This window comes from Mangifera indica, chromosome 7, assembly GCF_011075055.1.
Source record: "Mangifera indica cultivar Alphonso chromosome 7, CATAS_Mindica_2.1, whole genome shotgun sequence".
Classification (NCBI taxonomy): Eukaryota; Viridiplantae; Streptophyta; class Magnoliopsida; order Sapindales; family Anacardiaceae; genus Mangifera; species Mangifera indica.
Genome location: NC_058143.1, coordinates 11,189,415 through 11,261,267, shown reverse-complemented (window position 1 = coordinate 11,261,267; position 71,853 = coordinate 11,189,415). Strand labels below are relative to the sequence as shown.

Sequence of the window (71,853 nt, the reverse complement as noted above, 5' to 3'; positions counted from 1 at the left end):
GATAGACTTCAATATTTTAATGAAGGTCAAGAATGCTATATTTTTGGTAATTCATTATATTACCAAAGTTAGCTGGTGAGGTTTGCAGTGAAAAAAGATTTTTTTAATAATTTATTTTTTATTTTTTATACTTTTTTATATGATTGGTTAATAATAAAATATTTTAATAATTTTTTATTAATAAAATGATAAATAATTTAAGTAATAATCTGATTACTATATTTAATACCTAAGATAATTTTGATTTTATTCTTATTTATCAATTTTTTAGGATTAAAATATTTTCACTTTTAATTAATATAACAAATAATATGAAATATATTTTAAAATAATTATATTTAAGGATATTTAAATAAAATTATATCTGAGTATTATTTTATTACTCTAATCAACCACAATAATTATTTATATTTATTAAATTTTATCTAACATAATAATGATTTATACCTAATAATTTTTCAAATAATTTTTTTCAAGTTAATCTTTTAATTTTAGTAATAAACAATATTCATTATACCCTCTTGGTTTTTCCCATCCCTATTTACAACCCACTAAAATTTACTTAAAAAATATAAAATCCAACAACACATTCATCTTATTTCAAGTTAATAAGTATTTGATTACAGAATTTTTAAGCATTAATGTGAATTTGAGTTAAAGAATTTTTAAGGGTAGACTTTTTTGCTCCTACCAAACATAAGTCTAATTTTAATCTCATTTTCTCATCAATTTTTTTGTTAATATTGTGAATTTGAGATAGAATTATAAAACAAAGCTTAGTTTATTAAAGGTTGTTGTGAACTTTTTTTTTTTTTATTGTGAATCTAATTTATAAATATGATTTCTAACCTTAAGTAAATATGAAGAAATCTTTGGTTAGAAGTAAGGTATGAGTAATTGCACCTATTATTTATATGATGGGAGTAATATCAACTTCTTTTTTCTATCAATTTTGCATTTCTATAATGAACCTAAGTTATAAGTATGTTTTTTAATATTCTATTTACTTCATTTCTCCATTTGTATTAAAAACGAATGTTGTTTTGAGTTCGAGTTTGTGCAAAACTAGAAGAAATGCAAGGTAGGAGTAATATGGGTAGAGTAAGCATGATATGGGGAGTAGGCAAAGCCATGCCAAAAGGGTGTAAAATTTTAAACCATTGGGGGTGATTTGGAAATTTATGATAACATAGGGTTTTTCATTTACAAATAGTGTTTGAATATATTTTAAAATATAAAAATTTGCTAGATATATTTTATTATTATTTTGTCAAATATCACCGTATATTCATATGTTCTTACAAATGTAATAACCAACGTTTTTCTCTTCACAAGAATTTTTCTATTAAAAATTATATGAATTAGTACTTATGATCGGATATGAAGATCAATTCACTAAAAGACAACATAATGAGCTACATTGGTGGAAAAGAGAGAATATTGATTATCCAACAAGGAATGACATAAAGCATTGAGCTCTTGTTTGGAATAATTCTATCCACATTACCAAGGCTGTCAATTGGGCTTGTTGAACCAAGTTTAGCTTATTCAAACATGGGCTCAAAAAAATGTTTTGGGATTGAGCTTAGACCTACCCATTTGAGTCTCAAAATTTTTGTTCAAACTCAGTTCATTAAATTGAATCGAACGTTTAACCTATTTCGGGTCTGCCTATTTAATAACTATAAAAAAAACCCTTAAGTTTTAAAACCTTTAAAACATCCCACTAAATTATAAAAACCAACTCAAACAACGATAAACTACCATAATAATATATATCTATTCTTCTTTGAGGCCACAAAAACAAAAAATAATAGTTTTATTAGTAAAACAAATAAGTATATATTTGATGCATATCATTAATTGATTGAGTAATTTTAAATTAAAAATAAAATAATATTTAATCACTTTATAATATGTTATGTGTGTATATATTTGTAAACTTGACAATTCATATCATCAAATCATGTTTGTATCATGTCAATTTAGGTTTCAGGTTAAAGACCTTACACCTTAACTCGACCTAAAATAAAATTGCATCAAAAATTTACAACCATAAACCAAATCGAAATATTTTCGTCTTGACCTGACCCGATTTGAAATAACTCAAACTATGTAATAAGTAAAATCGTGTCAAAACATAATAGGTAACAACATTATTTATAATGAAACAATACACTTTGTTAAATGTCAAGAAATAATACAATTTATTATAAAATAATGCACAAAAAGACATGCTTACCAAATTAAAATACAAAAAAAAAAATATTTTGATACAAAAACGACATTTTGTCAAAACAAAATTACTTTTTTTCAAGTTAATAGTAATAGTTTCTTTATTTTCTCTTTATATGATTGTAGAATTAGAGTGTGAATGGTTCAATTTGGTTTGGTCTTAGAACTTTTTCAAACTAAACTGAAAAATAATGATTTGATCTTGTTCAGATTACGGTTTGAACCTATTAAAATTATTCATTTATAAACATATATTATTTTATAAAATTAAATGATTATAGTTTTCTAGAATATAATATTATGTAAAATAAATATGAAATATATAAAAAATATACATATAAAGAAAATGATAAAATAAATATAAAAAAAACAAGTTGCACATCTTTTTGTTTATTAAAAAAAATTATCAAATATAATTATATAAATTTATTTAAAAAAATACAATTTACGGTTTGGTTTGATTTAAAAATCGTCTATACCATAACTCAAATTAAAAATTATTTTTAAAAAATTTATCAGCTGAAACCAAACCATTTTGCAAATCAAACTATAATTTTTAAATAGTTTAGTCCAATTTTATGATTTGAATCAAATTATGCACACTTCTAGTAGAGATAAAATAATATGAAAATTACAATTAAGATTAATAACCACTTGTTAAATATTTAAATTTAATTTTCAATTCATATGGTGCATGTGACTGTCATAAATATTAACTGTTATAAATATTAAAATTATTAAAAAATATATGACACATCAAATATAATAAATTCAAATTAATAGTATTTATAACACACCAATAAAAAAAAAATACAAATAGTTTTTTTACAATTTTGTCAAAAAGGGTTATTAAATTAAAATGAATATCTTCGAGTGATGCAAGTTTAATGTTTGGTGAAGCAATATCAATTTCTTTGTTGATTCAAATTAAGAATAAAGATTTTGTGGATTGAAACTCTTTCTATCAAATAAGAAGACGAATGATATTAAAGATCTTTTTACTGTTATAATGTTATGTAATATTTTGTTTAAAATGTTCAAGTTAGTTCTAGTCAATTTAAGTTAACTTTGTATCAACCCTAACCTAGCTTGATTTTTTAAAGGCCAACTCGAACTCGATTCGAACTATTTTTGTGTCAAAAATCATAACCCTAATCTTTTTTTTTTTTCGTGTTGTGTTAATAAATTATGTCAAATTTTACCATGTTTATATATTTGTGTATCAAAAAATAAATACGCGTAACATTACTTCTCATTGATTCGCAACAAGAGCAAGAGTCTATTCAATTTTAACCAACACTCTAGAAAATATATCATTATAGTCAAGAAAATAAAATAATTCCATTATATCTGTCTCTAATCTCACATAAAGTCTAATTGCTTTTTCTCATCTGTATTTACAATTTTAAATAAAATTTATTTTAAAAAATAAGAAATTAGGTGATATATTCATCTCAGTCCAAGTTATTAAAAAATTGATTTGGTTGTTCCTTTTATTTTTCAAGAATTTATGTGAATTTGAGTTTGAAATTTGAAGATCTGTTAAAGTAGGCTTTTTATTGTAATATGCATTACTGAAATTTAATTTCCTTCTTTCATCTGGTTTTTTAAAATTATTATTATTATTGCAAATTTGAGTTAGGATTATAATAGCAAGTCTAGGATTATAATCAAGCTTCTATGTTTTTCAAGGGTTTTTTTTTTCGTTTTTGTGAATGATACATTTTCTTATAAATATGTTTTAAAGATTTACCTTCTAGAGCAATTGTTTTGAAAATGCAATTAGACTTTAGGTATCCTAAATTATTCCTAATAGACTAAGTTACAAATCTATGTTACTTCAAAGGAAGAGAAGCATGATAAATATCTATGTAGGCCAAAAAACTTATTTCCACTCAAAGTATAGTGAAAATTCAAAGTCTTATTTTTTAACTTTTAAAAATTTAAATACTTACTTATAAGATAATTTATGTTAAAATTTTTAATTAAAATTTGTGTAAAATTATTTTTTATTAAAAAATTAAAAAAATTTAAGTTTTATTATTTTTTCCCTCAAGTTTAAAAATTCGCAATTTACCCCCACCCAAAGTTAAAAAAAAGGCATTTTCACTCTAGGGCTTTTTTTTCTTTTCTCTAATGACGATCTGTCGTCTCTACCCATCGTCTGTCCTCCCTCTCGTTTTATCTCTCTCTCTCGACCTCTTTTCCTTTCTTCTCTGACCACTGTCCAAAGAAATCATCTAAAAATTTAAATGACTTCCAAACAAAAGTTGTTTGGATGATAACGTCTAAACAAATTGTCTAGATGTGCCATTTGTTAGATGAAGTTTGTTTGGATGTCATCATCTAGACAAATTTTGTTGATCGATGGTCAGAGAAGAAAGGGAGAGAAGCCGAAAGGGAGAATGCCTGACGACCAAAGATGGGGGATCGCCATTGGAGAATAGAGGAAAAAACTTTAACAGAAAATTATCACTTTTTAAACTTTAAAGAAATTTTTTTGGGAGGAAAGAATTGTAAGTTTTCAAATTGAGGGGAAAATTGTGATAAAAATGTTGTTTTTTAAAATTGTTTATTAAATAATAGTTTTATCTTTAATTCTAACTGAGATTTTTAATAAAAATTATATCATAAATAGATATTTAAATTTAAAAAATTAGAGAATATAACTTTAAGATTTCAACGTAGTTTGGCTGGGAATAAGGTTTTTTGGCCTATTTACGTCTGCATATGCAATTCAATTTCCTTCTTCACAAAGTTCATATCATGTCATGTACTTTTCAATTTTGGATTTGTCTAGTTCTATATATATATATATATAAAATAAGTAATAGTCATTAATCGCTCCAAACTTATCCAATTATATTAAATCATATTCATGAATCTAAACAAAGTCCTATCTCAATTGTTGTTATCAACTGTTTTGCATTGATTGGTCAAATTAATTTAAAATACTTTGTAATTATAGATCATATCCAAATTGACTGGTCAAATCAATTATATTATGATTGATAATCCCAAATAATAGTAATAATTATATTTTATAAAAATATTTATTGAAAAGAGTAATTCAAACACAAATTACCAACCTTGACTGTGAGAAAGGTGAGATTTTGGTCATATTATTGAAAGAACCTAGAGAAGAACATGAATTTCTTTCATTTACATAATTAAGCAGCCCCGAATAAGGGTAATTAAATTTGGATAAAATATTACAAATTTAAGTGATAATTAAATTAATTTACCCAGCAATTTGGCCTTAAGATGTCTATGAGAGAAATTATTAAGATTTATATAATTGATGTAATTGAAAGATTAAAGATAATTAATTTCCTTTGAAGGCCGTAAACCTTTTTTAAGACGTATTTGTATAGTGAATTAGGGTTGGTCCCAAGCATGATATACCGAAGATAAAACGTAAATATCTATTGAAGAACAGTAAAAGATTGACAAATCAGAAAAGAATTACTATTAAACAAAACATGTATTCGTATCGTAATTGATTGGTTGCACGTATGCATGAAAAATATGCATGAAACAAGATATGCAAATTATTCCTAATGGACTGAGTGACAAATCTGTGTTACTTCAAAGGATGAAAAGCATGAAAAATATTCATGTATGCATATGCAATTCAATTTCTTAATTGACAAAGCTCATGTCATGTCAACTCCAATGGTTAACTTGAGTGGCGAAGGGGAAGAGTCCCTTTGTAAAATGTCAAAGTTCAAATAACTTATTCACTTATATTGAAAAAATCTTAGATTGATTAATTTGAAATTGAATAATAAAAGTATATAAGACAAATAATGACATATCTGATACAATAGCTATGAGTCTATTTGTTATGCCTCGGAGTTTTTCTATCTGATAAAGTTGGATAAGATTCCTGGTTGTTTTTTTTTTTTTTTAAAGTTCACACTATGTCATGTACTCTTCAATTTTGGATTTGTGGAGTTCTATCTTTTTCCGTAAGTAATGCTTATTAATTCTTTGAAACTTATTCAATTATTATAAATTAGATTCACGGATCTAAACAAAGTCTAGCTATTTAGCTATCTTAATTATAGTTATTATTTGGCCAAAAGACTTATTCCCACTCAAGGTTTAGTGTAAATCTAATTTATAGTCATTAATTTTTAAAAATTTAAATTTTTACCCATCTATTAATTTGAACTATTGTTATCAAGGATAAAATCGTTATTTAAAAATTTATTTAAAGAATATAAAAATTATCTCATTTTTCCCATCTTAATATTGAAAAGTAACAATTTGTCCCAATTTAGTTTTAAAAGGTTTTTTTTCAGATTTACAAAATTCACATTTGCCCCTCATTTTTAGGGTTTCATATTTAATACTTTGGAAACATTGACTAACACACCCCCCCCCCCCCCCCCCCCCCCATATTCTTTACTCTTATCCTGCTACCCTAGACTTTGAAATCTTCACTTACCCTTCTCTTCTTTGGTTACCCCTCACTTTCTAAAGTCATTTTTTGTTTCGTAGGTACCCTCTCACTCTAGAATCAACAGACGGTTAACAAATGTAGAATATAGAGTTGTCGTTGAATGAATCGACGTGAAAGAGACGACTTAGGGTTTTGTTCTTATTGAATTCGTCATCAAATTTCATGCCATCGTTGGCCTCTCTTTCGGTGGTTGGCGTCAGCAATTCTTTTATGTAAAAAATTTATAAAAACAAAAGTTCAGTCAAATTTTTCACAGAAGAAATCCAAAACCTTTTGTTTTCCCTTAAAAGATTCCTCCTATCACAGTGGTTTTGTATTTTTGAAAAATCGAGCATTTCAAGCTTTTATGTTTTTCAAGGTTTTTTTTTTTTCCCGTGAGCAATAATTTTTTCTTAAATATATTTTAAATATATAGCTTCTAGTCCAATTGTTTTGAAAAAGCAATTAGAATTTAGGTGTCCTAAATTATTCCTAATAGACTAAGTTCCAAATCTATGTTACTTCAAAGGAAGAAAAGCATGATAAATATTTGCGCATGTACATGCAATTCAATTAATAAGTAATACACATTAATCCCTCGAAACTTATCCAATGATATTAAATTAGATTCATGAATCTAAACAAAGTCCTACCTCAATTGTTGCTATCAACTGTTTTACATTGCTTAGTCAAATTAATTTAAAATACTTTTGTAATTACAGATCATATCCAAATTGACTGGTCAAATTAATTATACCATGATTGGTAATTCCTAATAATAATAATAATTATATTTTATAAAAACATTTATTGAAAAGAGTAACTAAAATACAAAATATCAACCTCCATAAGAATTTTCCTTTTAAAAAAGTGTATGGATTAGTATTTATGGTTGGATACGAAGCTCAATTCACTAAGGACAACTCATCGAGCTACATCAGTGGAAAAGAGAGAATATTGATTATCAAATAAGGAAAGACATTCAAAATATTGGTTAAAGCATTGAGCTCTTGTTTGGAATAATTGTAAGGTGGAAGTGTATCCACATTACCAAGCTTGTTAATTGGGCTATTGAACCAAGTTTAGCTTATTTAAACCTATGTTTGAAAAAAAATTTCTAGTTCGAGCTTCAACCTACCCATTTGGGCCTTAAAATTTTTGTTCAAACTCAGTTAATTAAGTTACATCGAGTTTTAGGCTTATTTTGAGTTTGTCTATTTAACCTTAAAAAATTATAAAAATACCCTTAAAATTTTAATAACCTCTAAAAACATCCCACTAAATAAAAAAAAAAAAAACCAACTCAAACAACCATAAACTATCATAATAATATATATCTAATCTTCTTTGGAGTCCACAAAAACAAAAGATAATAGTTTCATTAGTAAAATTAATGTGTAAAAAAAATTTAATCATGTAATATATGTGATTTAAAGAAAATATAATTAGAGAAATCTCATCTCACACCTGCAAGTACACATAAAGGGTAATTTGGTCTTTTTCTATTTTGAATAAATTATGCATAAATGTTAAGTGTAAAAGGCTTTGTAAGATTGTGTTGCATGCTCATGTATGCGTAAAGAAAGGCAAAATGGTCATTATGTGCATGAAGCATGAATTTGTTTATGTCAAAGGATGTACAACTATGCATAAAGAAAGTGCATGCATATACACCCAACAAGTGATGAACAGTGCCAACTGGCCACCATATACTTTTGTGCATAAGTACATCTTCGATGATTATGGAAAGTGATTTTTGCCATAAAATCGTCTATATAATTGTTTAGAGAGACAACACAACTGTGAGTGGTGTTATTTGACCAAAGCTAAAAATGAGTGAAGCATGATTGATGGATTATTTGCACCCTTCACAATTTCAAAGCACTACATTACAAAGAGAGAGCGAGAGTGAATCTAGATTTCTCAGAGGTCGTTGGATGGAAGTTGGTGCGTCGAAAAGCCTTTCATAGCAATGTAAAGACTAGCTGTCATCGAAAGTATGGTAACTAGTGTGATCTTTTTCCTTTGGTTGTTCAATTTAGAGACATGCATTGGATTGAATACTAGACTAGTAATAGCGATGCCATGGTATGGTAAAACGAATTTAGTGTTATCTAAGGATTGATAGAGATATATGTGCATGAATAAGTTGCTAGTATGAAAGTAAGGTTTAAATAACAAGTTTATTGAATTGTGATCTGAATGATAATTGATGTTTACTAGGGTTGAGATTTATATTTCTTGCACTAAGGCTTAGTTTTTGGAAAAACGTTAGAAACTTAGGGCAGATGATGGTGCATGCTCGTATATGGAAAAGTGAACGACCAAACACATTCTAGGAAGAAGATGAATGGAATATGTATTAGTGCACACCTATAATAGTTGTATAATAAGGTAGTATAAGATCGTGCATCATGGGGTACACACCCGTACATTAAGTATATGGATGCACGATTATGTGTTAGTGGATTACAAGGTCGTGATAAGCTAGATCAAATTAATAGACATTAAGGCAAACATTAGAGAACCGTTAATCAACATTGTGATGCACAAGCATACACTATGCACGATAGCAACTCAAAGAAGTGTACGCTCGTGCATAGTCTTTAAGGTGAACAGGTATGCAAGATTAGTCACACTCGTACATGATTTAGAGGTAATTAAGGCGATTGATAAATGAAAAGTGTTTGAATATGTGAAAACTGACACAAACCTTAAACAAAATGGATTTGAGGTCAAATTCAAAAAATTTATGAAAAAAGAAGAGATAATGATCTACATCAAAGTAGTCACCAACTGTGTGCAATATGACATAGTATATGTGAAAGTAGTAGGGTTATAGCTAGATACTCATGAGATGATTCTAGCTCTCAATGCTAAAAAGAATAACAATTCACTTATATTTAGGTGTGCATGGAAAGAGAGAACTACACTAGTTTATTACTTAAATGGTCAGTGAGATGTTTCATGTACATGCTCGTGATAAAGGTAACTAAGAATGAGTTTTAGTTAGTAGTCTCGTAGCGTTGCGTACGTGGAAAGGGAGAGATTACAATCAAATTCCTCGTGTGACTATAGTGTCGATGCCTATGTAGTCTTAAGCTTGGTCAACATTGTGCTATGTGCACCAATAATAGTGGACATCTAGGATGTCATTCTAATATGCTTTCATAAGGCATCTGGGGTGCTTGAGATCAGGAGAAAGGTTTCCAATCAATATTATAAGCTTAAGACTAGTCATATAAGATGATAATGCCTATGGAGATAAGGAATATTTAATACTATAGAATAGTTGGATGAGCATTTGAGATGCTAGAAAACATCTAAGAGTAGACCACATGATTATATTAGAGTTCAATTTAGCTTTGGAATACCAATTTAACTTGTACTATTCAGGTACCATAATGGGTTACCTACTTATTGAGTGTTATAACACTCACGTGTTCCTTTGGTTATGGTTTTGTCAATAAGTGAGATTAGTAGCCAGACATGCAGAGGAGTTAACGAGTCAATGTGAGGAGTGTTGGCATGAGGAGGGGGCTTGAGTTTTATGTCTAGTTCCTTTGATGTTATGTTTTAAACATTAGTTATTAGACTTGTATTTGCAAATTTTAGTACTTCAATTGTTATTATGAACTTGGATTGATGTGTGAGTTTTATGGATTACATGAGTATGATATGCTATTCAGATTATCACATTAGTCATCTGTTTGCATGCATTCAAGTTGAAGTCTATCATGCTTTTATGAATACATGTTCTATTGTATGTATGATGAGAAATATTTTAAATTAGCACGTCTCTTCAAGTTCATATTCCTTTTAGGGTTATGTATCTATAAATAGGTGTTAAATCTCATAATCACATTTAATATGTATAAAAATATAGTTCAATTTGGAAAAATATTAAATTTTGTTTTAGTTGCATCTATATATGTAACATTTAAAGTCATTTGAAATGTATTCGGTTTCAAACATGAAACAAATTAACACTATCTAAATATTAAAGGATTGAATGGCTTAAAAGAGGGAGAAGGGTGGTTTGACAAGGCTTTTTAAAACATTTCATACAAAATTAAAGACTAAAGCAATTTATACCATTTAATGAATATTAACTATTTGTAATGCCCCTTATGAGAATGTCAATAATTGATGCAAATAGTCAATACAAACAAATAACATATAACACAAAAAATACGGTTAAGGGATTAGAAAATTAAACACACGATTTATAGTGGTTCAACGTAACCTGTCTTATGTCCACATATTCCTCCAAGCTATCTCCTTTGGAATATTTCACTTATCCTTAGTTGAAAAAACCACAAACAATTTTTACTTTACAATGCAAATAGCTTCCAAGATACTATAAACCTATACAAAAACTAGAGCTTAACTTCTCTCACTAAAATTCTCTAACCTCCCCAAGAGTGAAACTCACTTTTTTACAATATGAATTTGTAAGAAAATGAAATTAAAACTCTTTTAAAGAGTATAAATGAAAATTAAAGTTTAGTACAACTTAATATATATGAATCTAAGAAAATAAATAAGCAAGGGTTTTGATTAGAATGAAATATTTAAAAGTGAATAGTTCAGGAATGTTTTGCTCTCAATTGTATGAAAATCTCAGCTTCCAAAAGTCATTTCCAAGTAGATTTGATTGAATTTATATAAGAAAAATGAGAAAAATAACTATTATGCACTTAGTTGATTGAATATATTTTGGTTAACCATATTTGATGTGACACTAGCCATTAAAAATTTTATCACCTAATTTGGTTGATCGAAAAGAGTTTCGGTTGACTAAATTTTTGAAGGCCAAAAACATGGGGTTTCTAGATTATTCAGCAGCCACAATTCAAATAATTCAACTAGACAATTCAATCAACCAAATTTTATTGAACTTTTCCCCCTGAAGTTTTGAAAAATCACATGTTCCCCTTAAAGCTTTGAAAAATGATAATTTAACCCATTTTGAAAATTTTTTCAAACCCAGCTTTGAGATATGATATTTTAGTCCACAATGACTCTGAAAAATGACATTAAACCCAAAATTTTGAAAAATATGAAAAATAACAATTTAACTCATTTTTGGAAAAATTATTCAAACCCAAATTTGAGATATGATATTTTAGTTTACAAAACTTCATAATTTCATATACTTGATTGGAATGTGATAAAATTTGATCTAACTCATTAAGTTTGAAAAATGATACTTTAACTTTGAAATTTGAAAGATATGAAATTGAATTTTTAAGAGAACTTTCACATATAAATAATTATTCAAGTAATGTTATGTATTCATACTTTTAAGCACACAATTGGGTACACAAATGATGTTTTATCATGTAATTTGTTGATTATGTGTTATTTTATTTTTAATTCAAAATCACCTACTCACATAATGATACATTATTTGTGTACTCAAAAGTGTATACACATAGTTTTATTGTAATTATTCTAATCAAGATTATAAAAATATTTACCTAAACTTGAGTTTTTCTTCAAATCTTCAAAATTTTTTCATTTGACTTTTATCTATGATTTCCCACCTTGATCCACTTTTAAATACATTGATGAATTCTGGTAATTTAAAATTCATGCTCAAGTAAAGACATTAGATAATATGGGACATATTATTTTGTTATCATCAAAATAAGAGTATAGTGACTCCTTGAGCCAATAAATATAACGTTAACATAAACTAACAAACACTACACTTTTTGGGTCTATCGGGCCTCAAGCTTAAGCAACCTTTCTTCAAGCCCAAGCCCGTTAACTTACAAGGATTTTTTTTTTGTTTAGGCATGCTTGAGAGTTGAATTATGTTTGGCTTGAAACTTTTTTTTTTGGTTAGGCATGCTCAAGACTTGAATTCTGTTCGGCTTGAAACTTTTTTTTTTAGGCCAAATAGTCGAGCATCAACTTGTTGACCCGATTAATAGACCTATACATTACAATAAATGTTGAAAACTTAATCAATAAATTATCTTACAGGATTCAAGATGATCATGAGATTCGGTGTCTCATAGTTTTAGCTAGAAAAATAAAACAAGTGACACCTCTTTATATGACAATCATTTATAAGTAAAGAAGTACAAAACTACAAGAAGATGGTTTTAAAGATCTACACACTACTAAACCTTCTATTACAGTAAAAGATGATCATCATTGTTTGCCATTTCTAATTAATGTGAAAATGACACGATCATAATGTGACATGGAAAAAGGTGGCTATTGTGCTAATCAATAAGAAGAGAAAAGGTGTAATATGAATATTGATATTGGTTCAAAATATCTCGAGGAAGTTTCTGGTATAGATTTGTTGTAGATCGCTAAGGAATGACTTTGTGGATGGAAAGATGACATCCTGACTTAAGTTGTTTTTTACTATAGGGTAGAGATGGATGATATTATGGTGGAAGATCATGATTTTGGTGATATAGTTTTATTGAAAAAGGTCCACAAAAAATGGATATGAAACTGTAACACCTACAAGTATGTTCAAGCATATACTTGTTTTTTGGCCTTGTATGTTCACATTTATGCTTAAGTAACAAGTAAGAAAGTGTTGACACACAATAGTGTGGGGAGACCACATGCCCATTTGTGTTATGAAAAGGGCAAAATCATCTTTTACCTTTTGCTTATTGAGATTTGGCTAAGTTTGGTGGATCTACACACCTATGTGTGGTTAACATATTTGAATAATAGATAAGGACATGTTTCACAAGGATTTCAAAATGTGTTATTAATGTGTAACAACACACAGTCATGTATAAATAGTACACATCCATGTGTGACGTTATTTCTAGAAAAATAAAAGATTGTAAAAGTGTTTGGTGGAGCATTCTCATCATATTTTTCCATAGAAAAGCAAAAAACTTGAGAGGTTCTTGAGCGCTTTGGAAGTCTTGGATGCAGAGGAGACCTTAGGAGTTCAATCAAAGGCCACATAAAGGTTTGGCTAGCTTAATTAGAAGAAAGGTCAGTAGGTTTATTCCATATTAATTCTATAAATTGGTTAATTGATCATGTTCTGAATGTGAAAATTTCTTAATTATGGATATGAAACATGTTTAGAGACGAATGGATTGTTTTGGTGTTATATATATATATATATATATATATATATATATATATATATATATATATATATATATTCATATGTAAATGTATTAAAAGATAGGTTGAGATTATATAAATTGTAGTTGCAATTCTATGTGTTTTATCGTAGGGTTATAAGCATGTATTTTGATTGATCTATTAATAGTTGACTTTATTGTTTCTTGTTTGATGTATGTGTGGGAATAGATGAAGATTATGGGTGGAATAGTGTATGGATTGGAAGTTATAATTGTGTTTGGATGAACTAAATACTTGGTGTATGCTTTGATGTGATGATCCTAATGTGAATTTCCTTAGAGTTTTATGTGTATTGTCGTTGGGTGAGTGGTACGTTAAGTTGTATAATTTTCAATCGATGGTTGAGGTATTGGATGATCAAAAAAACGTAGAAAGTGAAGATTAGAGTTCTGGAAAAATTATTAACACACGCTTGTGTGGATTTGGGATAATTTCTCCTTATGTTAGGGAAGACACGAGAGTGTGGATTTGAGAACAGGCACACATTTTATGGTATGGGACACACGACTGTGTGTCCTATCCCATAAAAACATACTAGTATGCCTAGGGTTTTCGCCATGCAGACTGTATAACACATCGTCATGTGTAAAGGACATACTCCTATATACTTTTAGGAAAATTTGAGAATAAAGACATAAGAGGCTAGCAAGGAAAGTAAAAAGTTCAAATATGGATATAAGAATTTGAAAATAACTAATTTACCTCTAAAGTAATCATTATGAAGGTCAATGATATGACCCTAGTGAAGGCTGTTGGTAATGAGGATCATTATAGGTGTGTCTGACTATATGGATGATGATACGAATCTTAACCAGAGCAATTTTAAGTAAAAAATTAGAAACGATGTACTATACTAGTATGAACCATTGAACTATGTGTAATGTGGTAGGAAAACAATAGGGCTAATATATATATATATATATATATATATATATATATATATATATATATATATATTTATTTATTTATTTATTTATTTATATATATGATCTATGATCTTAATACCCTTGGATAAACATGCATTGACAATAGGTGTTGTAGCATCCAAGATGCATATGTGATAGTAGGAGAGGCTTAAAGTCTTACTGCTCTTTGATATAATATCTTTAGCCCAAGTTTGACCAACACGTGTATAAGGTACACCTTATGGATGACATTCTAGATGACACTTACTTTCACCGAATGTTTGAGATGTCAACATACATCGTTTGACATTAGCTATCTAGAATAACACTACCATTGAGTAATAGGCATTAGGCATAGAGATAATTTGGATGGGCATCCAGTATATTGGGAAAACATTCATGAAACCACAAATTGAGAAATAAAGGACATGTAAACGTTATTGTATATATGATTGAATTATATGGATTACCTACTTATTGAGTATGTATCACTCACGTGTTCTATTAGTATGGTTTTACGAGTAGAGTTATGGAGTAGTGAGGTGGTAATGGGGGAGCCAACGGGTCAACTCATAGTAACGCATGAGGGCAAAAACAATTTTGTCATTTTATTGTGATATTGATGGTTTATGTATTTTGAGTTAGTTACCTTTGTTTATGAACATTTTATGATTGGACTTTCCACTCGCATTGAATTGTATTAATTTACCATGCACATAGATTTTATAATTTGTATTCAGACTTTGTTATTTTATTTGGTCAAATAATAAATAAACTTTTACAATTGTGGGGTGTTATTTAATTAAGTATATTTGTTTTAGATTCTTTGTATGTAAAATTTATTTAAACACATCTCTTTGGGATGTATTTCATGTAGGAGTATGTGTCTGGGGAGAGGTGTTACCGAAACAAAGTATAGGAGTCGAGTTTAGTGAAAGGGTGAAGGTTCAATTTGTCATGGTACTACTTTAGTAAATGTGCATATCATTGTTTCCTGACTTAAAGCATTGGTTTCTACCTTATTCAGATATTTCTTATATGGGTATTGGTGATGGTTTTATATAAGGTGAAAAGGGTTTTAAAGTACATGCATGATACACTTGATGACAAGGATGTGCTACATGATGCATTTTGAAAACATGCCTTAGAAAGTGGGTTCCAATACTAAGTTTTGCAATCACCGAAGTCTTAGTGGGAGATCAAATGTTTGTTTAAGCAATGCCACAGGCAAGCACTTGCAATAAGAATTGAAGGTTAAGATTATTTCTAACTTCACCACTTAATAACGACCACACTTGTCCTCAAGATCAAATAATGCCCCATCATTAACAAGAAGGTACCCGATCGTTGGAAAAAAAATTATACCATTTGAAAGAAATCATCGTTGTTATTGAAGACATATACACGATTGATATTTCATACACACAAGCAAGGCATGCCAAGAACTAGACTTTAAAAGAGTTGTGAGGTTCACACGATATAGTGACACATATCAAGATGGATAATTCAAATCACTTTAAGTTTTTCTATATGGCATTTTGGGTGCTTAATAAAAGTGTTTTGAGAGTACATTAATTCGGTAATTTGCATTGATGACACATTTTCGAAAGGCAGGTATCATGAGACATGGTTTATCATTGTAAAAAATAGGTATTTGTTAAATTTATCCATTGATATCTAGTGTTGGGGGAAGAAAGAAATAGAATCATGGACTTTGTTTATGAGGAAAATAAGTGAGTGCGTTAGTGACATTATTAAGTAAGGCTAGACTCGCATCGAATTAGGTCAAACTCAAAAGTTAACTTGGCTTGGCTCGAATTCATTTAGCTTGAATTTTGCCTAAGTTTGAGTCAAAAAATTTGACTCATTTTTTTTTTAATTGAGTCAAATTTAAACTAAAGAGAATTTAATTCGATCTGACTCATAGGCAAAGTGGATAACTTAATTTGGTCAAACTTGACTTATGACTCAATTTGAATTATGTTAAACAATTATTAAAATAATATTGTTTTTCTATTATTAGATAAAATAACATTGTTTTGTCAATGGATCAAGTATTCAAATCATTAATCCAAGCCATAAATATGAGCTACTGATTTAAACCATATACTCAATTCAAACTCAAACTAAATCATTTTCATTTGAGCTAAACTAAAATTGAACTATTTTTTTATTCGAATCGAACTTGACTTAAGGGGTGTTTGAGTTTGATACAATTTGTATCCATTATTATTCTTAAGTTATAACTTACTTCCAATCGACACTACATTATAGCCACCATTGCCAACATATTTCTTAATTCCTAGCACGATTTTTATTTATTAAACCTAAAAGCCAACATGTGTGTTAAGTACAAAACGATAAAGATCATTGAGAGTCAAATTATTCCTTAATGGTCGTTCTAAGACTACATTCTGTATGCTCATGATAGACAAGCATCTCTTGGATTCAACCAAACAAAAAGTTGAATGTTATATCGAAAGCTAAAATGAGGGGAACAAGTGGGTACGGATGCATAAGTTGCATAACAGGCAATCTCTTGCGTCATCACTTGGACTATCAACAACACATGTTTAGACATGGTTTATGTTGCATCCACCACACTGAATGTCTTAGTTAGACTAATATCAGGTGCAATGGTTGATGATGGATTAATAGTGGTATCAACATCCACATAGCCAAGGAAGTCCATCACAGATCGATACCACTCTTATTAATGACTACATTTTGAAAAATTCAAAACACTAATTGTTAACAATGCATTAAAAAAAATCAATTAAACAAATAGCAAGTAATTATTAAGTACATATAACTTGTCCATAAAAAATAGTAGGCACATCCAACCAACTTGGGATATTTTTTGTCCATCACTTCAATATATGAGGGACCTTGCCCAATCCAAGAAATCAATCCAATTCATTAAGTTCTAAAAGGTCTTGTTTATCCATCCCTAAAAAATAAAAATTAATGTTTTTAGTCATTAAAACATATACATGAAAGGTGAAATAAACAAATATAATAACAAGAAATGTTTACCTAAAATGCTCACGTGAAACCCATAAGTGTCATATCCAACGTCAAGGAGACCTCGACATAAGGTGGATATTGGTGAGCAACCTCTTCATACTTCCTTTATATAGCCCACCTCATAGAATTTGTCATCAAGTTCCACATTAAAACATGCCATAAACAACTAAAAGTTGTCAAGTCATCGACTAACATGAGAAGGCAATCTTGAATCACCTTCCCATTATGTTCACCTAGAAGGCCATGATGAATAAAATAAAGGGCAAAAATATTGACAATATCCTAGTCGTTGTCCTCTCATGCCTCTACCTAAAAAACGAATGCAAATCTCGCAAGTAAATGAATTGCATCCTAAAAAATATGTTGCCTTCAAACGATTCATTCATAAGACTGACACTTATGAGTATACATTGATCTAGTGACTAAACCATAACCTCATTAAAAAAAAAAGTTTGATAATTTAAATAGAAACCCTAAATATCGTACCCATTAAAAATCTACCATTTTTGTCCAAATTCACAATTTCAAACCATAGATAACATCCTAGTTTAATAAACAATATTTTTTCATTGACTAACAATCAAATTCAAATTAAAAAACATAACATTCACAAGAAAAATTCAAAAAATTTCACAGAAATGCAAACAATCACCATAAAAATTAAAATAAACAATTAAATCAATTAATACTAATTTTAAAACTCATTCTAATCGAAATTTCAAGAAGAATTTGAATGAAATTTGGTCAAATATTCTGCAGATTGTAGTTTGAGAGTGAGTAGGCAAGATAAACGAATTTTGAATAAGTTCAACAATGCTCAAACCTCCTTTATATATTATGACAATTTTGACAAATTTGTTTTTTTATACATGTTCGTAAACTCCCTAGAGTATTGGTTAATATTTGTAGATCCATTTAATTTGATTAATTAGTTAATTACCTATATTTTTATGCTTGAGATTCACAAAAAAAAAAAAACAGTTCCCCTTGAATAAAAACCTTTTTAATTATCTCAATTATACGTGGATCAGAACTTTTTCTTTTGGGCACACTAATAAAGATAAAGAATATAATTGTGATTGGTCAAATCAATTTTTGTAATTAATTAGTAACACCGACAAATCATATCCAAATTGATTGGTCAAATCAATTATACTGTGATTGATAATTCCTAATTATTTTATAAAAATATTTATTGAAAAGAGTAATTAAAATATAAATTACCAACCTTGACTGTGAGAAAGGTAAGGTTATGGTCATATTTTTGCAAGTCATTGCAAAAAAAGACACTAATTTCTTTTATTTATTTACTAAGGATCCCCAAATAAGGGTAATTAAATTTGGGTAAAAAATTTCAGATTCAGTGATGATTAAATTAATTTACCCAGCAATTTGGCCTTTGGATATCCATGAACACCGACTCATTATTGACTTGTTTTTATTACAGTTTTTTCACTGTAAGCTAATATTATTGAGTTACATTTTAAATTTGCTGCTTGCATAATTTATATTTATGTAAACTGGTATTATTTTATATATTTCTAATAATAAAATTATATATATAATTTTATATATAAATAATTAAATATTATTTTATCTTTAATTTAAAATAAATTTACAATCCTCGATGCATTAAGAGACTGACTAAACTTTTATATATATCAAGAATCATTACGGTTAAAATAAAAAGGTTCGATTAACTTACAGCACACAAGACATGGCGATATTTTTCTACTTCCATAAGTGGAGCCACAATGTGACAATCCCATTTTTTACACTAGTCCGGAGAGACCAAGCTCGGCCGAAAATTCTTTTTCTCACTCGAGTGGTTTCCCAGTCGCCCTAACTGCTGGAAGCTCGCCGGTAAGCTTGAATTCAGGTTGCCATCTTGTTGTGACAGAGGTTCTTGGAAGCAAGGTTGGACAATGTTGTAAATATTCAGTCCACTTAGAGCCTAAACAATACAGCCAACATGTAGAAAATCAAGTAAGGTTTGTAAAATAAAGATTCTTTAGCATATATAGGAGGAATCAAAACTCTCTCCTGATATCAACTTTTTATGAGTTTTCAAGGATTTATCAATACCTATTTTTTAATTGTATTCGTTATTTGCTATTTCTATAGGAGAAGTTCTTATAAAGAGAAAATCGAGACATACTTGAATAGATAAATTTCGCAGGAGAATTTATTAAAAAACTGATGAAGAGTGTAACCAAGAGTTCAAACTCTCCTACCTCAAATACATCATCTGAGATAAGTCCCACTCCATGGGCAAAGGGAACAAGAGCTTTGCCATCAAATTTTTTGTCTGTGATGCCATTTCCCACACCAAGGAACCCTGCAAATATAAACCAGTTTTTACCAACACTAAAAGAGTTTTGGTCTATTTTACATCTTGTAATAAAATCTTCTCATATGTTTTAACTCAGGGTCAATCCTTAAACCATGATCGATTCGAATGGAGTGTAACATTAACATGCAGTAACATAGCCAAATCAGTCTGTTTTGCAGATTGCTACCAATCCTGTGTTCCATGAGAGGTTTAAGCACGTTGAGATCGACTAACACTTAGTTCGTGAGAAGGTTCAAGCCGATGTCATTCATCTTCTCCAATTTCTTCTCGACATCAACTTGCTGATCTTTTTACGAAATCTCGACATTTTCGTGACTTTCATCGTTTCCTGCTCAAGCTGAGTGTTCAAAATTTGTACACCAGCTTGCGGGGGACATATCAGAAATAATGTAATTTAATTAAATTCAGTGTCATTAGCTAGTTAGCAGTTTTGTTAGTAAATAAATCTGTTTGTTAGTTTTGCCTTAAATAGCGGATAAGCCCTAATCTCAAACATCCAAATGCGTTACAGAGATTAGGGCTTTTGCCCCTTTCATGGATCATTTTATTTCCTATGCCCTTCTCTCAAATTTCTTGGTCCACTCTCTCCTCACTTTTTAATATCTTCCAAACTTGATATCTCTAACATCATCAAAAGTACATTCTCACTCACCTAGTTTTCTTCAACATTTTCTGTTTACCTTGAGAGTTAAGTGAAAATTATGTATTGTGTTCTCAATTCCATAATGTTGTTTGAAAGTTTGACCAACAAATTTTGCAGGAAAATATCGATTATGAAATGCTGAAAGAGGCCTACCATGTTCATAAACGAAGCCATCAAAGCTGGAGCAAGCAGGGCCACCGTTTAGCCAAAGAACAACAGGATACTTCTAGGGATTTCTTCCTGAAGCAACCAAGTAGTAGAAATGATTCTTCTCATCTACACTCACATGTCTAAAAAAATCTAAAATTAGTTGTCATGATAAATCTGCATAAAATTAAAAGAAAAAAGAAAAAACTCACCCTGAGTAGTGTTTGGATATGGAAAATTCCCAGTGAAACCAGGCAAATTTGTGGCAAGAGAACCGGCTTAAATTGCTTGAAAACTCAAAAGAATTCAAAGTGATATGCAACAAAGGAAAATAAGAAACTTGTTGATGGCCATAATTAACCTTCAAAATCTTCTTCAAAAAGATTAAAAAAATATAAAAATCTATAGGAGAGCTGGAGGAAAAAGAAGAAGGAAGAAAGAAGGATTTCTATTGAGAAGGACGAAAAACAGGCATGCTTTTCATAAAATAATAAAATATATATAATTGGTGGCAAAAGGGGGAAAAAAAAAGGATAAAATTCTAGGTTATTATAAATAAAATAACCTAAAAAAGTTAGGTAAAAAGTGAGAGACAGAAAACAATCGTGGAATTTGACTTGATAAAATTTTGATAAGTCATCGTGAATTTTTGCTGTTTTGATGAAACTAAGCTGCTGTTCAATTGAAACTTAACTTCTGTTCAATGATTGCTTTTCTAAAGACAAAGGGGAGCTTCATTGGAGATAATTAAAATTCTAAGCACTAAATGAAATAAAGAAGAAACACTTGAGGTCCCAGGTAATAGAATTTCAAGAAATAGATGTAGGACCCGAGAGTGATTTTACTTTGGCGAAACGATGTATCCCACCCAAAGTTTGGCGAAATAGATGTAGCACTAAATGAAAAAGCCAAATTTTTACCCATCATCAACTTTTATTAGTAATTCAGTTTGGTTTTCTAGAAATGACCTTTTCTCCTTTCTTTATAATTACAAAAATATCATCAACAAACACTTGATATAAATATCAAATTACAAATATATTTCTACCAATTTAAAAATTTATCACTTAAACTTCTACAAAATATCAAAACTCTAAGTTAAAAAACTTTAAAATGTTGTGTTTTTTTCAATTCTTTATAATGTAACTATCATTATTGAAATTATTGACGGGCGTATTTAACTTCGAAAAAAAAAGAAACCCAAATTTTTTATTTTCTAAAATCTCCCTAAAAAACTTGTTAACACCTATAATATTTCTAAAAATTATTTAGTGCCCCAAACTTTTGAATAAGGAAATGAAAAATAAGATGGAAAAGATTAATAAAAAGAATAAGAGGGATAAGAGAAAATAGACAAAATATGATGATAAGGAAAAACAGAAAAAAATTATGCAAGATGATCATTGTCATTTTATTTAATAGAATTCACTAATGTGTAACATCCCCCTTTAGACATATACCTCCAAAAGGAATATCGATCCAAAAAGACATGTTGGCTCAAAACTTTACTTAAATAAATCACAGTGGAAATCAATAAACACCATGATATACTTAAACTTAAATATGTGCAAAATGGTGTACCATAACAAACTTAGTAATTTCATTAAATCAATAAACACAACAACCCTACTTAAACTAAATTAACTCAATATCCATACAATACCCAATGTGCATAAATAAACATAACCAAACCATCTCAATGTCTAATACAAACCCAACATAAGCTAAAATATGTAACTAAACCCCTTCCTCATGCAAGCTCTCCTCAAGCTAACTCGTTGGCTCCCTGCATGCTTCGTTGGCTCCCGTGTATATTAGATTACACATTTGTATATGGTCAACACATTTGAATATTGGATATAAATTAGTTTCACAGTGATTTCAAAAACTGTCATTAATAGGTAACGTCATATACGCCCATGTATAAAGGTTACACAACCTTGTATCATGATTTTCAATTAAAATTAAAAAGGTTATGACTTGTACTAGCTCACTTTTGCTATCATATTCACAAAAAGAGTAGAGGAAGTTGAGGAGATTTTAGAGTCTTTGAGCTAAGGAAACATGAGGGATTGTCAAAAGAAAGGTAAGTATGATGATTTCCTTTTTGTTCAAACTATTGTTGAATCTTGATGCATGTGCCAGTTTATTTAAGGGAACTTTAATGAAATGAACCTATTTATATTTAAGCAACTATTTATATAATCCTTATATTTCTATGCTTCAATTAATAGTGTGGTGATGAGATATTTGATTGCATTTATTATATAGTTGATGAGTCGTAGTGTTGCTTGAAGTACCCGTGGTTGATATGCATATTAGGAATTTGTATAGTCAAGTAGAGGACTCAAAATATTTGCATTCGTAATGATTAAATCTGATGGATAATAACCTTGTGATTATATGATTTGTATTGGAAAAATCAATAACATGTTGAATAAGATCATCTTGTTGGTTTATATGATAGTTCCCTTTGATGTGTAAGAACATATTTAGACATGATATGGGAATGAATGAAGTGATTTTGGTAGTCGAAAGTTTAATTTGTTAGCTAAAAAACGTAGATTCAAGTGAAAATGAAATTTTAGAAATAGACATTATACACCTGTGTCTGGTATGATACATGACCGTGTGTAATTAGAAAAACAGTTCCGTGTTAGGTTTAAGCCACAGGTGTGTTAATTTGGGAATGGATACATACCCGTATGGTATGGAATATACGATTGTACATGCCACTTTAGATTGCATGCCTATGTGTATTAAATCCAAGTTATGTAAATAGAATTTAGATACCCTCGTGTATGAAGAATACACCCTATGTATAATTGGGGAATTTGGAGAACAAGTAAATAAGGTCAGTGATGTTTCTGTGTTATTATTGTAATTACTATTTTACCCCTATGAGGGATGAATGAGAGACAAATAAAAAATAACACCCTAACAAAGGTTGTATAAGATGGAATTATTATAAAAGTGCCCAACTATATAGACGACGACACAGATTTGGATGGGAGCAATTTCAAGTCGAAAACTAAAACAATGTATTATTTTATTTTGATCATCAAGCTATGTGTTGTATGGCTATTTCATCGAGCTATATGCAGTTGACTTCTCATCGAGCTACGTGAAGAGTGATCATGCCGCCAAGCTACGTGTAGTATGGTCGTGAAAGCATCAAGACTAGTCTGTGTGACTGTATAAATGACCTTATCCTAAAGCTCAATCGATATGTGTATAGCTACACCATATAGATGACATCTATGTCATGTGTTTTCACCAGACGTCTAAGACATTGATATCAACCGTTAGGCATTATCATCAAGGATGACACAAACATTCAAGTTTAGGGCACAAAGTGTTAAGATATTTTAATGGGCATATGAGATATTAGTGTAACATCTGAAATACCACAACTAGATAAGACACGAAATATCTCAACTTACATTGTTGTTCTATTACTATGTGCATGAGGTTGAAAGGTTACCTATTTATTGAGTGTGTTTCACTCATTATGTTCCCTTATGACTTTGTAGGTAAGATCATGGGGTAATAGGGCAAATGATGGAGCTAGCGAGTCAACTTAAGACGTTGCACGAGCGAGAGGCATTTCTGTTGATTGCATTCATGGATTTTATTTATATTTATTATGTTGATTTTCATATTTAGGAATATTTTGCTTTCAAGTTTTTGTAAACTTGGATTTTAGACACATGGTTTAGATTGAATTATTTATTGATGTTTATTAATACACTTTTGGGGATTATAGGCATTTAATTATTTAAAGTATCATGCATTTATTTTATTGTTGCATATGTTTTGAGATGTTTTAAGTTAACATGTCTCTCCTGGTATATATTCTAAGTAGGGGTTTGTATCTGAAGAGAAGTGTTATGTTAATGTAACCATATTTTTAATTAATAATGAATGACAACCTTTATCTTACATTGTGTGTACAATTTAGACAAATGTTCTTAGAATGGTTGAACCGTGACGAGGGTTCTAGTGTGTGTCGATTGATCGTGATAATCTTATATTTACATTAGATGGTTGTCCTTAAGTGTATATAGTTTTAATGTTACCTTGACTGAGGGTACAAGTAATATAGTAAGAATTATCATAGTAATAAATTACCTCATCTAAAAGTGGTGATAGATTTTCATGTCAAGATTGTTTGTTGACAACTTAATGTAACACATAAGTGCATATTATAGGCGTGTCCATTAGACAGACCCACCAAGCGACTTCTATATGAATTGTTGTTCTAATATTTATAGAATAAATCTTTTTAGTGAATGGTGGTAAATGTGATCCTTAAACTTAAAGTCACCAGATCATCTTGTGCAATGATTGGTATGGTTTGACACTAGTCTAACATAGTCCTTATATAGTGTTATCAAAAGGTAGTGATTAGTCATATTGAGAATATGTATGAAGACTATAGTGGATCAACAGATGATTCATCACTCATGAATATGAGAACTGATCATATATTTAATAAGCCCATTAACGAATGATAACAACTATTTAAATATGTGACCACAATAGGATTATGTTGGAGCTCAATCTAATATTTTTTATTCGTTGACAAATGTTAGTCTATGTATATTGAGAATTCCCTGAGATATGTCTTAGCCTTCAAGATATGTCATATGATGAAAGGATTAAATTATACAAGTAACCATATCATTGATAGGTTAAGAGTCAATCACTAACACTTCATGAGTCGGGTGGTTATGATATCTTACTAAAAGTCAATCTTAGTCTGTGTTTGAATAGTTAGGTTAAGAGCGCGATATAAATTTGTCCACTACTAACCTAACAATAAGCCTATGGGTTATACACAATAGAAGTTGATTAAACTCTAAAGGTAAATGATTATTTGAAATGAATTCGATATGGTATCTAGATAGATGATTTTAAGTCTTGAGATGTCTTTGGTCTCAACATGTAATTTATTACACTTAGGGACCATAATGTAATAATCTTGAGACATTTAAATGTGGTATGAATTGTGAAAGATAAGCTTAATTTATCCAATTGCATAAGGATAGAATCTGAATAGATAATTTTGGCCTATGCACAATCGTGCTTGATCCATTCACATACGTGCGTTATCATAGGATAAAGATTATCTATGATCTTATCCACCCCAAAATCTAAATAAATTATAGATTGTACGAATAAGATAAATGTTGGCTATACGACTATGCATCCCCATGAATGGTTATGCATTGTTTCTATATAAGGAGACATGATTTCATAACTTTTTTGCCTAAACACATTACATATGCCCACACACCAAACACTCTTTCACACGCACGGAATTCTAACAAACTATTAGTGCTTAAGTAGGCCTTCGATCATTCATGCTTTGTAACACATACATATACGTCTCAAAGGTAAGATAGTCCATTTGTATGAGTTAGCATGATTTGAAAGTCAAAATAGGAGTTTTGGATGACACACGATCTTGTATAGAGAGGTCATACCCATGTGTTATTTCACGTGAATTAGATTAGATTGATTCCATGAGAATTCAAAATTAAGTGCCACATGATCATGTGCCTCAAACAGACACCCATTGTGTATGTACTGTCTTTTCAGTTTATATATGATATGTTGTTGCATTTTTGGGATTAGATCTCATAATCCCTAAACACATAGATTCCTAAAATTAGAGTGAGGGAGAGAGTTTGACCATTCAGCTTTCGTTTGACAGCTCTGGTGACGTTCCTTAACATCACAATCATTAGCAATTCTAGAGAGAAGGCATGCTTATAAAATTGCTTTCTTACGAAGTTGATATAAGTAAATTTGATTATCTCATGTATTTTAATGATTTGTAATATACTACTGTGATGAGAAAAATGATTTGAGCCCTTGTGTTTGATGAGAAAAATGATCCTATTGTGATGCCTTGTTGATTGAATATTTAATGTCATGAGGTTTTGTGAATGATGTCATGGATATATGTGTTGATTGTGTTTATTGGCCATTATTACGATAATTGTTTATTCTTCTTTGTAAATATGAGTTTATGAAATTGTTTTACGAACAATTAGCTGTTAAAAGTGACACAATCTTAGCTTGAAAGAATTATTGGAATTTGATGAACGGATAAGTTATATGAGAAGTAGAATGTTGTAAAAATTAGACCCTACCCTAAGGTTTGCCCTTAGATGAAAATATATAGGTTTATTGGTTCAAAGTGATTGTTTAGATGTGTTAATGTGTTGAGATCGCATACTTTTATATATAATAAACATTGTGTAAAATAAGAGTTTCTTTGTCTGTTTTCTAGGTTCGACACATAACCGTATCATATAGGAAACAAACTCGTGTGTGAACTTCAAAATTCAGATCGAGTTTTTTGACATTCTGATAATCGTTGGACATCATTGATTGGTTAGCAGTCAACTATGACATGTGAACTTTCCATGTGTAGTTTAGCACGATCATGTGTAAGAAAAAATGACCATATTACCCTTGAAAAATAGAGCAATCAAGATGGGAACAGAAAAGAAAATTGAAATAAATATTTGAAGGATACACGCTTGTGTTAGTTAGGATACATACCCATGTATCTATCAATAAAAGCACACAAAAAGCAGCCATCGAAAAATGGTCATGTGCAAGTAAATTATAAAGACACATCTTTGTGTGTCAAGAGCCACAAGCCTATGTATACTGGGCAAAAGGAAGAAATGAGTAAGGGAACTAGGCTAGAGATTTATGAATTGTCCCAAGTAACAGTATAAAAACCATAGGTATGCGGTAGTACCATGCATGCCTACTTGTTCAGTTATCAAATAACACGAGATGCAGTTTTAGGTGAAAGCGAGAGTGAGCTAGAGTTAGTTAAGGCTTGAGATACATGCATGCTAGACATCATAGGATCGTTATGAGGAGGCATCATGAGTACATATTCACTACACTATCATAGTAGAGTATATCCGTCGTAGGACATCAGACCCATAATATTATACATTCTCATAGTTGAGCCCAATTAAGATACAATTTGATATAGTGAAACAGAGAGATAACTCACATGCCCAAGGTGTCAAATCCTTGTATTTGATCCAGACCAATTGACCTAGTATAAAGCTTCAATCACAACTTTCAGATTTAGATGTTTTCAACAAGTATAATAAGGTCATGCCAGGTAGAAATCTAAGAAAATAGTTCCTTAGTGACTAAGAAGGACATAGTTCAATCTAAGAGTTATGATATATAATTTAGACAATCCTTAAAGTTCAGTATAAGTACAAAAATAGTATATAGGATTGGTCATCATCCACATAAGAGTTTCATGCCGACTCTGGATGATAGAGTTAGTACAAGTCAAGATTAAAGGCATTTTGGGGATTTTACTAAAAGTTACCAGTATAGTCTCTTACCGAGTGTTCTTATCACTCATTCATTTACTTTCTTATATACAAGTAATCATGATGGTTGTGAGACGAGTGACATCAGAGGGCATAGAGCTCTAAGGGCATTTTCGTTTTTTCAGTTTATTTCTAAATTTCTCATTTTTAGTTTTCTTTTGTTTTATGACTGTATTATACTACACACACATTATGATTTTAGTTCATACTTTATATTTGACATCTTTTGTTACTCTTCTAAGACATTTTTTATCAAAGGTACTTAAGTTGTTTTACAAGTTTAATAAATAAAGTTTTATTCAAGTGTTTTTGAATTTATTACTTGTTTGGTATCATTTACTTGCTTAAAATAGACAATTTGATGACTCTTTCCTCTGGAGGACAGTATTTTTGGAGGTGGTGTTATATGCTTCATGTGCATACTTAAATGTGGCAATACGTTTAGATTTCGAGTTGATTATCATCCCTTCTAATATCCTGTAAAAGACGAAGGAGCCTCTGAGCATTAGTTGTTAGGATAGTGTCCTAAATCCAATTGGATTTGTGTATTTGTAACTGAATATTTATTTATTATTAATAAAAGGGTATTTTATCATTTATTCATATTTATGTGTATACAATATGTTTATTAAAATAATATGTCCTTAGAATGGTAGAACTATGATGAAGGGATCAAATAACTAATCGTGAGAACCCTACGAACACATAAGTGGCTATTTTAAGAAGCATTCATAATCCTAACATTATATTGACTAAGGACTAGGGTTGGATTCGAGCCGAGCTGAGCTCGGCTAACAGCCAGCTCGAGCTCAACTCGGTTCATATATGGGCGGCTCGAGTTCGGCTCGAGCTCGACTCGAGCTCGGCTAAGACTGGTTCGAGTTCAGCTCGAGCTCAGCTAAGACCGGCTCATTTCGGGTTCGAGTTTGGCTTGACTCATTTTCGTTATCAAAACGACATCATTTTTAATATATATTGATCAAAACAACGTCGTTTTGTATAAAAAATTTTAAAAAAAATCTATCGAGCCAGCTTGGCTCGAGCTCAAACTCGTCAAGCTCGGCCAAGCCCGACTCATTTCAGGCTCGACCGAGCCAAGCTCGAGCTGGCTCGGCTCGAGTCCAGCCCTACTAAAGACACAAATAATGATAATGTGATTATCATAGTATTGAGCAACTTCATTATAAAGTGGTGGCAGTTCCTACGTGTCAAAGTTGTTAGTCCATAGTTTGGTGTAACATATGTGTAACATCCCTCTCCACAAGTGCTACCCATGAAAGAAGAAATGTTACGAATTAATATTCAGAGCGTCTATTTATTTTTATTTTTATTTTTTTAAAATACTTTAAAAACTATTTTGAACTCAACTCATTACTGAAAGTGTCTAGAAATTATTCTGAGAAAACTGAAAATCTAGAAGCGAACAAAAGATATATATACTTATATGAAAACTCATCTGAAAGCATCTGAAAACATGGAGTAATCATATATAACTATACAATCATCTCAAAAAGGTCAAAAATCCATAAGAACATGCAACTGTATGCATGTAATATAAACCAAAGATAACCTACTCCAGTTGGATCTATCTTCGCTGACCTGACCCTGTCTCGCAGCTATCTCGATCACCAGTACCTGCAATCATGAAAGAAAAGGAAGTGAGAGATAAAAACACTCAGTAAAGGGAAAGAATTAAGTAAACTATCTCATTTCCTGTTCTAACTTACTCTCGGGACTCAACCTCATTCATAACCTCCATAAGAAATCGAGGGGATAATCTAGTTCATTATTTTCTATTTGGGTCATACTTTGTCCCATCTGGTGTCTATTTGATACTTTTTGGAAGCTGACTATAGGGATTTGTCACCTTTCTAAGCTCAAGCTCTTTTCCTTTCTCTCACTACACCATTTTGAATCTGAATTGAGCTCTACTACGAGCATGCTCTACTGTGAGCGGACCCTACTAAGGGTCCATGTCTTACTATGGATGTGTCCTACTGTGGACGTGCCCTACTGTGGGCGGTGTAGTGTAAAGTGCCCCTTCATAGTTTATAACATGCATGCGGGTCTTATATCTTACTAATTTTGCTTCTATCTAAATCTATTCATAACTCACTAGACCATACTCTTGGGACGACCCCTGAATCTTGACCCCCAAATTCCTTTTCTTGCTTTTCTTTCTTTTCTTCTTCTTTTCTTTTTCTCTCCTTTCTTTCCTTTCCTTTTCTTTCTTTTCCTTTCCAAAACTGTGAAATATTGTTCACAACCTTGTTCATTTGACAGGACAGACTTCTTTTTTATACAATTTTATAGTCCAAACGATTTCTAATTCATAAATGTTATATATCGTTGAAAATAGGATTCAAAGAGCTTTCCAACAAGCTATAATAGCACTCATAATTCATTAGATAAGGTAGTCAAAACGTGAGATGAAATCAGTGGCAAAAACTACCTCCTCTGTTTATTTGGTAAAGTAGTCCTTGTGGTTCATACAATATTTAACAGTCTAAATGATCCCCAATTCATACAGGCTATATATCACTGAAAAGAGAATTCAAAGAGCTTTCCAACAAGATATAATAACACTCATAAATCATTATATAAGACAGTCAAAACGTGAGATGAAATCAGTGGCAAAAACTGTCTCCTTTGTTTATTTGGTAAAACAGTCCTTATGGTTCATACAATATTTATTAGTCCAAATGATCTCTAATTCATACAAGCTATATATCATTAGAAAGAGGATTCAAATATATTTCCAACAAGCTATAATAGCACATATAATTCATCAGATAAGACAGTCAAAACGTGGGACAAAATCAGTGGTAAAATTGTAAATATTATACAACTTTCTACCATGAACACAATCACACACATAGATATCCCAAATAACAAAACAACATTTCTCAACTTCAAAATCATCATTTATAACATAGATCCAAGGAACCAAAAGCCTAAAACATGCAACATATCAAAGATGATACCCCTTACCTTGTTTCAAGCCAATTTTTTGCAAGTTGGCTTCCCCTTCCTTGTCTTACTTCTTTTATCACTAAAATCACCTTAAATCAATACCAAAACACACTAACATATTCATATAACATGTATCAAAAAATATATATAATCATAGGTAAAGGGAAAGGAATGAGATCTTTTGGTTACCAAAGCTTTCAAAGTGCTTCTTTTTTTTCTCTTTTTATTTTATCTTCCAAAATCCTTTCAATTCCTTCCTTTGGCTTCACAAAACAAAAGAAAACAACATGAAAGAGGCTGGCTGCTGGAGTTTTATGGGAGAAGATGATAGAAAACACTTGAAGCTTCCTTTATTGTTTTTGTCTTTTCTCTTTTTATTTACATCTTTATCTCTTTTTCTTTTTCTTTTTCTTTTTCTTTTTCTTTTTGTATTTATATATCTATATAGTTATTTATACATATATATATATATATATAAACACACATATACATGTGAAAATATATATATACTTAAAAATGGGAAATATCTCAAAACAGGGTCAAAAGACATAATTGCCCCTGGAACATACCTGAGGGTATTACAACATGGGTGCATGTTTATAGATGTGTTTATCGAACTAATTCAATTTGAGAATTTCCATATAAATGGTTACTTCATTGTCTATGGAATAAATCTTCTAACTCACAGGTGTATGTGATCCTCCAACTTGAGGTACCAGACCATCTTGTATGATGATCATTATGATTTGATGCTACTTAATGTGTCATTGTAAATAGGGTAACCATAAAGGTAGTGATTGGTCATATCGAGATTTGTATTAAGATTATTGTGGATCGATAAATGATTTGTTAATTTGAGTATGAGAGAAGATATCTATTATGAGAATACTAAAAGACATCAATGACCACTCAAATATACGGTTATGGTAGGACTAAGTCAATACCCTATCTGAATTGTTTAGTCATTAATGGTTATCAATTAATATCGAGGAGTCATTGAGATAGACGTTTATTTGTGTCTCAACACCAAGAAATATCGATTGATGAAAAGATCATATTACATATAATTATAAAGTTATTAAGACTTAAGAGTTATTCGTTGACACTTTATTGACCAAATGGTCATAATGTCTTACTAGAGGTCAATCTTGATCTATGTGTTGATTCGGTCGGAATCCAAATACTATATGTTCAATAAAAAGCTTATAAGTCACACGTATATATGGAGCTCTTCAAACTCTATAGGCATGGATTATCCAAGATGTATCTAGTTTGGATATCAAATCGATGGTTTTGAGTCTTTGAAGGTCTTAAAGATCCAAGTGTAATAATCTTGAAGTGTTTAAGCTAAAAGGAAATAGTGAATAGACTGGCTTTGTACTTTTTTGATCGAAAAGCCTAGTTTGAACTTTTATTTGGAGCATGAACGTGTGTTCATGCTTACTTGGATTTGGATTTTCTTATCTGAAATCTTGTGCATTTACATAACGGGAAATCTAGGATTTTGCATATCCAAATAAGATAAGGTAGAAAGATGAATGTCCGTTCATCCCCTGTGAATGGTCATCATGGCATGTCTATATGAGGAAACGTGATTTCACATCTCTGGATCTTTTGCAAAAAAATTCCCAAAACAAAAAGTGATGCCTAACCCTTAAACACTCGTCCTCATTCATAAGTCCTAACAGATTTTTGTTGAATGTTTTTCCTGCTTCCTTTCGTCCGTGTTCATGTGGATACTCAAGTGTCTATCTATCTTGGGTTGGAGAGCGATTTCATTGCCATGAAAAGATCGGAGGAGCCTTCAATCGCAAGTATTGTATGTTCAAATATCCTATGGTTGATTATTGTCATGTTCATATAGAGTATTTGCTAAAATGGGATCCTTAGAAGAAGCATTTCTGTTTTCCTTCTTTTAAAAATATTGTTTCCGCTATCACTGCTAAAGTGCCCCTATAGTGGTATGGTACCTTCAGCTGATCGAAAGATTAGTTGTTTGCTCATGCATGTTTTTTTTTATTTTTAAGATTGCTTATGCATGTTTGTATAATAATTATATACGAATGGATCCTTGGATGTTTATGGTGTATTGCTTGAGTTTTAAAATTTTTAAATTGCTATTCTGTTACGTATTGAAGGCCATAAACACTTATAGTAACTACAAGGATAACAAGATCTATGTATTCTTCTGGACTACAGCATGGTCATCATTCAACGCCTTTTCTCTCAAGGTCATTTTTCTTTTTCTTTTTTTTTTTTTTTTTTTGTGTGTTGTTGCAATTATTTTTTTAACAATAGTTTTTTTTAGGGCAAGTGCAGGTGAGGAGAGGAGTGAATTTGAAGAAACATAGGGTTCATTTTTAAAATTATTTTTTTATTTTAGATAATAAAAAATGATGATTTTTTCCTTTTATTATAATTTTTCATTATCTGTGTTAGTATTTGGATGAAAAAATATATGATTTATGCCATCGAATGGTGGGAAAGTGTTTTTGGGCCAAGCCCGGTTGGAAAAATGTAATTCACTATTTCAAAAATTTACTAAGTCTGCACCGAAAATTTCTGTACAAAACTTATGTATATTTTCTACCAGAATGTAATAAAAGCAAACCTTAAGGGGTGTAAGGTAATTAATTCATCCTTATTTTTTAGGGTTTGTTAAAGAAGTAAGTTTTCTTGTTAGATATTATTGCCTTGTGGCTCTTATCTCATCTCAAATGGCAAAAATCTAGCTTTGTGAACCAAAAATAAGTGGCGCACATGGGCGCAAATCTTATCCAAAATGAGTGCAAAAAATTGCTAATCACAAAAGTACTCATGCCACATGCTTTGTAGTGCTACGTAGCTCAAGAATGGAAACACAAAGACATGAGTGCTTCTATTTCCTCTGCTCTCACCACCACTCCTTCACGGGTGGCACCGGTCGCCACCATTGGCCGCTGCTATAAAACCCTTTTCCCCTCCAACACTTTTACCACCCCATATCATGGTAGCTACGGTCGCCACCATCACCATCCTTTTTTACTAAGAGGTAAATTTCATACATATGTAGTTTTTTTTTTTTTTTTGAATTTGAATTTGAACCTCTCCATGTAACCTTGATTCTAGATAAAATCAAGGAAATGGGTTAATTTTTTTCTTTTTCAGTTAAACATGAATCACAGAGGACTGAATTGTCTCCTGAAGCTACAATGCAAAAAGCTGAAGCAGATAAGATTGTTGATGGAATGGATTTTGGTGAGCTTTGCAATGAGTTTGAATGCATCAGTAGCCCCTTAGTAGAATCCACAGCAAGACAACTTGTTCGCGACATCCTTGAGCTTCGCGAGGGCAATCGTGCTCTCGGAACTTATGCAGTTTCTGTCAAATACAAGGTATTTTTAGTTTTTTCTTTCTTTCAAACGAAAAAACCTCATCCAAGCCTCTTTTCGTATCAGATACTGTTTTAGAATGCAGTACAACACGAACCAATAATTTTGGATGTCTTATAGAAGAAGAGAATTAGTGTATGATTTATTTGAAGTTGCCACCTTTGCAATTGAATCTTTAGTTTCGGTAATTATTGCAGGACCCGGTCAGAAGTTTTAGCGGCAGGGAGAAATACAAAAGACCCTTATGGATAACCAGTGCTCTGGAGAATCCTTCCGTGGTGAGCAATTGGTCGTTGATTCTGTTTTAATTTCTTTTTATAATTCATGACCATTTTCCACTGCCTATTTTCATTGCTCGATCTTGATCGATTGTTTGCACGATCAATCTCTATGCTATTTGATTTGAAAACTTGAACACTTAAAACAGAATCTAAATGATCGAAATTTTCAGATTACGATTCATTGTTCATGCTCTTATACAGTTTCAAATTGTGTGTCATTTTTGTTCTTGTTGATGCAGAGTGTGCAGGAAATGGTAATGTTATCTACTAGTATCCTGAGTATCAAATGGACGATAAGAGGGAGACCGAAATCATTCATGGCGACTGTGGGAGGAGATCTGATAGTAAAAATCAATTCCAAGTTCACTTTAAACCAGATTAGTGGGCAGGTGATTGAGCATGAAGAAATGTGGGATTTGTCAGCTTCATCCCCTCTTGCTCAAGCATTTTTCTGGGGGTCGCGACGTTTATACGCCACCACTGAGGCAGGAAAAGATTTTGCCGATCTTATCAAGAACTTGAAAAGCCGAATTTCAACTCCCCAAGAGAACTTGGAGATTTATCCGGACCCTTCTGGTGATCCTACAAAGGTGAGCGTCTGCTTGAAACTATCCTGCAAGCAATGAACTGGGTTATTTTTCATCATTTCAACAGGCACATTCGGAAAGTTTTATCACTTTATTTTTAAAGTTGAATTATACTGTGTCATTTTGAATTAATTTGTTGCATTTGTATTTGGTATATTTTCAGTTCTTCCAAAGGGATGACGGCTTCCAGAGAGATTTATACCAGATTGCTCTGCTTTTGTCAGTCCTCTATTTTGTTGTACAGTTCCTGAGGACAACCTTGTGAACCCTGCCTGCTGCTTGGCTTGGTTATGCAATTGTAGTTATAATTGTAATTATCTTAATATATATACATATATATAACTGTAACATTTATATAGTTTTGTAATCATAATCACCGCAATTTTCCTTTTTTTGTGGGGGTTTAGAAATCTGGCCATGTATAATTTTTATATTTTGTATGTAACTCACTCAGCTGTTTGAGTTGTAGCTAGACTGGTAATAAGAATTTTGAATGTTTTGATAGGGATGAATAAATATTCCAAAACCAGGAAAGTAATGCTACTCCATATGAAACTTGGCTACTATGCCAAGAAAGTGATGGCTAGACCCAAGAGTTAACAAAACTGTTAGAACATTGGAATTTTCAAAGTTAAATTTTAAATTCAAATCTCTATCATGTTTGTATAATCTTAAATTGTGGATTCAATCACTGTACTGTAAGTTTACTCTTCTAACAAATACAGGTGGTTCTTAGTTATACAAAGAAAAAAAAAATGATGTCTAACATTACCCGTATGAAACCTACAATGCCAAGAAAGAGAAGGTTATTTCAGTCACTGGTTGTCACAAATGGTCCTTGATGCTTGAAGGTTAACCGTAAAAGTAATTGGGCAATTAGAGGCATGTCGAAAAATGAGCATCTGCAAACAGAGCACCAGGAAGGTCATGAAAACAGTAAACTTTCATGATAGTTTTCATTATCAGCCACTCAATGATAGTTTAATTCACTATTAAATTAAGATAGCTCAATCAACATTCAATTATGAGTCATGTTTCTCTTATACATACGACTTACGAAAAGAATAACTGAGCTTGGAGATCAGGAACAGTCAAGTAACCAAATTTATTCCTCAAGTTTTCTGGTTTGTACTTCTTTTCATCAATGGAGACGTCCGTTGTGTAGGCCTCCCACTCCCAGGGCTGTCATATTTGAAGAACGGCCAAAAGACTTGTTCCCACCCAAAGTTCAATTCACTAACTTTCAAAAACTCAAACACTTACATATGAGTGGATTTATATTAAAAATCTTAGTTAAGATTAAGAGTAAAACCGAAAACTAAAGTTTTATCATATTTTCCCTCCAAGTTTAAAAACTATCATTTTCCTCCACCTAAGGTTTGAAAAATGAAAATATCCCTCCTAGGGTTTGTAGTTTTTCTTTGCTGCAGCTCCTCCGATGACCAGAGCCAATCAACCTCAATGCCGACACTCCTCTCTCTCCTGAACAATGACAAATAGTCAGCCAACCAGAGGGTCGATAATTCGTCGATACAAACACAAAACAAATTTGTACGTTGCATAGATCTATTTCTTTCGGCTAATTTGTGTGTGACCAATGCACATATAATATATCATCGTATGGTTAACTGTCATCATAAAATTATATATTATTTTATTTTTAATTTAAAATCATTTAATCAATTGATTACACACATCAAATATATGTCTATTTCTGTATTCAAAGTAAGTACGTATGGTTTTTTTGTCGTAATAAAGGTAAATTATCATATTATCTCTGAAAATGATAGACAATAATATGATCAAATTTCATGGTCAAAATCACTCAAAAAAGAAAGCAATCTTATAAGATTACATTAGCCAAAATGTAATTTTATAGAATTTGGTTAGCACATACCTCTCTAGGTCTGATTTCCACTAAATTGCATATTTCCAAATGCATTTTGGCTTGAATCAATTCTAGAAAGGTGCAATTTTAGTTGTTAAAATCACACTAGGTAAATCTTATATGAAAAAAGCAGACCTCTCTAAATACAATTTTAAGCAAATTACACTTTTTAGGTGCAATCAGGTTTGAATTATACTAAAAAATATACGATTTTATCATATCACACATGATTTAGTGTGATTTTGATCATATTGCATCTTTCCTAATGCCAACAATTTTTCTTTTTAATTAATTATTTTACAAATTTTGGGAAGAGAAATTAAGTTTCTCATCTATTTTCTAATGGGGTTCAAATTTGGACGACAATTATAGTTTAAGAATTTCAAATGGTGGGAATTGTGTTTCTCAAAACCTTGGTAAAAAATAGTATTTTACACTCTTATATGGTTGTACAAATATCGTGGTATGAATTATTTATTAATTATATTATCATATAATTAAATAATTTTAAATTAAAATAAAATAATATCAATTATATGACATATATAAATATATATTACTCTTATTATTTATGTCCACTGAGGCCTCACTTTATAATTATAACAATCGTAATAGTTTTTTTTCCCAATTGTTTGCAAAATGCCACTTGAATTTAACAACTTTTAACTTCATTTTCAGCCCACCATAAAATTCTTGCCGATAAAACGATACATACCCACCTCTTATGTGTTTTTATATGAACTATGCGTACCCATTTTATTTGAGGATAAAGTATTATTTGATGATATATATAAGTATATATTTATTTATATATTCAAAATAAATATTTATGATATCATTTAATTCATAGTCATTTATATGAGTAATATCATATATAGTTATTTTCAATATATAATTGTATACATATATATATATATATATATATATATATTATTACATAAGTAGGTGTTACGTTTTTTTAATTTAAAATCATTCAATTATGTGATAACACAAAAAAAATGTATATTTATATATCTAAAATAGATACACATAATTTTATTGTATTTATATTTACAAATTATTTTTTCTTTCTTTTTTAATGAATAGCATAAAAAGGAAAAATTCTTTCAATTTATGTGGGCGATGTGCTCTGCGGTGGAAAGATAATCCAAATGCCAACCTAAACCCAAGATTTTTCATCCCGCAGGAAATTTCCCCAAGGTCAATTTGGTATTTTCAAATTTCAAAAATCATGTGATCCAATCATTCTCTTCTCCCTTTCGTTGTCATTACTTTATCAAATCCTCCGACGCCTCATATATGATCCTCACAAAATTACGTTAATTGACCAAAATACCCCCACGCTATTTTTTTTGAAAATGAACTCAAATCATTCTAATTAAATTGGATTGATATAATTTTGATTAATTAATATAAATATGAATATAATTTCATTTTTTAAACAATAAAAAAATCATTCTGCTCTGTTGGGTTTTCCAATTAAAGAATTTTTTTTTCATTTTTATTCGATTCTAGTTAATTTTTCAATGCAGCGATTGAAAGGGTATTTTTGTCATTCGATAACGTGTCATCATTTTAAATTGAACCTCTTCTTTCTTCAAGCTCCACTAATCTTGACTCATCCTTCCGCCAGCTCCTTTAAAACAATGTCTCTCCTCCACCTTCAATTCTCCTCTGTCCGATCGCCGCCTTCTCTTCCGTCAAAATCCTCCATCCCAACCGCATGCGCCGCCCAATCTTCCTTCCCTTCCTCCTCTTCCCCCGCTTCTAAGAGCTCCAGAAGCTCCTCGTCAGCACTGTCCTCTCCATCAACCAAGCAGAAGGATCATCAACACCACAATGGATCAATTTTTGGAGTCAGATCGAGCTTGGATACTGTGGGGCTCACTGTGGGTCAGGTTACCGAGGTTAACAAAGACACCTTTTGGCCCATCGTTAACGCCGCCGGTGACAAGACGGTCGTTCTGGATATGTACACCCAGTGGTATGCATCTTATTTTAATTACTTTATTTATTTATTTATTTTTCTTGTGATTTTTTTAAGTTTGTTTTTTATATATGTTTTGAAAATGAAATTTGGAGTGGTACCGAGAGGGTAAATTGTGGTAACGTTACCGGAATTATGGAAGAAATGTTATTAGTTTAGTGAGCATAATGCATGTATTGGGGGTGTTATCTAGCATTCTCAATGTAATTTTAGAAGAAAGTCATTTCTTAAAAGCTGTTTCTTTTTTTCAAATATATATATACTTTTTTAAAATTAAATTTGGCATGGTACTGGGAGAATAGTTGGTAAGGTTAGCGGAATTTAAGAAGAAAAGTTATTAGTTAAGTGAAAATAATGCGTGTTTATCTAGTATTCTCAATGTAATTTAAGAAGAAAGTCATTGTTATCCAGCCTTGCCACATAATTTTGTGATCTTAGATCAAATGTGAGTAATTCATTTTCAGGTCTTAGGTCGGATGGGATGTCATTTTGTGGACTTAGGTAAGACGGGAATACTTCATTTTTCAGTCCTAGGTAGGACAGAAATAATATTATCATCCAATAAAATCTTAACATCTAGTTATGCCACATCATTTTGTAATCTTAGATAGGACAGGATGTTACTTTATGGTCTTAGATAGGAAGTGAGTACTTCATTCCGTTGGCTTGGGTATGAAAAAATGTCATTTTCCGGTCTTAGGTAGGACAGGAGTCCTATTAGCTGTATGTCGGTATAATAAAATCTTAACATCAATAATTACCATGATTATTTTATATTAGAATAAATATGTATATGTGATAACATTGTATTGGACCAACATACAAATGTTTTCTGTTGGATAAGGCCTGATTGGATAGCACATAGAGTAAGGAATTTCATAATAATGCTATGCTTTGCAAATATGTATCTAAAGATGAAATGATAACAAGGGAGAATTGACACAACAATTGCTATGGATTTGTAAACTAATTTGAGTAACAGTAACCTTCAATTATTGTTTGTTTACAAACTTAGGAAGTATAGTATATTTTCATCTTTGTAGGTCTTTTACTTGCTCATAGTTTGTGCTACCAGTGATTTGAGTTGGTTTTGGGTTTCTGGCTAAGTGAACTTAAAACAAAAAAATTTGATAAGTTTACTTTGTTACAAAGTCACAAGAAACAGAATGAATGATCTTGGCTTTGAGGAAAGAGCACTAACAATACAAAAATCAACAATTTTTATTAGTTTTAGAAGTTTTCTCTTCCCTGATTCAAAGAATTTTTATTCTATGTTAATATTATATTAATTGTTAATTTCACTCATGTCATTTGTACCCTTTCCACATGGGCAAGTTGGGTAACTTCTTTTCTTCTCTCTTTCTTGGACCTTCATGTGGACATAACAAAGTAAACTTACTCTATTTTTTAAATTCATTTATCTCAATCCAAAAAAACCAACACCAATGTAAATCTCTCTTTATTGTCATGAGTACCATAGTAACCAAGGCTGCCTTTTAGATTGTAGAATGAATTTTCAAAAGAAATAGATTCTCAAAATGTGAAAATTTTTTACTGAAAACTTTTTTCCTTTCAACACTCCCAAGTGCTTTTCCTCACCAAAAAACATTATATCTATTTCAAAGAAATGACACAAATAGATAAAGAAGAAACTTTTGGCTATTTGAAAATGCTTTTGACAGTGCTAGCTGACTGAATCATTCCTGAACACATTGTTTAAAATTGTATTTTAAGATTTTTTAGTGCAAACTAGTACTGTCAATGAATTTTTTAAGGACCCAAAAGTGCTTTTGTGTCTTATTGTTGTATTTGGTTGAAATACAAGAGTTTCTTGGTGGTCAGAAAGCAATTGGCAAGTTCTTTCAAGAGACTCACATAGCTCAAAAATGCTTCTTAGAAAATGCACTAAATCCATGCCTTCTCTTCATATTTGTGTTGCTCCAATCTGTAGCCTGTAAACAATTTGAAGTTGAAATTTACACAAAGAGGTTTGGCTGGAAAACAAGTTTGGTCTTGTTATTGGCAAGCTGTCTTAAACATGAAACATCCGATTTGTGATATTGAACTTCTAGTTTGTAAATTTGTAATGCTAAAAATGATAATGATCAATGTTACGTAAGTGATGTTTCACATTATAAAAATCCCATCTCGTGACATAATGTCCATATGAGCCCCGCTCTTTACTCAAGTTTACAAATTATCTCCTGAGATTTAACCTTGAAGCTGAGGGCCAAGCTACTGGCTATGTTCTTCCTAACACAGAAGAATGATTAATAATCTTCTCTCATAGCAGCTGTGCATAATTTTACAAATATTTTTAGTTCTTGCTGCTGGCAAAGCATATGTGAGGTCTTTGTTTATTCTAAATAACTTTGTCTTGATTTCTCATATTTTTCTACAGGTGTGGTCCATGCAAAATCATTGCTCCAAAATTCCAAGAATTGTCTGAAAAATATTCTGATGTTGTCTTTCTAAAGCTTGATTGCAACCAAGAGAACAAGGTCAGTGGTTAGTCACTGCATATTTTAATTTCGATATCTTGATTAATGTACCTACGATCTGTCTCTATAATATGAAATTTTATACAATGTTGAACAAGCTAATACTATATATATATATGGTTTCAGACAAACTGATATGACAATGCTAGTGGGTTAGTTTGTATGAATAACCATCCCAGTATGGTAGTAGGTACATATTTTATTTCAGTGTCTTCACTAACTAGTTTCTGTAATATGAGACGGCAACAAATTCACTGCCTATCCAAGTACGGCACTTTGTTACTGTTCTGACACTGTTTTCTGGTGTCGAGACCAGCTTTAAAATGTAGCCTCTTACATATTGAAGTCTAACTAATATTAGCTACAAACTCATTTATACAATCCGATGCGGTGATAATAACATTATCCCAACATGTTAATGGGATATCTTATTTTGCTCTCTGTTTCTCTGAAATATGGCAGCCATTGGCAAAAGAGCTTGGAATAAGGGTTGTTCCAACCTTCAAAATTCTGAAAGACAAGAAGGTTGTAACGGAGGTGACTGGTGCCAAATTTGATGATTTAGTTTCTGCCGTTGAAAGTGCAAGAGCAAGCTAGAACTCTTTCCCGCTTATTTTCCCTGTATACTATTAGCACTGCAATGAACCAGATGTGGATTAAAAGTAACTATTTGTTGTACTTGTGTATATGCATTTAGCTCAAAGTTGAAATGATGGAAAGACAAATTTGTATATATGCAAATGAGGTGGTGGATAAATTAGCAAATTATTTTTAAATATAATTATAAATGTAAAAAATTCTAATACACAATCACATAATAACATGTGTACCCATTTATGCATCTAAAGTGATACGTACAATATTGTTACATGTTTAAGAGTGATCGAAAACAGTGGATTTTTAAGAATTAAAATATATTTTGACGGTCTATAATAATCAACATTTAATTATTGTAATTTTTTGTTTAATATTTAATTTAAGTAGTGTTATATATACAAATAATATATAGAATTTTATGTATAAATAATAACATATCATTATATGATTGAGTAATTTTAAATTAGAAATAAAACAATATTCACTTATATAGTGATATATCATTATTTATATACATAGTTTTATTAATTTAATTTTTATTATTGTTGACATAATGTCATTTGATGTACAATAAAATTACGTGTATAATTTTTGTACGTAAATGATAATGTATTATTATATGATTGTGTGTTATTTTATCTATAATTTTTAATTATTCAATCATACGATCATATGCCATTATTTATGCATATAATGCTAAAAACAAAATTGGTACAACTTGTGATTAGTTCAAATTTTTTTTCACTTAAAATACTACAACTAGAGATATTAAACTTATAAAAATAAAATTTAGAATTGAATTATAAAAAAATATATAACTACGGCATTATATCATGTACCAAGAAAATTATATATTTAAATATTCTGTAGCCAATCAGAAAGCTCCACATAAGCACGCTGACTCATTTAAAATGACTATAATGCCCTAAGTCAAAGTCCTTAATAGAGTTCTAGCTGCATGCCGTGTAATTTTGAGCCATAATATATGAAGAAAGCAAAATATTTTTCATTGTTATTTTATTTTATTTCTCATCAATTATAAGGTTAAATCAAATTATTCATTACTTATAAATGACAATATTTGTATTAAATTTGAAATCGAACTCACAGATATTTTACAGTTATTTAAATATCTTGTGAAATATATTTTTATTTATAAGTAAAATATTTATAACAATCCAATTGCCTCTCCATTGCTTTTCGACTATCTTTTAATAGTCTCTTTTGCATCCGAATCAAGCCAATCCATCATAGGTAAACCCGAAACCAATACAAAAGAAACTATTTATCGAACATTCTCCTTAACTATATTAGAAAATAAACACTTTATTGAAAGTAAAATATACATTAATTAAGAAAAAAATGTAACTTCTATAATTTTTTTCCTTTTTTTTTAATTTATTGAATTGTATTACCATCAAAAGTTATCTTCTTAAACAATAATTAAGAAATGTAATACACAAAATTTAGTGGGATTAGGATTTAGGACTATGATTTTCATAATTTCAATAGAAATCCATATATTTATTATACTTTATTAATATTAATTAAATGAGGTTATCTTTCATATATTATCTTATCTTAAATAAATGTGATGTTTTATGCTAAAAAAATGTTAAAGACTTGATAATAGAGATTATGCTAATCTTAATGCGATGATCAGCACATGCACATGCACGTGTTTTTATTTTTAATTGCAATATTATTTTTTGTAAATATTAAATATTTATCTTTATAAACTACCCTTCTTCATCCCACAAATCTAGGAGTTGTTTTGTAATGCATGTGGAGTTTTCTCTTTCTTTACGTATTTAAATTGAACAATGATTTTTTTATATATTTTTTATACATAATTTAATTATATAAATATTTTGTATTATTATATAATTTAAAATTATATTATTTTAAATTTAAAATTATTTATTTATATAATAACACAATATCAATATACCCAAAAAGTCAAAAAGCCAAATTTCTTTGCCATCACCATCGTATAAAAGCCTTTTTCCTCGAAAGCATCAAATTGAACTTCCATTGCATTGCAATTCCCATTTCGTCAACAATAAAATAAAATGTGCGGCATCTTCGCCTACCTGAATTTCGGCGTCAGCCGTGAGCGCCGCTACATTCTCCAAGTCCTCTTCAACGGTCTCCGCCGTCTCGAGTACCGCGGCTACGACTCTGCCGGCATCTCCATCGACGACTGCCTCCTTTCCTGTGCTTCCACGTCATCATCTTCTTCAAGTTCCCCTTCTCCTCTCGTCTTTCGCCAAGAGGGCAACATCGAATCCCTCGTAAAATCCGTTTACGAAGGTTTGATTCTTTTTTTTCTTCTACATTTCGGGTCAACGAACTCGGGTATTTTGGTGTTCTAAAGCAAAATTCCGAATTCAGCTTCTTTTCAAAGGAATCCGGTCAATTTACTATTTTCCGATGGATATTCTTTAGTTTACTGTCCGGTAATGCTACCGTACCAGTAATTAGTAACTTTATTTAAATTGTACTGCTATTTGACTTTGATTCAGTATTTTTCCGGTTTGATTCTTTGTTTTCTTCTGCATTTTTTGGGAATTCGGGTCTATTTAAAAGTTTGCCGGATGCAATTTTTTGGGGATTTGGGCTTACCCACTTGTCAATCCTCCGTGTGTATTGTTTACTTCACCAGGCCAGTATGGGTACATGGATGGCGATCTTTCAATTGGACATATCATTGATTCTCAAGATGCCAATTTTTATTCTTTTGGGGTCCGATTCTTTGTTTTCTTTTATATTTATGGAATTCAGGTCGTGCGGATCAATGCAAACCCGGTCGACCTGGTTTTAAACTTTTAAAGGGCTAGTTCCTGCATTTAGACTATTATCATAGAGCTGTTACTGTTCCTGTAACGGTATCGTTTCCGTAGGAAATTAGCTTGTTTTATTTGAACAGTTGATTGACCGTGAAAGGTGATAATTTTCATTTATTTTGTTTCTTTTATGGGGCTTGATTCTTAATTTCTCTTGCACATTTGTGGGAATTCGGGTTTAGCTGGTTGTTATGTTTCCAAGGGTTCTTTTCTGGAAATTAGAGTATTAACTTGTTTGAACAGTTAATTTACTTAAATAAGCTATTTTTTAATTATTTTATTTTATTTTTTTGTGTTGCGTTTGGATCAATACAGGTGGTTGGCCCGATGCTATGTTTGGTATTGTGTGATGAAATTATGGGAAAAGTGTAGTGTTTTTATTAACTTTGAAGTTGAGCATATTTGGTTGGGTTTAATTTGTGTTTCCTGTTTTGGTTAAATGCATATGGTGGGTCAAGCTTACCTATCATTGGCTGAGTGAAATGCTATAAAGGAACTGACGAGTTCTTTTTGTTGTGTTGTGTTTTCATTTTTCTGTTTGAGTTTTCACTTTTCATATGGGTGTTGAGTCATGGAGGAAATGTTTTTCTTTTATTGCCCAAAAAGATTGATACTGTTTAATTAAATAGGTTAAGTAGTTATATCAAATTGGTATCTGTCAAGGTGCGATGTCATAAATGAGAAAAAAGTATATTTTGAAATTCTGTATTGTTTTGATAATAATACTATTACAAAATCTTCATATATCATGTGAACGGAGCAAAACTAACTAAAAATTAATGCAATAAATTAAAGGATGGTATGTCTTTCATGCTTAGGTCACTCCAACGGGGGGATTGCTCTAACTAGCCCTCACGACCCGACCGGACTCCCCTTTGACTTTCTTTTTCTCTGCTACATCAAACTCACCGAATCCAATCTGGCTGTCCCTTTCCTTCAAAAAATGACTAAAAGTTGTAACAAGACACATGTGACTTGTAATTGTTTTTTGTTACTAGGTTCATGTTAGATATTAGTATTTAGTGTCTACCAATTACTTATATCTGAAACCAAAATTAAAAAAAAAAATTCTTTGTTTGTATCCATAATTTTTTTTCAGGTTCTTGCAATAGTTTGATTATAACTTTGAATTGGAGCAAACTGATGTTTTGTTTATAATTCCTTTGCTTTTGTCTTTTTTACAAAATGTATGATGTTTTGTTGTCTTCAAATGTTTCTGAGGTTTAGCACTTCCTTTATGTTATATGCACATTTAACAATTATTTGGATATTTTTTTTCCAGATGTTGCTGCCACAGAATTAAATTTGGAGGAGTCATTTACTGTTCATGCTGGAATAGCACATACCCGGTGGGCAACTCATGGAGAGCCAGCTCCAAGGAATAGTCATCCTCAAACATCTGGTGCTGGAAATGAGTTCTTGGTGGTCCATAATGGAGTCATTACCAATTATGAGGTTTGCTTAAATATATATTGTGCCTTTATTTGAATGATTGTTTGCATAGTTATTAGTCTTGTATGATACGAAAAATACAAATAAAAAACGATACATCTCTTAAAGTGTATTGAAATTTGATACGATACGGTGTGCACATCGTACAATACAATACGTATCGTTAAAATTAACAATATAGACCGATACACCTTTTAAACTAAATTAGAAATGTAATTAGGGATGGATATAAACCGGACTAAGCTCGAACACCTCTTAGTTCGAGTTTTACTCAAATATAATATGATTCAATTCAATTTGATTTGATGGTTCGAATAGATGGTTCAGATTCAATTTGATTCCACTCGAATTGATGGTTTAAACTTGAATTGATGATTCGATTCGATTCAATTCGAATTGATGGTTCATAGCTCAATTTGGTTCAAATTTATGGTTTGAATTTGCGATTTAGATTTGTGGCTTGAATTTATGGTTCATTAACAAAATAACATTATTTTACTCAAATAATAGACAGCAAAATTGCTAGTTCGAGCTGAACTTGAGCCCAACTGAACCAAACACCTCGCAGCCCAAGTTCGGCTTGGTTCTAAAAACGAACAGAATCTTCTAATTGAAATTCAAATTAAATAAATTTGAAACGAATCGAGCTCGCTTCTGATAACCGACTTAAATTGAATGTAGTTCAAAACCAGTTCACCCAATCGAATTTATTTTTTTTTGTAAAGCAAAAATGATTTTCTTATTGTAATTGAATATTTAATATATAATTGCATATTATTTATTTTTTTTATTGCATTACTTTTTTTGGATGATGAAGTTTAGTTATAATTCTTAGTCTATATTCTTTCTTGACTAAGCTAGTAACAATTTGATAAGATAGTTTTAGTTTTTCATTTATGTTTTAAAAATATTGGTGATATTAAATTGAATAGAAAACAATATGAAAAATATATATAAAAGAACTTTAATTTAATTTTTAATTTTTTTATTTTAAAAAAACATATCATATGATATGATATACAATATAATACGTGATTCAACTATTATGATTGTTTGTCAATTTCTTAACATGCCTTAGATATTCTCCCAGAAACTGATATAATAATATACCAACTAGAGTGATGTGTTTTATAGGAATTGTGTTTGTATACTGTGACAGGCATTTTACTTAAACATATGAAGTTATATCATTTAATGCTATGATTTTCTTTTCTTAATATCTATTTTGGTATATACGGCTGGCAGAATAAGTTAAGCTTTTCTCTAACTGATTGCTGACTGGGTTCATCATGTATTTGAGTGATCAGATATTACACAAATTTCACTCACTTAAGCTTAATGTTAATAAAACTAGGGCTGGGATCATTGGAATGGAATTGGCATTCAACAGAAATTTCCATTCCATTGTTTTGCCCATGCCTTAAGAATGTTGGAATTAGGTTTCGCTTACTAAGTCTACCCCCTCATATTTTCGGCTTCTGTCTTACCCTTCATTGTTACTGAAGTCAATGAGGAGATATTGCCATTGTTTCTTTTGGTATGTATAATTGGAGAAGAATTAGGCATGCCATTTAAGAGTCCTGTTGTTGACATGTAGTTGGTGGTGTTCCCGAGATTGAACCTTTCCTGGTTGAGTTTGGACACAGGAACTTCCTAAATCAATAAAATGCTTGATGCCAAGATGTAACATCCCTCCTTAGAAGTACTACCCACCGAAGGAGAAATGTTACGAATTAATATTTGTAGCATCTATTTTTTTTTCTTTTTTAAAAATACTTTAAAATAAATGCATCATTAAAAGTGTTAGAAAGTATTCCAAGAAAACTGAAAATCTGGAAGCGAACAAAAGATGTATATACTCATATGAAAACTCATCTGAAAGCATCTGAAAACAAGGAGTAATCATATGCAACTGTACCATAATCTCAAAAAGTCAAAAGTCGATAAAAACATGCCACTGTATGCATGTAATATAAACCAGAGATAACCTGCTCCAGCCGGATCTACCTATGCTGACCTGACCCTGCCTCGCAGCTACCTCAATCACCCGTACCTGCAGTCAGGAAAGAAAAGGGAGTGAGTGATAAGAACACTCAGTAAGGGGAAAAATTAAGTAAACTATCCTTTTTTCCTGTTCTAACTCACTTTTGGGACTCAACCCCACATCCTAACCTCTATAAGAGATTGAGGGGGTAATTTAGTTCACTCTTTACTATTTGGGTCATACTTTGTCTCATCTGGTATCTATTTAATACTTTCTGGAAGCTAACTATAGGGATTTGACACTTTTCTAAGCTCAAGCTCTTTTTCTTTCACTACACTATTTCTGAATCTGAATTGAGCTCTACTGCGAGCATGCTCTACTGCGAGCGGACCCTACTGGGGTTCTATGTCCTACTACAGACGTGTCCTACTGCGGACGTGCCCTACTGCGGGCGGTGTAGTGTAAAGTGCCCCCTCATAGTTTATAGCATACATACGGGTCTTATATTTTACTAAATTTGCTTCCATTTAATTTTATTCATAACTCACCAGACATTACTCTTGGGACGACCCCTAAATCTTGAGTCCCAAATTCTTTTTCTTATTTTTCTTTCTTTTTCTTTCCTTCTTTTCTTTCCTTTCCTTTCCTTTCCCTTCCTTTCTTTCCTTTCTTCTTCCTTTTCTTTCTTTCTTTCTTTCTTTCCTTCTTTCTTTCTTGCCCAGAATTATGAAACACTGTTCACAGAACAGTCATTTAACAGGACAGCCTTCTTTTTCATACAATTTAACATCCCACACGATTTCTAATTTATACAAGCTATATATCGTTGAAAAGAGGATTCAAAGATCTTTCCAACGAGCTATAATAGCACTCATAATTCAATAGATAAGGCAGTCAAAACGTGAGCTAAACTCAGTGATAAAATTACGAAATACTGTTCACAGAACAGACATTTAGCAGGGCAGCATACTTTTTATACAATTCAACAGCCCAAATGGTTTCTAATTCATACAAACTATATATCGTTGAAAAGAGGATTCAAAGATCTTTCCAACAAGCTATAATAGCACTCATAATTCATTCAATCAGGCAGTCAAAACAGCAGATAAAGTCAGTGGCAAAAACTGCCTCCCCTGTTTTTCTTTAGTAAAACAGTCCTTTCGGTTTATACAATCTTTAACAGTCCAAATGATCTCTAATTTATACAAGCTATATATCATTGGAAAGATCATTCAAATAGCTTTCCAAAAAGATATAATATCACTCATAATTCATCAAATAAGGCAGCCAAAACATGGGACGAACTCAGTGGCAAAAACTGTAAATATTCTGCAACTTTCTGCCATGAACAAAATCACATACATAGACATCCCAAATGGCAAAACAACATTCCTCAACATCATAATCAACATTTATAATATAGATCTAAGGAACTAAAAGCCTAAAACATGTCACATATCAAGGAGGAAACCTCTTACCTTGTTTCAAGCCAAATCTTTGAAAGTTGGCTTCCTCCTCTTTGTTTTGCTTCATTTATCACCAATATCACTTTAAATCAATACCAAAACACTCTAACATATTCACATAACATGCATATAAACATAGATGAAAGAAGAAGGAAGGAGATCTTTGGTTACCAAAGCTTCCAAGTGTTTCCTTTTCTTTTCTTCTTATTTTATCTTCTAATATTCCTTCAACTTCTTCCTTTGGCTTCAAGAAAGCAAAGAAAAGAACATGAAAGGAGGCTGTTGGAGTTTTTTTTTTACGGGAGAAGATGTAAATGATGGAAAAGTCTTCTCTTTCTCTTTATATCTAAAGCCTTATCCCTTTCTCTTTTTCTCTTTTCCCTTTTTGCCCTTTTTTGCATTTATATATATATATATATTTATTTATGCATATATATATATATATATATATATATATATATATATAAAGCACACCCCTACATATATATATTTAAAATGAGAAAAATCTCAAAACAGGGTCAAAAGACATAATTACCCCTGAAATATACCTGAGGGTATTACACAAGATCTGTGGGAACATAAGCTCCCTATCACTCAAGTCATTCATAGAAAGTGTCACACCAATTTCTTTCCTTAGTTTCTACATGCTTTTTTCTATGACCATATAATTGACATTCAACTTTGACTTTTTTTTAGTTTGTGGATTACACTCATTATGATTGTGCATGATTTTTGCTACACTATTTATGCCCGTGGATTACATTTAGTTCTATGATACTAATGTTTATTCTTATTTTTTCCTAGGCAGTATCTCAATTATATATCAACTTATGCTGAGAAGTTTAGGTTTGTTTATAAACTTTCAGGTGTTAAAGGAAACACTAGTCAGACATGGATTCACCTTTGAATCTGAAACAGACACAGAAGTAATTCCAAAGTTTGCCAAGTTTGTTTTTGACAAAGCAAATGAAGCAGAAGGTAGTTTATTTCTTATTATCAACTAAACTTTGTTTACTTCAGGATCTCTTTGATGAATCTGGTATTTTAGACTTTTCATAATTTCATTTTGCAACTTTTACCATACATACCTATCATATTGCGCTTCTTCATAATCTCCTCAACCCTTGTCATTTCCTTTCTGTATTTGCTATTGTTGGGAAGATCTTTTGGAAGTCTAGCTATGACAGTAAAATTTATGGTTGAGGGTTTTAGAATTATGGATTGTATAGGCTTTAGAATGAGTTGAAATGAGAGTAGAAAGTCACTGTTGACTTGAGTGATCATTGAAAAAAAAAAAAAAAGAAAAAGACCAAGATAGAGAAACTGAATAAGGTCATTTTTTAGTCAATGTTAATGTCTCTTTGAATGGTTGTGATGGCAACGTAAATGATCTCGTGTAACTGAAACATATTCTAACAAACCATAACATGCTCCAAAATTTTGGATGAGAATCGCACAATTTTCCAATCATTGTGTTTTCCTGCCATTTGTCAAGGCGATGCATCTTGTGTAATTGGTTTTTCATCCTCCTTTATTGTCATATTAATTTTATATAAGATTCTAGTGAAATTGAGACAACTCAAGATTTGAGCGTTTCATTGTTTGCTTTGCAGGTGATCAACCTGTCACATTTAGTCAAGTTGTGCTTGAAGTTATGAAATATCTTGAAGGGGCTTATGCCCTCATTTTTAAAAGTAAACATTATCCAAATGAGCTAATTGCATGCAAGCGTGGTAGCCCATTGCTCCTCGGTGTCAAAGTAAGTTATACATGAAAAGAAGATAGAATATTAGTTTAAAATTGAACTTCCAGTAGTGTTGCTTCTTTACCAAAAAATTAGTTCTATGATAATTATGTTTTGGTTATGGTTTGTGTTGAAATTAGTTAATATTAATTTAGAAATCTGATTTTAGTTTTATTTAAATGATTCCATGTTACTTGTTCTGTTTAGACTTTCCAGTTTCTAAATACTGGTGTATCAATAAGTTATTCTTTGCTGAATCTAGTTAAATATTGTCCAGCAGGGAATTATTCTTGCCCATTGTAATGGATAATAACAATAGAAAGCTTGATTTTGGTAGAAAATTAGTTCCTGCATTTTGACCCCTTTTATCTAGATAAGAGCGATAAAAGTAAAAGAGAGATTTGGTTGCAGTGGAAGCTGTTTATGTCCCGATTAGATTCTGACTGAAGTTTTGTGGATTTAAATTGGTGCTTTCTAAAAGCATTTCCTGACACTTTGATTTATTAAATTTTATACCTGGTTTATAGATCTTTTTATTTCTTATTTCTTTAATTTTTGTCAATATGAATAATTGCTACTGTGATCTCAGGAATTAAATGAAGATGCAAGCAATGGATCCACGCTTCACGATTCCAAATTTCTGTCAATGAATGGGCAGCCCAAAGAACTTTTTCTATCAAGTGATGCCAATGCTATTGTTGAACATACTAAAAAGGTATTGGTGGTTGAGGATGGTGAAGTTCTTCATATTAAGGTAATCATTCATTTACATAGCTCATTGCCCATTTTGAGTTGGTTTTCAACATGAATGGGTGAAAGGGGATGTGCACATTAACTTTGTTTAAATCTCCTTGTTTGATACTTGGTAACAAACAGTACTTGCAGATTTCTTTGCTTTTTATATTGACTAATTGATTCAGGAAGGAGGTGTTTCAATTCTAAAGTTTGATAATGCCAAGGGAAGACATGGTGCTGCTCGTTCTACTCCTTCATCAGTTCAACGTGCACTATCCATTCTTGAAATGGAGGTTGAACAAATAAATAAAGGAAATTATGAGCATTATATGCAGAAAGAAATTCATGAGCAGCCAGAATCTCTGACAACCACCATGAGGGGGAGGCTTATACGTGGAGGTTCCTGCAAAGCCAAGAGTGTTTTGTTGGGTGGATTAAAAGATCATCTTAAAACCATTAGACGGAGCCGTCGGATTGTTTTCATTGGTTGTGGTACAAGTTATAATGCTGCTCTAGCTGCAAGACCCATCTTGGAAGAACTATCTGGTAAGTGTTGTTTGATTGCTTCTAAAATTAATCAGACTTAAAAGAAATGAGATATACTGATTCGCCTTTTTGTCAAAATTTATATGTATGTCATAGGCATTCCTGTTAGTATGGAAGTTGCTAGTGATCTGTTGGATCGGCAAGGTCCAATATATAGAGAAGATACAGCAGTCTTTGTCAGTCAATCTGGTGAAACTGCAGATACACTAAATGCTTTAGAATATGCTTCAGAAAATGGTGCATTGTGTGTCGGCATAACAAATACTGTTGGTAGTGCAATTGCTAGGCATACACATTGTGGGGTTCATATTAATGCTGGTGCTGAAATTGGTGTAGCAAGCACCAAGGTAAAGAAAGCGCTGATATGTAATTAATTTTTGTATGATCTTGTTTAGTTTGTTACAATATAGTCGCCATTATGGACAGGCTTATACAAGTCAAATAGTAGTAATGGCCATGTTGGCTCTTGCAATTGGAGGTGACACGATATCTAATCAAGCGAGAAGGGAGGCTATAATAGATGGTCTATATGATTTACCTAGTAAGTTTCAGTTGCTTTTGTCTCAATCCTTAATTTTTATTATAATTTCCTTTACCTAAAGTAGTTCTCTCCGGTATATTTGTTGTTGTAGACAAAGTTAGAGAGGTCTTAAAGCTTGATGCTGAAATGAAGGAACTTGCAAATCTATTGATTGCTGAACAGTCGCTTCTTGTCTTTGGGAGAGGTTACAACTATGCAACGGCATTGGAAGGTGCTTTAAAAGTGAAAGAAGTAGCACTTATGCACAGCGAAGGGATACTTGCTGGTGAAATGAAACATGGTCCTTTGGCATTAGTTGATGAAAATCTTCCTATTGTCGTAATCGCTACTCGTGATGCTTGCTTTAGGTTGGTTCTAGTGTTTGTAGAAGTAAAATTGAAATTCTCTAATGTTTTAGTACTGACATGTTCCAATCTCTGACAGTAAGCAGCAATCGGTTATTCAACAACTTCATGCTCGCAAAGGGCGCCTAATAGTAATGTGTTCAAAAGGAGATGCTGCATCTGTGTGCCCTGGCAACTCCTGTCGAGTGATTGAAGTTCCTATAGTGGAGGACTGTCTTCAACCTGTAATTAATGTTGTTCCATTGCAGGTATATTTGCATCAAATTTTCGATTTATCTGTATTTCATATATTATTGATGCAGAAAATGGTATATCTGATACTAAATAAATCATGTAGATAGAGAACGATGGCATGTTCAACATATACTTAATTAACATAGATTCTTCTTAAAACACGATAGTGTGGTTTGTCTTCTTTAATCTACCAAGCCTTTTCAAATTCTGATGTTACAAATTCTAAATTTCATGCTAGTTGTACCATTCATATGTTTTCTGACAGTATCTTCTTTCTGGAAAGTTTAATGATTTTGTTGTTTTGTTTCGAGTTATATTGGTCGACATTTCAGATTCATAATGATAATAGCAACTCTTTCTGGGTGCAGTTACTAGCGTATCATCTTACCGTTCTAAGGGGTTACAACGTCGATCAGCCTCGGAATCTTGCTAAGAGCGTGACAACCCTGTAAAAGAGCATAATCGACAAGCCTCTTGCTTTGATTATGATTCCTAATCTTTTTTAGTAGTGGAAAGCTTACCCTCATTCTTAAGTTTTTTAACCTCATTCACACCGTGATGATGGAGTTGGAGATTGGCTTGTTAATGTGTTAGCAAATTCAGAGAGTGCATTTTAGAAAGACGAACAAGTAGTTTGTGGGCTCTAATTCAATATACGTGATAATTGTAGTGTTTTTTTTTTTTTAAGGATTCATGATCCGTTATTAAATTTGAAAACAATAGTCAATGGAGTTCTTCAACAATAAAATTATATATATCAATAAAGATTTACTGAGCTTGTATATAAGCAGGGGTCAGAAGCCTTTAACTCAATAGACGTGTTTTAAAGCCGTGAGAGTTTGAAACCCAAAACGGATAATATATGTTAGGCTGTGTATAACATAATCTAATTTAATGGTGAGCACACAATGTTGTGCAAGCATTCCAATGGAAAACCCTATATTGTTACTTGGTTTATAGGTAGTTACATATAAGTTTGCAAATAGATTTGGCAGTTCATAAATGTAAGCATTCATCTAGTCTGATGATTAGGATTATCCTTACAAGAATAAGAGTTATATTAAAGTTCGATTGCTTGGTAGGGTTTTGGGAAATACTATTACATCTTATTTACTTGAGAGTACATCAAAAGTTAGAAAGATTTTTTGGTATATTCACTGTTGTTTTTGGATCCACATTTGGTTCAATTCGAGGTGTCTAGGTCAAGCTTTTATAGACAGATTGGGCCTTAAATGTCATTAGACTTGTTTGGGGTGTGATATCCTCTCTCATTAAATTAGGTGATGCTCTCATTGTGAAGTAGAGTTGTGAAACTCTGGAATTTTGCTTTTCAAATTGTCTAATGCATACACGATTTCTCAATTCACAATTTATTAAGTCTTCTCACCTCATGAGATACTTAACTTAGATTGCTATAACGTTGGATAACTATCATTGTGTTTAGGATGACCTCTACATTCTTGTCATCTGTAGTTGTGACACCAAATACCACTCTTATAAGTTCATTTCTATAAGGGTCTTTCATATATAGATGATAAGGCTTTTGACAACTCACATAAAGTGAATGTTAAGTGTCTAAGTGTAGCCTTAACAAATAAGTGATATTTTCAACCCTTTTGACAATTAGAAATATACTCTCATACTTTTACATGAGTAATGAGTGTGTGGATTTGTGTTGATTAGCCAAGTTCTTCATAAAAACCATATTCCTTTTTAAAAAAATCCATGTATTGTCCTCCAATTTCTTAATCTTATTGGTTGTCTTACTAAAAAACAACCTTACAATATCAACTTGTTCATGTCAAGTTTTAATAATTTTGAACATTGTAAGACTCTTACCATTGCAAGTCATAACTTTCGAGGTTGATATCCTATAATCATGTTGAATAGACCCTAATTAGTAGTTTCACTCCTTTACAAGTTGTATGAAATTGACAATATCTGGCAACTTCATTCAGTTTTGTTGGTTGGTGCACAAATACCTCAAGCACAACTCTAAAAGACCATTGACCCTCTTGGTTTGCCCATCTATATGCAAATGAAAATAAGGACAACTCTAAAAGACCATTGACCCTCTTGGTTTGCCCATCTATATGCAAATGAAAATAATGGAGAAATGCAGTGCAAATCCTATGAGTTTAGACAACCTTGTCCATAACTTTATTGTGAATCTGAGTCTCCATTTGACACGTCAATTAGGTCAAGCCACTAAAGTCCAATCTAATAAGACCTGACTCGATACTGTAACGTGTCGGGCCTAACCTATGGGCCTTTTGGGTCAGACCATAGGTTTTAGTACTAAACCCATAGGCCAACTCGACCCGTTGATATTTAAAAAATAAAAAATAAAAAAATCAAATGGCAAAAGCCTTTAACTCTTTTTTTTAATTTATTTATTTTTTCTATATAAACCAATTCAACTCTTCATCGATTCAATTTTTCTCAATCTCAATTCTTTTATTATATTCTCAATCTCATTTTTTTTTATCAACTCTCTTTCAAAAATTATCTGAATTCATAAATAATAATTCTTTGTGTTTATAATTTCATTTTCATTTTATTTTTATCATTACAAAATATTACAAATAGATCCAATGTCAAAAGAATTCAAACATTTGGATGCTAAAAATGAGTAGATAAATAGTATAGTATACATATTTTATTTATGTTTGTAATTTATACAATATGTAAATCAATTTATTTATACTATATTATAAACTTATAATATTTTTTATCATACAACCATAATATTCCTTCGCCACAAATGAGGGATTATAAATAAAATATTCAAAGTATTGTTCTCGATTTTAATAATTGAAAAATAATTTCTATTTAAAAATTTTAATTAAATTTTTTAAAAAAAATTGCTTAAATGGGTTGACCCAACCTAATCCAGCCCATTTGTATATAGGGTCAGGCTTTGGGTTTTAAAAAATATATGGGTTGGCCCGATCCGAAGGCCAATTATTGTATGGGCGTTTAGCCTAGCCTGGCCCAACCCATAAGCCCGATGGGCCGAGTTGAATCTAGCCCTGTCTGACCTATTGTCATGTATGGTCTCAATCATTCATGATGGATTGTGAAAATTTCTAATACTTCACTATGTTCTTGAAGAATACTCATGTCGTGTTTGCATATCTTCGGTGTTGCAATTAGGAGTGAGGGGATCTATATACCTTGTTTAAAAAGCAAGAATTAGAATTAGGATCAATCGATTCTTAAGTTTTAGGAATTGAAATCAAAACTTGTATGAACAAGTTTTATATTTGAAACCTACCTAATTGATTTTGATTCCAATTTTAGGTGCCTACAACAATTGAACATATTTTGATAATTCAAGGAAACTCAATGAATATTGCAAGATCATAATATTTCATAGAAATGTAAGTAGTGCGATCTAAGATTGCACTCACAAAAAGAAAAAAATCCATCAATTGTGTTCTTAAATATCATAATCTACACCCTTGTAGAATTGGAAATTGAAAGCATAAACTTTTCACTCACTTCATTATCAACATACGAGTCATTGTAAGACAAACTTGGAATGACATAAAAGGTGCCCTATATTTAAGTACAAAATTCATATAAATTTAAAAGAGTCTAACTATTTAAACATTTAACCGATAATTTACCTAAAACCTCAAAAACAACTATGTTTTCCAGCTATTGGTCTTGGGGATTTGTTTATCTATGCATGTAAAAAACATATATATATGAATACAAAAAATCAAGCACAACCGTGTATGATCTCTCAAGTGGCATATTAAACTAAGGATATACCAAGTTGAAACACCATCCAAAGGCATCATGCATACATTCACAAAATGCGTTTCACAAGCCTTCTCTTACACCTTTAGCTAAAACTTTTCTGCCAGTTAACCCCAAAGCCTTCTCACTAGCTTCTATTAGTAAGGAATGACAATTGCACCCATATTCAACTATCCATTAATGCGTTCCCACCTATATGCCTAACTGCTAGGGCTCGCCCTGAAATAATCGTTATAGATGTCTCCTCATTTCACATTATCCTTGCTAGGCTAACTTATTTCAAAAGCTGTTGTGGAAGATTACAAAGAGAATTGCTATTGTAACTACTCAAGACTTGACTAAGTCTCCGATACAACTCTTTTTTCCTTTTATATTTATAGAGTTTGACTTGTTATTAATTATGTAATATAGATATGTTTGGTAGAAGGCTCATTCTCTTTGTTAGTGTAGAAAACAAATGTAATCACTTCAAAAACCCAATTTCACATCAGTATCCACATAAAACATGAATGGAAAGAGACAGAGACAAATACCAACTATTTACTAAAATGTGATGCATGAGAAAGAGTGTTTGGTGATCGGGCATTCATAATGTGTTTGGGCAAAAAGATGTAAAATTGTAAAATCGTAAAATCATGTTTGCTTATATAAACGCCATACACGACCATTCATCAAGATGCACGTCCATGCATTGACCTTATTGTTATCCCATACAATCTATGATACATCCAGATTTTGGGGCGGATAACGATCATGGATAATCCTTATCCAAGGATCACACATGTTTATGTATGATGTATGCATGGTTGTGCATAGACCGAAATTATCCATGCGGGTGGGTTTTATCCTTATCCAATTGGATAAAGCCCATCCTTCACAATTCATATCACATTCAAACACCTTAAGATTATTACACTTTGTTCCCTAAGAGCAATAAATTACACTTTAATCTCAAAAACCTCTTAAGACTCCAAATGGTCTATTTAAATAATAAATTGGATTTATCTTGAATAATCTTATATCTCTAGAGTTTCATTAACTCTTTTTATATGTAACTCATATGATTTTTGTTAGGTTGATAGTGGACAAATTCTTGTTGAGCTCTTGACCCAATAGCCATTTGAACACATACCAAAATTGGTCTATAGAAATGCATCATAGCCACTTGATTAACCAAGTTTCAACAATTGACTCTTAATTTATTAGTGATACGGTTACTCATACAATTTAATCTTTTCGTCACACTATATATCTTTAAGGCTGAGATGTAGATTTAGTGTCTCCCTTAGAAAACCCACGATATACATGGACTAATGGTTGTCAATAACCAAACGACTAAATTGAGCACCAACTCAATCTTATTTGAAAGGAAGATGAAGAGAAAAAGATGCAAAACATGTCATACATGAACAAGAGAGAAAGAATCAATGCATGCAAAAACAAAGTTAGGAGATTTACCTACTATTTTACCTCCTATACGTATATAAGATAAGCCTCACAAGTGAGCAAACCTTTAAGCTTTTTCTTCATCTTGGCCGAGAGACACAAAGAAAGAGAAAGGATTTTGTTTTTCTTTAGTAAGAGAGAGATTTTGTGCAAATGAACTTAGTTAGTTCAAAACGAACTAAAAGACATGTTTTTATAATGGTGGTTCAATTGTAATGTTAAAATTCTCTTTTTGCCTATCAAATTTTTAATTTGAAGTTTTGTCATGTATGTATATCAACCATATACTTTAGCCATCCAAAATCTATCTGATTAACATTTTAACTTTTAAAATGTTATCTTTGCACTCAAATAACATTTATATGATTTGATTATCCTTCGGAAGGTGCTAACCAACCCTGTATAATTAATCCTCATTCCCAAAAGCTTGGTTTATTAGTGTGACACTTTAGGTTCACCGTGACATAGTCGTGAGTTTACTTTTCAAAGATCCAAAAGGTGTCCGAAAACTCAACGAAGATGGTAAACATCTAGTAATGTATCATAACTCTTAAACCATATGAAGAAATTCTCTATCGAACCTAATATCTCGAATCATACATTTTGTGTAGGTAATATCTTTCTGTTGTCTAATCCAAATCAATTTCGGACTCACAGATCGTTAAAGCCTTATTTTCAATTCTATATGAATCATCAATTTAAATATTTGAAATACGCCACAACAAACATTCTTCACATGACTTACATTAAAGTCTAACTAGAGATTTGATTTCTGATATTTATTGATGTTTGCTTTAGAACTCATATTCGAATCGAATCAACAAATATTCAAAATCAAATACTTTCCAAGCTAACGAATCCTACTTTGACCATTATTCTTCTTCATATACAAATAACATATGATCAATATGGTTTATCTTACAAAGTATGGTTACCTGTATCCATACAACATATGAATCACGCTTATCTGTATCAGATCTGACCATGACGTCTCATGTTAAAAGATTATTCTATTCACTAGTACAATCTCATAATAAATCTTTGACTACAATTTAATAACCATTTGACTTATCGTTATTAGTTATGTTCAAAAAATTGTTCTTTAACTATCAATCCATACTAATACCCTAATGACATAACTAGTATCGTCATCTGCACTAATGTCTTCTCATGACATTCAATAGAAATATTCAATATGTCTACTATGTGATATAATTGCCTAAGTTATGTCACATTTATAAGGAACAATTCGATGATTCAGTTTGTATATTAAGTGAGTTATCTGAACAGTTCATATACATAATTTATATCATCACAAATAAAGAAAACATTTTATGCATATAAACAAAAAGACTACTTCTTTTATTAATAAGTCTTGATAAGTGTACATATAAGATAAAATGCCTCTAGAACCGATAACATGAATAGTTCTTAAGGCATACACTAACACTATTGTGGTCGTAGATTTAAGTGGTTATTATTATCTGTCAATAGGCCTATTTGAGATATTAGCTTCCAAGCTTGGGAGTGACAAATCTTTTATTAATCTACCATAGTCTTCGTACACATCTCAATATAGCCAATTACCACATTGCTTACAACCTTTTATAAGGACTACATTGGGTTAGTATCAAACCATATTGATCTTGCACAAAATGATCTAGTGACCTTAAGTCTAAGAATCACATATACCACTGTATACTGAAAAGATTTATTCAACACTAAGCAACCATTCATATGAAATCCTTTTATTGGGTCTAGTAGGTAAACACGTTTACAACGCGTATCTATGTGTTGCACCATGTTGTTAATGAACAACTTTGACACATGAAATTTGTCACAACCTTTTGATGAAATCATTCAACACTATGATAGTTCTAACTATATTATCTGTGTCATTAGTCAAGATAATATCCAAACTATGGACGTTTTAAGAACATTCACCTTATATGAACATAAGGTCCTTTTGATTAGTTAACATACACTAAACCCCTTGTTACGGTTCAACCATTATAAAGGACATTTATCTATATATGCATAAGATAAAGAATGACATTTATTATTAATTGAAAATATGATTACAAAAAATTACATAAAAAATGCACTGATGACAATTAGCTCTAAAACACTACCCTAACAACTCGGACAAGAATAAAATCTTTTGTGCCCTAGGATTCTCCTTCAAAATATAAAGATTAATGAGCTCATTTGCAATAGGCTCGTTTATCCCAAAGAGATAATATAAAGTATATGATCTTAAGATGCATCAGTAGGCATTTGGGTTTAAAGGTGCTAAAAAGCAGCAATTATGAATAAATCAAACTCTGCCTGCACAAACAACTGTAAGGGCAAAGCCACTCCACATCTTAAGAATCACCTCCAAAAGTGTTGCCTATTCTTCCAATGGATTATAACATGAACATCTGTTGGCTTTTGCAATTCAACACAAAGTCTATAGGTGTTCAAAATTGATTAACATATCTTGTTTAGTAATATTCCAAATCAAACAACATTTTTGGTTCAAAGACTATCATAAACCAAAGCCAAACCGATTTAACGATATATTAATTTTGAACCAAATCAAAAATATTAGTTAAGCAAATTGAATATTTGATTAACCAGTTTTAAATCAAATTTCAATGGATCACCTTGCTATATAATCTTTTTTTCAATTTTTTTCGAAAACAAGTTTAGTATTTTATTAATTTCTTGTTTATTTTTATAAGAAATAGTTCAATTCAGTTAACCAGTTTTAAAAAATAAACAAACCAATTGAACAAAAAAAAAGTTTCATTTTCCCCCAATCGTGGTAAGAAGGATAGTGCCACATTAGGTGGAGTTGTATCAATGCAGGATGGGAAGACACTTTCTTCTGCCTATTCCCCATTGGGCTAGGCTTTAAGGCTCGTTTTGACAAGAGATTCCAAGACAACTTTTTTTGAAGCCTTTTTTTAATAAACCGATTGCAACGTTTCTTTAAAAAGTGAGTCTTTCGACTCAATGTAGAAGTGCATGTCATCATTGGAACTATTAGAAGACATCTAAATGAAACAAAAAAAAAAAAAAACTCAACAAAGACTCTACCGGATGACTAACCTGACACCTTGAGATGCAAAATGCTAAAGTGATCATTCCTAGGATATCAAAATAACACAATGAAAAAGACAAAAAAAAAAAATGTTAATTTAGAGAAAAAGTGAATGATACATGCACAAAGAAAAGCTCCCAACTTTCTAAGATTGACTCAAACAAGATTAAGGTTTTGCTAAAGAAAATGATGCTTGAAGAAATTTGTATAATCTACATATGGACCCAACAATTTCTACGTAAGCATTTTGCAAAAAACGCAAGAAAAAATCTAAGCCATCCAAAGTAGCATTAAGACATGTGCTAACTATCCAACTATGCCCTAAAACATAGCCTACAAGACATCATGATTTTAGAATCAATTTAACAGGTGTGTAACTTGTAAACGCAGTACATTAAATGCTTGGTACATACCATCATCTCAACTACCACAAAATTTTGGTCATCCATATAGTATTTATCTATATTAAAAAGGTGAGAGTTTTTATAGTGCTACTCACACTATAGAAACTCGAGAACAATTATTATGTTGTAAAAAATTCTCCTCGGTTAAATTCATGGATAAGATTTCTATTAATGACTCATAAACCAACATTAATCTAACTTGAAAAACCCATAAAATAGGAAACTAAAACCAAATTTATCATGACTACGAAAATCTGTCGTACATTATATAATTGCTTCCTTTTGTCAGGGATTCACTTTCCTCTGTTTTGACACTCATAACTGGATATTCTCCTACTATATCAAACCATAATGATGCCTTATCAACCATTAATTATTGTACTACCTATGTCCTACAACCGTGAATCATGAACAATGAGAGAAGGGAGAAAATCTCAACAATATACCTTAACTAAGACACATAATCTACATTATTTTGCATAACAAAGAAATTGTTTTTGGTTTCATCGACCTAAGCTGTGTCTAGCAGCTGTTTCTTCTTCTTAATCATAATCAAGTCACGCACATTCAAACAAACAACACGAACAGCCCATTTGACGGATCTCTCTAAAGCTCAAAACTTTCCGAATTCCATTAATATATTTTTATCTTTATAAACCCATCTACTCTTCATTTCACACCCAAAATGGCTTCCTCCTCTGCCACCCCTCTCTCTGCTTCTGCTTCTTCTTCTTCTTCTTTCTCTGCTCTCTCCGAAGCCCCCTCCGCTTTCCCCCATTATTACCATTCCGCCACTCTTTCTTTCCCCCTCTCCGCTAAATCCACCAGGCTCAGGCTCTCGAACAAGGTGAAAATTCTCTTAGCCCATGTTGAAAATTTTCATTTTATTTTTTAATTTTTGGAATTTTAGTGTTGTTTTAGTGAGTAATAATTTGGAGAATTCATGTTGAAATTTTGATTGAAGCTTAAGTGGATCTAGTTAGCTTAATTAGTCTCACTATTTGCAGAGAGTTTTTTTTTTTTTTTAAATTTGTGAATGATTATTTAGTTCGCATTGATTATTAGAGTCATTAACAGTGTATTTAAGAAATGATTTTGTAGGAAGTACTTCACAGTGAAATGGTTTCTGCAAAAAGCATCTGAAAGGGTGCTTTTTCATTTTTGTAAAGCTCTTCAAGTACTTCTAGTTCTTTTCCTACTTACTAATGGTTGAATTGGTTTTATAGGCTTTATTCTTAGAGTTATATTAATTTTATTTGTATAATTATATTGTTGCTCTGCAATTTTTTTTTTGGTAATTAAGGATTATTTTTTAAAATTTATTTAGAAGTATTATATGGTGCATAGAGTGATTAAGGGTGTTTTGAAGAGTGATTTTGTAGAAAGCACTTTTGGATTGAGTGATTTCGGCGTAAGAATCTTAAACTGTTTTTGGGAGAAGAAGTTACAAATGCTTCTTCTTGATCAAGTTCTTTTCTTGCTTAAGAGCCTCTTTTTTTCTTTTTCTTTTTAGAAAACCTATATTAATACATCAAAGGACAAAACTTAAAGCAATCAAATCAGAAGGGCAACTCAACAAAGTCGAATATATCATAGGAGCTGTAAGAATGATCAGTTTTCTTTTATTGTGAAAATATTCATCTCGGTCATAATTAATCTAAGTATTTTTCTAAAAAAGCACTTGGGACTATGTGAAAGTGCTTTTGATTAAGCGCTTTTTTAGGCGTGTTTTGTAGAAAGTGCTTTTCAGTAAACTAGATTCTACCAAAAACATCTGGAAAGAAGATATCAGGTGCTTCTTGGAGAAGACTTCCAATTCTTGTCCTAGCCAAAAGTGATTTCTGGGGTTGCTCCTCAAGAAAGTCAGCAAATACTTTTCTGATTCCAAAAAGTATTATTGTTTTTTTTACTAAGCATTAGAAATTAGAAATAGAGGCCCTTTTGACTTTTTGAAAACAGATGTGATGATGCTTCCAAAGGCTTCTCAATTTCTTTTAGAAGTGCTTTAGTAGAAACTATTGATTAAGTGCTTTCTTACCAAATATATGTATCGAAAGTTAAGTGCAGTGAAATGTTTTGCTAGAGAATAATACACTAGAAATGGTCTAGTCCTGTCACTTAGGTACTAATGCTGAGCAATAAATGGATCACAAATTGCTCGGGTAGGATTTTGCAAATAGTTGTCTTGCCAAATAATGTTGTGGAGTCACTTTTATCTGCATTTGGATTGGTCAAAACAAAGATTCCCTTAAGCTTTGGGAGATGAGCATGCTCTTGGCTTATTTCGTCTCTCTCTAAATAGAGTTCATATGTAAATTTGAAGTTCAATCTTTGTCCCTTATCTCAAATGCCTAAAAATCCTCTAGCCTCTGTTGCATGTGGCACCAAATTCTATGGGAGGTATTAACTCTGTTTATCACTTCCTCAAGCAGTAGAGTAAAACTAGTGTGAGTTCACTTTTCTTATATATATGTTTAATTTTTGGGTTTCCCTACAGAATTTGTACAGCCAGCTGACTTCTTTTCCATTTAGCTTAATTAATGCATTTATGTCCTGTTTTTATTTGGAATAATGGATGGCTGCAATTGCTGTATAGGGTTCTTTGAAATATTCATCCGTTGCCAAAGCCCAATTGAATGAGGTAAGTTTCTTTCAATCATTTTCACTGGAGGGTCTGTTTTCAATTGTTCATTCCTTCCTGGACACGCTTCTCGGATCATCAAATGATGCAGCCACACCTCCAGCCAAATCGGAAGTACCAGGAGCAGAAGTGGAAGATGCTAAGGCATCAAATGAGCCTTCTCCAGAAACTCTGACTACAGAGGAATCAATTTCAGAGTTTATCACTCAAGCTGCAAGTCTTGTTAAGTGAGGAAGCTCAATGTTTGCTTCTTAGTAAAAGCCTTATGTCTTTGGATCATGATCTGGAAAGCATTTTTTTTCCTTCTGCATTTTCAGGCTTGTTGATTCAAGAGATATAGTGGAGTTGCAATTGAAACAACTCGATTGTGAACTAATTATCCGGAAAAAAGAGGCCTTGCCACAATCTCCATTGCCTGCTCCCACTGTTATGATGCATTCACCCACTCCACCACCTGTAATGCCAACGGCTCCACCTCCTCCTGCCCCCACACCTCCTGCATCTGCTCCATCTCCAACTCCATCCCCATCAACTCCTACTCCAGCTGCCAAACCGGCTAAGTCTTCACTTCCACCTCTTAAATGTCCCATGGCAGGTACATTCTATAGGAGTCCCGCACCTGGTGAACCACCGTTTGTAAAGGTGAATCATTTGTGCTTAATGATGATTTCTTTATCGATAGTATGTCATCTTTGTTGCTGCACAATTTTTCTTATTTGCTCACATGAGAGGCTTCTTCACAGATTGGAGACAAAGTGCAGAAGGGACAGGTCTTATGCGTCATTGAGGCCATGAAATTATTGAATGAAATAGAAGTAAGTTTTACATCTCTTCTACATTTAAAACTGGAGCAAAACTGACTGCTATTGTGGTTTACTTTCATTAGAATGAATTTTCCTTCCTTCAAAATAGTGTTTATATTTTCTTTTCACTTACGGTCTGCTAGCCACAAATTTCTATTTCCCTTACTACTAGATAAATTTGACTATCACATTTTCAACAACTAACCTATATTATATTTTCAAATCCACGCAAAATTTACTAAGGGTACCACTGCTGTCACAAAACCATGCCATTGTCCAGTTAAATTATTGCATGCATGAACACTTCTCAACTACCAATATCTGGCTAAATTATTGGATATAATTAAGTGAATTTGAATTGTATTTACCTAATTGAACTTGAATCTCTTTAAGTTCTCTTATGAATATACTTTCTCATTTGTGAATACTACATAACTCAAATTTGCATAGCTGTCAATTTTTGTTGTTATCCTCTGTATCTTTTTCTTGGGTAAATAACTCTACTTGGCAAAATTATAAGCTCACATTCTATTATTAAGTTTGGAGCGAAGCACTATGCCGATACATCAATATATTCATCTTGCTTGTAGATTTTACAAGCCAATGCCCATTCTCCTGGTGTGACGTTAAAATTTTAATCCTTTTTTTCGCTGTTTCTGTCACTCTTCTTTGTCTCTTCTCAAACAGTTAGAATTCATTGTTCTCTGAGTGGCTTATCGTATTTATCTCTAAAATGCATTTCTTTCCTCAGGCTGATCAATCAGGAACCATAATCGAGGTCCTTGTAGAAGATGGAAAGCCAGTCAGCCTCGATACGGTGAGTTCCCTTACCAGCCTGATTATACTTATTTAAAACCTTTTGAGATGATAATAACTTGTGTAACCTTTCCACCTACAGCCTCTCTTTGTGATCGAACCATAGAATTATCAAAAAGGCAAGTAAATGAATCAAGTAAATATGAGAGGGCATGCTCAGTTCCTGGTAATTATAGTCAGTTTCGGCATTATTCTGATGTGATAGAATGTTTTGTTTTGATGAGTTGATCGATAGAATGAGAATGAATGATTAATATATATATTCTCGGAACAATAATCTGATAAACTTAAATTATCTTCTAAATGTAGGTGGCGTTTGATTTTGATCTTTAGAAAGCTTGCCAGTTGCCAATGTTGCTCATGGTAAATGCTGGTTTTTTATTGCCATTTTTGATCTATTTATCATTGAAATTTACAGAGACATTCAGATTTGAATATATAGATTGTATATATTCTTATTTTACCATTCGCCACCGAAGTGTGCGTGAGATATCGAAAATGTTTAATTCTATATGTGGCCCTCTCAAATAATATTTTTTTATTCATATATTTGTATATACTTAACAAAAATAAGAGGATCGATGAAGAAATTAAATGGCTTTATACATGAAACCATTCTTCCAATTATCTACAACACCGTTATCAGCAGCTTCTCCTCCACCCATCACTATCCAAACCCACTCCACCTTTGTCACAATCCAAATAAGATAAATTATCACAACCTTCAACACCATTACACTTTTATTCCAACCCACAAAAAATCAACACCCCAGTTTCACACAAAAGACAATATTTGGATCTAACAAGGAGCCTGTGACTAGAGCTTGGTGGTATGTTAACTTGGATACCACAGTAACTAATTTTTGGTATGTAATTCTTCAAAGTTCGTATCAAATATCAAGCAAGGAGGCTGAGGAAACAGGATTTCCCATGGTCAATGGGAAGAAAGAAATGAATTTTATCTTCTTCTGGCGACTCATTCTGCTCTGATCAATCGCTATGATCCATGGTATTCTTGTTGGATTATGAATGACTAATGCGATTGATACTTAGTTGCTCCACTTTCTCTTCCTCTTTCTCCATCTGAATGAAAGAATCCACCAATGTAGCCTGTAGTCAAGGGCAGGCTCCCCTTTTCAGAATGTCTCCCATATGCTAATCCACAAAGTTCCCGCCCATTCCTCTGCCCACAACATACCCTAGGTACCCATAATAGATCCAATCCTTCAGGCCAACCCCTCCTCTACCCATAGCATTACCCCTTTTTTTTTCATTTGTACAGATGTTGGGGTGGAAGTTGTCTGTGAAATTGATGAATCAATGGTCGAGTTGCATGTGGTATGGTGGTTGTGGTGGAGATGTGTTGGGTTTTGGGCAAAGAAAGGGTCGGGATGCTCAATGGGGACTTGCTAGGTTTGGACCGTTTGGTTGCACTACACAATGACAGAAAGAATAATACCATATCTACTACTAACCATCAATGAGGGAGGAAACATAATCGCTGACGCTTGTAACCTCACTCAGTTTACTCAAGAATGTATTTCAAATTTAGAATCAGATACTCTAGTTCCAGTGTAGATCTCACAGATCTTCCAAAGATCACTTACTAATTACTGACACTAATCAATTCAAGTTATTATAAAGCTTGGTCACTTCTCCAAGTTCGTTTCAGTTCTTGTAAGTCAATCTTTAAACAGATGTTCACCGAAGGTATAGTGGCTTACCAGATTCTTGAGACTGCAAATCATGCTATTGTTGGCTGCAACAGTGTAACAATTCACAGCAACTATTGTCGGCAAGGAAGTTCATTTGGATCGTCAGACTATCTAGCTCTTGCCTTCACAGACTTTACTCGAGAAGCCTTCTTCTCCATCTTCTCTCTCTTCTTGCGAGACTTCTCATCCTCCATGACTCCCTAATTAACAAGATAGGATTGAAAAATGAATTTCTGTATATATGCACTTCATGGATCTTCAAAAAACAGATGGAAGTGAAAAAGTGAAGAGTACGTACCTCTGAACCTTGCGACAAAAATCCTCTAATGATACCAAAGGATTGATATGCTCCATATGCAGGTATCTGGAAGTAATGAAACGAAATTTCGTAACACTATCACATCTATCTCTGCTTTAGCATCAGCCAAATGAATAAAATTCAGACATTTACAGCTGCATTGTATTTATTCAATTAAGTTGATGGTTCTTACCACTAGATATGTGTACCAAAATTTATCAGAGAGGATGGACATGATTTGCACAAAGCTTGTAATGTAGATTATGTCATGCATATGGCTGCAAGAGAACACGAACAATAAGAAAATATTAATCATATACGAAAAACAAGAAATAGCAAACCATAACTACAAATGCTGGAACCTATTTATAAAGTGGAGAGTAGAAGAGTAGACATGAAATAGAATAGTTATCTAAGGAAATATTAAACAGCCATCTTATATGCACACCAGATAGGAAATACATGCCTTGTAATTTAATCTAGTCAGGAAGTTCCTCATTTGATTTAGGTCTCGAAGTATACTCATTGCAACAAGAATCTGAGGTAATAATCCCATGTTATTAGAAAGAAATGAGACGTTTTATGACTGCTCAAGCAGAACAGATTTACACTGTCCACAGTCATATTTGGACTACCGCACCAATACATGATGAAAGCCCCACAGAAATTATGCAGCAACCGGAAGTTCATGCAGGAATTCCAGAAGACAGGAAAACAGATAGAAAAGTCTTGCTACCGGCCTAATCTCCAGATCAAGTGTTCACACAGAGACAGTTCTTGTGACTGCTCCACGAAAAAGAAGCACAGGTTCCAAGCACCAAGTAGACAACATATGAAATTCCAAAGGAAGCAAAAACACTTCTTCCCCCCAAAAAGAAGAAAGCCTTCCAAAGGCACTTGATGTTTCCAATGCAACAAGAAAGGACACTTTGCAAAAGACTGCCCAAAGAAAGAAAAATCCAAGTTCGTCCAAAAAACTTTTCAATCAAATCCTAAGTTGGATGATGATATAGGGTCACTCTACTCAGAAACTGAAGAGCAGACGCCCAGAACAGCCTTCATAATTGACAAATACTCTAAAGAGTCAGAGACAGAAACGGACTCAGATTCATTCTTAGACTCATAGTATCATATGATTCCTATGGCGGCAGTCCATTCTTTGCATTTCAGTACGTCTCCATTGCACAATCAATCCCTATGGCTGAAGTATCCCTCTTCTTAGAAAACAAATATGAAAAGCCAATCAAGGTCATGGCCTTGATACATATAGGGGCGTCTTTCACCATTCTCGATCTTGTGATCCTCCTAGAAGACAATTGGATCCCCCACACTCAATGGTTCACTACAGCGAACAGAAAAAACTTCTACACCAAGGTTATCAGTAAATCAATCTGCGTGTATATCTTCCCAAATCTATCAATTAAACACCAATTCCTCGGGTCTAGTCAACAAGGAAAGATCTTTTCAATGGATGGGATCTATTTTCTCAATCATTTGGAAGGCGACTAAAATTACAGGTCGACAGAATAGAGTATAAATCATACTTTCTCCCATTCAAACTATCGCAAAACTTGTTCTCCGCAATGTTCCTACGTGACATCAAAGAGAAGCTCGTCCTAGAATGTTTAGCTGATTCACATGCCGAATTCGTGAAGAAGTGCCACCATCCCCAATGGTTGAACCCACATTTCTATATCTCCCTCCCCTTCAAGAAGAACGAGGATATCAACCATACCAAGGCTTCTCACCTAGGGATGTCATCAAAGATCCTACAGTTGGCACACAGACATAACTGCAGTAGTTACAGGAGGAGGGTTTAGTGCAACCATTAATGCCACAAATGCAAAATGAGCAAGCCAAATATTTTATTTAAATAAAAGATTAGAATGGTTACGTGGAAAGCTCACACTATTCATCATTTACAAGCCTTTGAAGTGAGTCCTTCCAGACGTCAAATTCCCACTCCCTAAGAAAGATTTATGTTATGTTACTTATCCAATGTTTGCATATTCTCAAAGTTCGATCTAAGGGCCAGGTTTTGGCAGCTCGGTATTAACCCTAAGACAAATACAAAACTGGGTTTTGTATCCCACAAGCCCACTTCAATTGGATGGACATGCTTTTTGGGTCAAAAATAACACTTCTCTATTCCAACGGGCTATGAACCTCATAGTTGACCAAATCCTAAAAAATGCCCTAATCTACCTAGATAACATTCTCTTCTCAAAAGAGAAGCCCAATCATATAAAGCTCCTACATCAATTCTACGGATTGCACACACAGTATGGAGTCATGCCCTTTGAATCAAAGATGGTGCTCACAATCCAAAAAATTGATTTTTTGAGGCATGAAGATTGAAAACGGCAAGCACCTTCCCCAAGAGCACATTGGCAAGCTCCTCCTAGATTTCCCTAATATGCCTCTAAGCCAAAAAGAGGTTTAATCATTCTTGGGAATTATCAACTGTATGGTAGACTTCATACCTAGGCTTTCTCCTACAATAAAGCCACTA

At 31.8% G+C, this 71,853-nt stretch overlaps 6 protein-coding genes and 1 long non-coding RNA gene across 17 annotated transcripts; 5 read left to right on the top strand and 2 right to left on the bottom strand.

Moving 5' to 3' along the window:
• Positions 1–19,385: 19,385 nt before the first annotated feature.
• On the bottom strand, positions 19,386–21,462 carry LOC123220501 (serine carboxypeptidase 1-like). 7 transcript variants are annotated; one of them, XR_006503056.1, is made up of 5 exons: positions 21,113–21,462; positions 20,907–21,043; positions 20,277–20,473; positions 19,992–20,095; positions 19,386–19,711 (listed from the first exon to the last, which is right to left on the bottom strand). XR_006503056.1 is itself a non-coding variant. In XM_044642742.1 (3 exons), exons 1-3 carry the CDS (start codon positions 20,290–20,292, stop codon positions 19,535–19,537), a joined length of 297 nt encoding a protein of 98 aa, XP_044498677.1. In that variant the 5' UTR covers positions 20,293–20,410; the 3' UTR covers positions 19,386–19,534. The 7 variants fall into 7 exon arrangements, 1 of the variants encoding a protein (XP_044498677.1); XR_006503058.1 differs by having other exon boundaries at positions 20,324–20,473; XR_006503057.1 differs by having other exon boundaries at positions 20,277–20,447.
• Positions 19,614–20,528, top strand: LOC123220502. The gene is made up of 2 exons (XR_006503060.1): positions 19,614–19,748; positions 20,257–20,528. It is a non-coding gene; the product is annotated as an uncharacterized LOC123220502 (long non-coding RNA).
• A 12,481-nt stretch (positions 21,463–33,943) lies between the features above and the next one.
• On the top strand, positions 33,944–36,005 carry LOC123220336. Of its 3 annotated transcripts, none has more exons than XM_044642526.1 (5): positions 33,944–34,289; positions 34,406–34,632; positions 34,827–34,907; positions 35,150–35,500; positions 35,661–36,005. In XM_044642526.1, the coding sequence occupies exons 1-5, from the start codon at positions 34,127–34,129 to the stop codon at positions 35,760–35,762; spliced, it is 924 nt and encodes a 307-aa protein (XP_044498461.1). In that variant the 5' UTR covers positions 33,944–34,126; the 3' UTR covers positions 35,763–36,005. The 3 variants fall into 3 exon arrangements, with proteins under 3 accessions (XP_044498461.1, XP_044498462.1, XP_044498463.1); XM_044642527.1 differs by having other exon boundaries at positions 34,151–34,289; positions 34,367–34,632; XM_044642528.1 differs by having other exon boundaries at positions 34,153–34,289; positions 34,378–34,632.
• Positions 36,006–38,975: 2,970 nt separating this feature from the next.
• LOC123219886 (thioredoxin F-type, chloroplastic-like) lies at positions 38,976–42,606 on the top strand. The gene is made up of 3 exons (XM_044641841.1): positions 38,976–39,369; positions 41,774–41,873; positions 42,336–42,606. Exons 1-3 carry the CDS (start codon positions 39,032–39,034, stop codon positions 42,468–42,470), a joined length of 573 nt encoding a protein of 190 aa, XP_044497776.1. The 5' UTR covers positions 38,976–39,031; the 3' UTR covers positions 42,471–42,606.
• A 1,833-nt stretch (positions 42,607–44,439) lies between these two features.
• Positions 44,440–55,045, top strand: LOC123221764 (glutamine--fructose-6-phosphate aminotransferase [isomerizing] 2-like). Its single transcript, XM_044644671.1, has 11 exons — positions 44,440–44,783; positions 46,599–46,771; positions 51,085–51,196; positions 51,832–51,977; positions 52,552–52,716; positions 52,883–53,243; positions 53,340–53,590; positions 53,670–53,784; positions 53,876–54,131; positions 54,208–54,376; positions 54,731–55,045. The coding sequence occupies exons 1-11, from the start codon at positions 44,543–44,545 to the stop codon at positions 54,812–54,814; spliced, it is 2,073 nt and encodes a 690-aa protein (XP_044500606.1). The 5' UTR covers positions 44,440–44,542; the 3' UTR covers positions 54,815–55,045.
• Positions 55,046–63,516: 8,471 nt separating this feature from the next.
• LOC123220106 (biotin carboxyl carrier protein of acetyl-CoA carboxylase 1, chloroplastic-like) lies at positions 63,517–67,841 on the top strand. Of its 3 annotated transcripts, none has more exons than XM_044642120.1 (7): positions 63,517–63,915; positions 65,665–65,936; positions 66,027–66,351; positions 66,453–66,524; positions 67,264–67,329; positions 67,411–67,447; positions 67,638–67,841. In XM_044642120.1, exons 1-6 carry the CDS (start codon positions 63,754–63,756, stop codon positions 67,432–67,434), a joined length of 921 nt encoding a protein of 306 aa, XP_044498055.1. In that variant the 5' UTR covers positions 63,517–63,753; the 3' UTR covers positions 67,435–67,447; positions 67,638–67,841. The 3 variants fall into 3 exon arrangements, 2 of the variants coding, with proteins under 2 accessions (XP_044498055.1, XP_044498054.1); XR_006502986.1 differs by having other exon boundaries at positions 63,520–63,915; positions 67,411–67,494; XM_044642119.1 differs by lacking the exon at positions 67,638–67,841 and having other exon boundaries at positions 63,520–63,915; positions 67,411–67,623.
• Positions 67,842–67,910: 69 nt separating this feature from the next.
• LOC123220107 (transmembrane protein 208 homolog) lies at positions 67,911–69,623 on the bottom strand. Its single transcript, XM_044642122.1, has 3 exons — positions 69,535–69,623; positions 69,342–69,407; positions 67,911–69,243 (listed from the first exon to the last, which is right to left on the bottom strand). The coding sequence occupies exons 1-3, from the start codon at positions 69,613–69,615 to the stop codon at positions 69,151–69,153; spliced, it is 240 nt and encodes a 79-aa protein (XP_044498057.1). The 5' UTR covers positions 69,616–69,623; the 3' UTR covers positions 67,911–69,150.
• Positions 69,624–71,853: the final 2,230 nt, after the last annotated feature.

Excerpts from the sequence above, each read along its gene's own strand:
- LOC123220501 (XM_044642742.1), bottom strand. Across the intron at positions 19,712-19,991 it reads TCTCAGATGATGTATTTGAG|GCTCTAAGTGGACTGAATAT; the intron begins GTAGGAGAGTTT and ends TGTATTGTTTAG.
- LOC123220336 (XM_044642526.1), top strand. The coding sequence starts at position 34,127 with ATGAGTGCTTCTATTTCCTCTGCTCTCACCACCACTCCTTCACGGGTG. Across the intron at positions 34,633-34,826 it reads CAGTTTCTGTCAAATACAAG|GACCCGGTCAGAAGTTTTAG; the intron begins GTATTTTTAGTT and ends TAATTATTGCAG. Across the intron at positions 35,501-35,660 it reads CTTCTGGTGATCCTACAAAG|TTCTTCCAAAGGGATGACGG; the intron begins GTGAGCGTCTGC and ends GTATATTTTCAG.
- LOC123219886 (XM_044641841.1), top strand. The coding sequence starts at position 39,032 with ATGTCTCTCCTCCACCTTCAATTCTCCTCTGTCCGATCGCCGCCTTCT. Across the intron at positions 39,370-41,773 it reads CTGGATATGTACACCCAGTG|GTGTGGTCCATGCAAAATCA; the intron begins GTATGCATCTTA and ends ATTTTTCTACAG. Across the intron at positions 41,874-42,335 it reads ATTGCAACCAAGAGAACAAG|CCATTGGCAAAAGAGCTTGG; the intron begins GTCAGTGGTTAG and ends GAAATATGGCAG.
- LOC123221764 (XM_044644671.1), top strand. The coding sequence starts at position 44,543 with ATGTGCGGCATCTTCGCCTACCTGAATTTCGGCGTCAGCCGTGAGCGC. Across the intron at positions 44,784-46,598 it reads CGTAAAATCCGTTTACGAAG|ATGTTGCTGCCACAGAATTA; the intron begins GTTTGATTCTTT and ends TTTTTTTTCCAG. Across the intron at positions 53,785-53,875 it reads TGGTCTATATGATTTACCTA|ACAAAGTTAGAGAGGTCTTA; the intron begins GTAAGTTTCAGT and ends TTGTTGTTGTAG.
- LOC123220106 (XM_044642120.1), top strand. The coding sequence starts at position 63,754 with ATGGCTTCCTCCTCTGCCACCCCTCTCTCTGCTTCTGCTTCTTCTTCT. Across the intron at positions 65,937-66,026 it reads CAAGCTGCAAGTCTTGTTAA|GCTTGTTGATTCAAGAGATA; the intron begins GTGAGGAAGCTC and ends CTGCATTTTCAG. Across the intron at positions 66,525-67,263 it reads AATTATTGAATGAAATAGAA|GCTGATCAATCAGGAACCAT; the intron begins GTAAGTTTTACA and ends TTCTTTCCTCAG.
- LOC123220107 (XM_044642122.1), bottom strand. The coding sequence starts at position 69,615 with ATGCATGACATAATCTACATTACAAGCTTTGTGCAAATCATGTCCATC. Across the intron at positions 69,408-69,534 it reads TTTGGTACACATATCTAGTG|ATACCTGCATATGGAGCATA; the intron begins GTAAGAACCATC and ends CATTACTTCCAG. Across the intron at positions 69,244-69,341 it reads TTTTGTCGCAAGGTTCAGAG|GGAGTCATGGAGGATGAGAA; the intron begins GTACGTACTCTT and ends CTTGTTAATTAG.